The following is a 72,089-nucleotide window of genomic DNA, read 5'->3' on the forward strand; positions in this document are numbered from 1 at the left end:
AACTTACTCATTTTTTTAATAAATATGATGATGTGCTGTTTATCATTATAGTTGAATCATTGATTCACAATCCCATGTATTTTTCTTAATGTGCAAATGGAATTTTACAACACTCTGTAGTAACCCTTGCCCGCCTTAGGTGTAGACATGTATTGCTATTCACTGTAATATAGACGTATTTATTCACTGTTCACTGTACTGATTATTTTTCTCTCCATTGTTTAAAAAAAAACTATTCAGATACATCGCATCTACCAGCAAAGAACGTGTGCCAGTACAGGGAAGGAATGTACCTGTCGCACGTGAACTCTTCAGAGGCAGTGAGGACAACAAGATCTGCAAGCAAGTGATCCTTTTTGTAAGAAAATTTCCAATTTGTACATTTCACAATTAATTTTTTTTAAAGCCTTTGTACACATTTAGAGTATCAAGGCTTACAAAATGTAAAAATTAAATGTTTGCCCAAAAATCATTATGGGAAAGGTGGATTTCCGAGGAAAAATCAAATCTATCTTTGTTTACACAGTTGTACGAGCAACCTTATAGGAGGCTTGTCTAGGCTCCGTGATGAAAATACAATGTAAAAATTGATTCACAATCCCATGTATTTTTCTTAAAGTGCAAATGGAATTTTACAACACTCTGTAGTAACCCTTGCCCGCCTTAGGTGTAGACATGTATTGCTATTCACTGTAATATATACGTATTTGTTATTCGCTGTTGTTCACTGTACTGATTATTTTTCTCTCCATTGTTTTTGAAAAAAATTCTTCAGATACATCGCATCTACCAGCAAAGAATGTGTGCCAGTAGAGGAAAGGAATGTACCTGTCGCACGTGAACTCTTCAGAGGCAGTGAGGACAAGATCTGCAAGCAAGTGATCCTTTTTGTAAGAAAATTTCCAATTTGTACATTTTACAATTAATTTTTTTTTAAGCCTTTGTACACATTTAGAGTATCAAGGCTTACAAAATGTAAAAATTTAATGTTTGCCCAAAAATCATTATGGGAAAGGTGGATTTCCGAGGGAAATCTATCTTTGTTTACACAGTTGTACGAGCAACCTTATAGGATGTAAAATGATAAAATTATCTTCATGGAGTCCTCTAGGCTAGCCAGTGACATGGGCCCATGCCCATCAATTTTAATTCATGCTTTTGCATAACCAAATGGCGTGAATTTGGAACTGGAAGTATAATTTCAGATTGACCTCCGAAATGAAACGTGCACAATTAGTCTGAACTAAAATAACATTTCCTGAATTTTTTCTTAAATCTGGAGGCTGAAGTATTTTTTTATCTTTGAAATTAAATTGGTTCTCATTGTTTTTTACCTCTGACTTACCAGTATGTGTGGGGGTACCGTAGAAGTAGAATTAAAGGGATGGTCCAGGCTGGAAACATATCTCAATAAATAGAGTAAAATTCACAGAGCAAAATGCTGAAAACTTGATCAAAATTTGATAACTAATTAAGGTTTTGAATTTTAAAGATTTGCATTATTCCGGTGAAATAGTTCTAGGCATGTCTTTATGAATATTCATTAGGTTGGCTGATGATGTCATATCCCAATTGCCCTTTTGTATTTTATTATATGAGATTAGGTTTATTAAGATATTTTTAACCAAAAACTATTGACAATTGGATTGACAACTGATTAGGTGCATTAGTTATTGACGCAACTTATTTCATTACAATGGAGACGCATCATTTACACATGTATGAAAAAATCAAACATTTATGATTTCATCTAGTAACATAAAAAAAGGAAAGTGGAGATGTGACATCAGCCCACCTAATGAATATTCATGACGAAGTGCATACAACTGTTTTCACAAAATATTGATAAACTTTAAAATTCAATAACTTCTTGTTATCCTATTTTGATGAAATTTTCATCATTTTGCTCTGTGAATTTTACTCAAGTATTATTTAGATGTAAATATTTTCGGCCCGGACCATCCCTTTAATCCTCGGATAAAATTTAGTATTTCATTTTTTTTTTTTTGCTTTGTCTTGCGTTTTTAAACATGTTCTGGGAACTGCTTTTTGAAAGTTGTCAGCATTAACAAGTTGTCTTTTTCCGACAGTTACCATAGTAACAGTCAGAGGCCAGTGCTTCTCAGCCAATCAAAAGCAATGATTTCACTGAAATAGTCGGCACTGACAATCATGAAATACCCATCAGATGTTAGCAGATAATGTGCAACATAGACTCCTAGATACATATATGCAAACATACATAGTCTAAGTCTTTATTATTAAAATAAATGTATAGGTATAAGGTCGAGGCAATTTCATCTCTGCGATGTCAATTTCAGAAGTATTCCCAAGACCATGTGAACTTACTATACATGTTGTAATAAAAATGATGATGTGCTGTCTATCATTTATAATTGAATCATTGAAATATGGAACTTACGAGAAGTTTCACTATCCCATGTATTTTCTTTATGTGCAGATATAATTTTACACCACTGAAATTTTGTATTACGGTATTCACTGTACTTATTATTTTTCATTCCATTGGTTTTTTTTTCTAATCTTCAGATACATCGCATCTACCAGCAAAGATCAAGTGCCACTACAAGAAAGGAAGGTACCTGTTTCACGTTTCCTCTTCAGAGCCAGTGAGGGCCCCAAGATCTCAATAAATAATAATTAAAAAAAGACTCCTTTATCATTCCTTTAAAAATAGTACATATTATTTATTGAAGGTAAATGCTTAGATGCATTATATTCGAATTTTGTCTCCAAGCTAGCATGTAAAAATTGGATTGACTACATATTTACTGTGTAAGTTAATGATCTTTGTTGACACATAAAACAAGAATTATACACAGCATGTTACAGTTTGTAACATAATTTTCTTTCATTAAATTCCTAGTTTAAATACCATATAGATGTTTTTTGTGACTTTTGTCATTCTCTGATGTTTTTTGGTACAGATTTCAAGAGACTGAGGGATTGATTTACCAGAGCAAGTTTACAGTCCAATCCTGTTATATTGTGCATGTGGAAATTAACAAGGTTTCAATACAATGCTACAAATTTACCTTGATTCATTTCATCAGTCCTATGTGCAAGGATAATTATTTCACTTGTCCATGCACATTGTTATAACAGGAGTGGACATTCAATGTAAAGATAATTGAAGATAATTTATAATTGAAATAACCGCCTGAGAGGGGGGGGGGGGATGTTGGTACCAATATTCTAATTTGTGTGTGCGCAAGGAAAACGAAGGAGTGATTATATGAGAAGAGTAAAAGATCGGGAATGTACATATCCACATGATTCATTTTTGTTTATGCTATACATTGCAGGGTGTTTCTAACTGGTACCACTTGACAATTTATGTTTCCAACTGGTCCTAACTGGTGCTTCCAACTTGTTCTAACTGGCACCAGTTGACAACTGGTGTTTCCAACTGGTTTTAACTGGCACCAGTTGACAACTCATGTTTCCAACTGGTCCTAACTGGCACCAGTTGACAATTGGTGTTTCCAACTGGTTTTAACTGGCACCAGTTGACACCTCATGTTTCCAACTGGTCCTAACTGGCACCAGTTGACAATTTGTGTTTCCAACTGGTTTTAACTGGCACCAGTTGACAACTCATGTTTCCAACTGGTCCTAACTGGCACCAGTTTACAATTGGTGTTTCCAACTGGTTTCAACTGGCACCAGTTGACAACTCATGTTTCCAACTGGTCCTAACTGGTACCAGTTAGGACCAGTTGTCAACTGGTACCAGTTGCTAACTGGTACCAGTTAGGACCAGTTGCCAACTGGTATTTCCAACTGGTACCAGTTACAATTTGTCAACTGGATTCCAGTTGATTCCAGTTGATTCCAGTATTGGAATCAACTGGAATCCAGTTGATTCCAGTATTCCAATTTCCATATTGAATCCAGTTCGCTAACTGGAATCAACTGGTACCAGTACCAGTTGGATGAACTGGTCCTTAACTGGTTTTTTGACCTGGGAGTAAATGATTTTTACTCTCTAGAAGCCGCCTAGCCTGGAGGCGTGTGGGGAGTAAAAGTCATCTACTTTACGTAGGCTTACTCCCCACTGACGCCTGGGATGCCAGGGTATATCATGTATATTCACCCACGAAGGGCCACAAAACCTGAAACTTTCGCCCCCGAGATTTCTACTTTCCCTCTAAAAGATCTAGCCCTAAATGTAAATGGGGTTCAACTTCATTTCGCGCGATTTGCGTGCTGTCGCCAAGCGGAATATAAAGAAATCAAGATGGCGACGTAAACTCGGCCATAAGCTCTGTCTTCCCATCTTTTCAAAACATTTTCTCGTTTTTTAAATGAATTCTTCTTTAAAAATGAAATCGATATCGCAGAAATGTTGGAAATGAAGTTTAACCCCATGTACATGTTTTAGTTACTTTTAGGGCTAGATCTTTTATTGTTTAAATTAGAGGGAAAGTAGAAATCTCGGGGGCAAAAGTTTCAGGTTTTGTGGCCCTTCGTGGGTGAATATACCTTGGCGTCCCAGGCGTCAGTGGGGAGTAATTAAGCCTACGTAGAGTACATGACTTACTCCCCAGACGCCTCCAGGTCCGGCTAAAGCCGCCTGGACGTTCCTACGTATCGCTCATCTCGCGATCTCGTCATGCAACAGGCCCCAGCTTTATGAAACGGCCCCCAGCTGTACGTATTGTGGTACGCCGGCTCGCGCGTGCCGCGTTTCTACCCGCAAACTAACCCAGGGAGCTCCCGCCCGCGCTTACCGTGTATTTTACCATACTCACGGGACTAGGGTGATTTATGGTCTAAATATTTCTCCAAATGAATTGTGAAAACAGAAATTATGCACTTACCACGATATGGATGAAGGTCTAACGAGTGGCAGTTTCCTGACATCTGGGCACAGCTGGAACCTCAAAAAACGAAAAGTTCTCTCCTTCTACCCCAGTCTCGATCCACTCACACAAGCATGCGAGGTTAGTTGTATAACCTCGCACAACGCATGTCATTTCATAATGAATTTTGACGTTTTCATTCATCACACGAATGTGAGAGAATGACACACGCCTAAATCTTCACAATATACTAAAGTTATTCATCTAAATCTGTTCATTGAATTAATTTTCAAACTATGCTCCAAAATATTCATAAAAAGAGATTTTAAACGCTTACCTTCAAATCTCAGCCAAGATACTCCGTCCGATCCTTAATACTGCGGTGGAAATTACGCAAACAACAATCGAAATGCGAATTTTTCTAACAGTCTAGATTCAAGTCGCCGGCGCATAATAGGAAATTGTACAAAAAAAATCAACAGGCATCTCACGTATAATCGCCGTTGGCGCTATATACATCATAAAATAACGCTGATTACAGCGAAAAAAATGCGGAGCGCCTAGAACGCAACCAGCACTGCAGTACAGCTGATCTGACGTAACGACGTAAACATGCAAGCAAGTTTATTAAATAATATCGCGCGCCCTCTCTGTGCGTATAGAGAAAACCAGCGAATTGGCCGCATGCCTGCTTCGACATCAAGTAAAATCATCGATATAAAGTACCAGAAAGACAGAGAGGAATTGAAATTGGCTTCATATCTTTTGGTAAGTTTCATATCCAAAGCCACTCACACGTATTGCGAGGTTAGTATTAGTATACTAACCTCGCACCACGAACCGCGTTTGGCAGTGGATTTCTAACTAGTGGGTCGCGCGTGCTGGGATCTCACTTCTTGGGTCCACAACACACGACTTCTATGGCTTGATTTTTCTGTGCGCGGCGGCATGTAATGAACCCTTGGCTTGGGTGATCCAAAGCTTACTTCATGTAAAATGTAGATAAATTTCAAATTTTTACATAAGAATAAAAAACTTATTCAGTTATTGCAAGTGCCGTGCCAGCGGTTATCCTGTGCACGGCGGCGGTAATGTACCCATAGGTGGTCTCGATTGGCCATAAATACAATTCATAAAAAAAATGGCCGATCGAGACGGGGGTAGACCATAGAGATGTATACTAATTACGCTAGAGTGCGGAGTCGCCATAGGCGCGCGTACTTAACGTCTGTGATTGCGCGGAGCGTGGTCGGCCATTGCTCGATAGGTCTCGATTTGCAAAAGTACCCGGATGTATACATAGCTCGTACGTGTAACGCTGCGAAAAAGGGTGCTGTCTCCGGCTTTTATCTTGAAGAAAAGAATCCAACCTCATATACAATTGAAAATATGAATGACAAATTGCATCTCAATAAACTATTAGTAACTATCAATAAACTATTGATCACATGGGGATCAGTTATTGATTTGTCTTTTACCTGAATTCTCGGGATGAAATTCTCAAATAATTTGCATCTACGAATACCTGCCCCCCCTGTCCGTTTATAGGCCTATTATAATAATAGACAACATATTGATAACACATTAATAAATAAATAGATAAATAAATAAAATAAAAAATTGATAGTAAATTTTGACATTTAATTCAAAAGACAGTAAATCAGCCCATCTTCTATGGATTTCCCTACCTTTGGCTTTAACTGTCATCGTCCTTTGGCAATTCCTTCATCCACATGATTCCATGTTCTCATCGACCAATTTATGTCGGATATAATTTTGTAATTTCAATTCACTTCACTTCAATTCATTTTTTAAAATTTCATTTCCATTCAAACATAATACAAAGTTATATATATCGGATAGGCCCTATACAATTTTACAGATGAACATTCTTATCTCGTAAAAAAAAAAACAGTATAGGCCTATAAAATTGAGCATACATGGCCTACTATTATGTAACTTGCCTTAATTTGTATGAAATATATTCTAGTAATAGTTTTTTTTTAATGTACAATAATTTGTATAAGTTAGTGTTTTTATCTTATACTAACTATTACTATTTATGAGCTATTTTAGTTTTATTAGCAAGTAGTATTTAAGGGCATCTCATTAATTTTTCTTGGTGAGCCTCCCGTTACACCATCAATGGTGAAACTATATTGGGTCTTCAGTGGTTTTATTAATTTTTTTCTCATAGGAATATGATAAAAATCTGCAGGCCTATACGGCACCGAAAATGAGATATTGATTTAAAAAATATCTAGAATGACTTTTCATTGTTCCAAAATTTTTGCTTTTAATACCCTTCTCTTTGAGTTAGAATCGGTTTATTTTATTCGCCTTTTAGGGGGCGGGGTGAAGTGACATACGCATCCAAGCAAATTCACAATCAAAATAAAAGTATTCAAGTACAGGGGGCGCGACCGGACCCCTCCCTGAAGTGAAAATGAACAGTACATAATAAAATATGATTGTGATTTTATGCACCCCCCCCCCGACCACCACTTTCAAAATCATTCCGCGGCCCCGTATTAAACTGACATAATAATTTTGTTCATCCATGGAAATCGTATCATTTAAAAAAAATGAGAAAATCAAATTCAGTATATACTTTTAAAATGACCCCAAAAAAGGGGGGAAAAAGGAATCTGTCAAACGCGTGTTTATATCTGTTCATACACAGAGCCGAGAGGCCGGTGCCAGTGTTAGGAAATCTTTGTCATTAACGTGATTAAGTTAGTATTCAAGCAACACAGTCACATTAATTTGATTAACACAATTTCAAGACAGGTATTATATTTGAAGTTAGATTAGGATGATCACTCAACAGCCGACAATTTGTAATATCTTATTCCAAGGATTTGTCAGTTTTACAATAGGCCTATAATTATTGATAAATATGTTTGGTTTTCGTACTCACAATTTTACAGAAGTTTTTATGATAAGTTTTAGTGTGCATGTATCTCTTTCAGGATATTGTTATCAAGTGGTTTTATACACTCAGATGCAGTAATAATGTACTTCGTAGTATAATATAAAAAAAAAACTTATTATATCCCCCTCCCGCTCTGTTTATTCTCCTCTCCTTCTCCTCCTCCTTCTTCCTCTTCTTATTATTCGATCCTTGATTGTTCACATAATATACATGTACGATAACAAACACAATATCTCAACCGGTTTGCCGATCAGCAAGGTATTTCAGCCGGGGTGAATCAAGCCTAGATTTTCCAGAAAATCAAAGTGAAAATATTTTATGTTGCGTTAAACACGCATCGTAATTTGTTTATCATGTTTACAAGGCAATACTGTAAACACAATTTCCCTCAATATTAGGCCTCCTGTATACAATGCAAAATATTTTATTGTACGACTGCATGCATGCGCGCATTCGATATGCAAATTTTGCTGTCAACAAACTTTCTACATTGATTTGCAAGTAAGAAAGTATATGATCGGATGGTTGCCAACATTGGACATATAAATCATAAACTTATAGATTCATCAATTAACTGGACCAATGTGTAAATCATTTTGAAATATTATCAATAAAAAGTCATTTTATGACTCACGAGTTATTGTGATAACGGTTGTGGCTGCCGCCCTTTATCCTCGATAAACGGACGGAGTTTCGGTTAAATACTCTCACTCCAAAAGAAATGTATTCACAGACTTTAGTGTGGCTTATGTGGAACTTTATTCCGTCATCCCACGGTCCAAAATCCGAGATAAAATACTGAAACAAAACAGATACAAATATACATTTTGACTTACACATTCAGACAATCTACAAATGGTTATATTCTACTAGTGAAACAATCTAAAGATGAGAACTATATATGTAAACAATGACTAGAAATATAGAGGAAATACTGTACTATCAGAACTCGAATACTTAACATGTATTAGGATAAAACTTCTCTATACTACCAAGGAACATATATCTCCACTATACTACCAAGGAACATAAATATTAAATAACTCAATCATTCTACTAATTGTATCTGAATAAACATGACACAAATAACTATCAGTAGGTATAACACCAATAAGATCTTGAAAAGTAAATATGATATCCAAATCTATCAGAATATATATACTATAACATAGAAAGATAAGTGTTCTATACCAAAAGAAGTTTATGATTCAAGAAAGAAACTAAAGTATAATCATATTATTAATCTATATATTCTTATATCTTGGTCTCAACTATCAACAGAAAGATATAGAGTAAAACTTATAAGCAATCTTACCAATTGGAGGCTATAAGACTATACACTTGGTTGCAATCAATACGAGAAATATCTTGACGGTCAACTGGAGTTCTCTCTTCTATGTCTTTACTACGAACTGAAGTTTCTTGGCTTTTTGCATCTCTATTTAAAGGCTCTGAACTTCTGGTCAAGCCAGACTGCTCATTAGACAGTCTAATTAAAAGTTACAAGGAAGCTGGTACTGCCCAGCACTCTACACAGAACAAAACAATGAACTTGACCATTCCTATACAAATTATAACAATGAAGGGTGGACGCGATGTTTGTCCATAGAATTAGCTTTCTGCACCTTTACTTTAACACATAACCTGCCCTATGGAATTTCATGTAGAAAGAGATTAAGAAAATGCTAGAGTGCGAAATGAGAGACCTAGTGGAATATGAATTTAAACATAATATCAAAATATATACATCATTGAAATTGCATAGAACTCACTGCACACTGCTGCAGTGACATGGCTCCTTTAACTGATCCTGCTATCAGTTACCTATCAAAAACTGTTCAAAATAAATTGATTCAGGATACTAATACTTCAAATTATTATAGATTCAAATAATTAAATACTCGCTACAGTATAAACAGCAATGTAAGAACAACAACCCAAATAGGAATCATGATATTCCAATTTCATTGTGTAATCATCTGTAAAACTAAAACAAATGGAAATCACCTGATTAACAATAATTATGTGATCATCTTTAGCACAATATTACTAAATTCAAGTGTCGCAATGTACTACTTAGTACAATATATATGTCAAGCACATCAAATACATTGACTAGAAAAATCATAATAAATAGAGCTTCAAACATGTTAACGATACCAATGCAATGAAATTAATTTCAATCTAAAATCAATATTACTCTGTGATCTTGCTATTACAAATTACACCTCGAGCAATTTAAATATTCCAAAATCACTATGCACATAATAAATGTGATGAAAATGGGAAAGAGAATGCTGATAGAAAGAAAGAGAGAGAGAGTGAGAGTGAAGGATGAGAAGATGAGGAAGAAGAAGTATAAGAAGAGAGAGAATGAGGATGCTAGGGAAAGAGTTTGATAGATACAGAGAAAGAGAAATAATACATTTACAATAAGACATCACTTCTTATTTTCCTCTTGGCTCCTTGATCGGGAATCCTCTGGTCTTCCGATTGCATCATTTCCTCGCGATGTTTCTTCAGCAGGAATTAGGACCACCAGCTTATGTATCGGTCTGTCAAGGATAGTTGGCTGACCCTTCCTTCGTCCATCTTTGTCTAAACCCTTGTTTGCCATCATTAGTTGGACTTTGCGTACGTTACCATCTTTGCTAGTAAGGACTTTCTCTACTCGACCAAGGGGCCAATTACCTCGAAATTCACCTTCTTCTTTGACAATGACCACATCGCCTGTCCTGACGCTTCGCTTTGGTTTAACCCACTTCTGTCTGGTTTGGAGTTCAGCCAAGAATTCTTTTCTCCATCTTAGCCAGAATTCATTGGAGAGATGCTGAACTCGTCTCCACCATTTTCGACAATAGGAATCTGCCGTTTGGAACTTTTCAGGAGGTGGTAGCACGATTTTAGGTTTCATAGTCAACAGATGGTTTGGTGTTAGAGGCTCAGGAGCATCTGGAGAACAAAGGTTTGTCGTCGAAAGAGGTCTAGAGTTGACTATTGATTCAACCTCTGTTAAGAATGTTCTGTAAGACTCATCGTCGAGCTGGTTTCCTGAGCTGATTAGCAGGGGCTCTAGAGCACGACGAACAGTAGCAATCTGCCTTTCCCATACTCCCCCCATGTGAGAAGAATGGGGAGTATTCAGTTGATTCCATCTCTTTACAGCAAGATGACGATTATTAGGCACTTGGACATGATCTGACTTGAAGGGTAGAGGCATTTCATAATTCCAGTTTTGACTCTTTGTTATTCCCTTCTCCAAGATATCAGGAAACCTCACATCTTGTACCGATAGTGGTGGATGACCTTCCTTCTCCTCTTTGAAGTCGGCTTCCAATGCTTGAATTATCTTTTCAGGGCAGATTATTTCCTTAACCTTAGTCTGGAAACTGAAGTTGGGGTATGAGTTGACTGAGATTTTGTTACAAGTTGCAGACTTGAGTTCTCCAGGAGTTTTACACATTCTCCCAACTACTCCCCATCCAAGCAATGATCTCTGGGCATATGGGTCATCTTCATTTCCAGCTATGATTTCACGTGGTCTAACTGCTCTTGTACAATCATTACCGATAAGTAACGATACTTCTACATCTTTCCTGTATGGCATCATTTTACTTGCTATGCTGTTTAGATGGTCCCACTGCTTGACTACCTCTGGCTTAGGGATCTGGGAGCGGGATGCAGGTAACGAATCCCTGGACAAAGTGATTGGAAGCTGGATGACATTCTCCTTGTTGAAGTCCAGTACTTCAAGACCTTTAATCCTTTCACTTTCTATCTTCCCTGTCTGGTGCATTGTTGTAAGGAGAAGATTTGTTTTCTCCCCTTTAACATCTAGCTTCTTGCAGAGGCGTTTGGAGACAAAACTCACGTTCGATTGGTCATCAAGAATGGCATATTCTAGCGTCTCCTCTGATGGTCGATCCACATGCCTTACCCAAACTGGAACGATCATGCTGTGATCCCTCCCATCCTGGTCAGGCATCAGACATACAGATGTGCAATTCGATGTTCCTTCCTGCAGTTCAGCTTTGTCTGGTTTGGTTTGGTCGTAGTGGAGGCATGTGAGATGCATTTTCCCACATAGTTTGCATGACTTTCTCTGCTGACAATTTCTGACAAAGTGATCGTCTGTTCCTCCACACCCAAGACATATCATTTTCTTCCTGAAGAAAGCCTTTCTCACCTGTATAGAGTTTTTTGCGAAATGATCACAATCTTCAATATGATGATCTCTCTCACAAAAGGGGCACATTGAGAAGAGGCCATGCCTATGCGATACCTTGGACTGCTTGCTCGGTTCATTATCTTGTCCGTTTGTAGCAAAGGTCCTTGCTTTCATACTCCTTTGATTTGTTTGGAAGCTTGGCTTTGACTCCTTAGCTAATGGCTCCATCTCAGGGATGTTTGCCTTGCTTGCAGCTCTCATAACAAACTCCGCAAATTCTGTGAACGAAGGGAAGCTTTGTGGGCCTTTATGAGAACGCCATCTATCGATCTCATCACGCCACTTTCCCTCCAAATAGCCTGGTAACTTCTCCACTAGCTTTACGTTTTCTTGAGGGTAATCCAGAATTCCCAAATTGCGGACTCTTCTCTTGGCTGCCACAACTTTCTGAAGAAAATCTGCGAAGTCCCTCAGTCCACTGGCATCGCGACTTGAAATCTTCGGCCATGAAGTCAGTTTCTTTGTGTACGAGACGCTTATTGTATTGGGATCACCAAATCTCTCCTCTAGCTGCTTCAAAGCCTCTTGGTATGCATTTCTCCCTCCTATCAAAAGATGGTGCTCTACTATCTCCTTAGCCTTGCCACTGACATATGTATTCAAATAATTCAATTTGTATTGCTCACCAATTGGCTTTGAATCCACTGTACAGTCAAATGCATTTTTCCACAGCGTGTACTGCAGAGGATCACCAGAGAAGATTGGTACGTCGATCTTAGGGAGTTGGCTGAATGCGGCTAGCTGGTTACTAGCTGCGTTTTGTCCTGCTACAAAACGAGAAAGCTGTTGCAGGCAATCTTCCAGCGATGATGCAGCTGTATCTCGTCCGGCTTGCACAACTGGGCTACTAGTTGGTGGAGTATTGATCACAGGAGGCTCAGGTTTTATATTTTTCACTGCGACTTCCTCTTGTGAGTCAAAGAATCGCTCCATCCTTTCATTCTTTTTCTCCCGCGTCAGTCCTTTAATAGAAACCTCATCATCAGTTTCACTATCATCTTCGCAGCATTCTTCCAATATAGCCAGTTCTGAGATTTCGATGTCTGCAGCTACAATAGACTTTTGAGCAGCAATCACTTTCTGCTCACTAAGATATACATTTTCCATATCTTTTTCTTCAAGCTCAAGAGTCTTCATTTTTTGTACAAGAACAGCCTTCCTATTTTGATGAAAGGCTTGTTTAGCTTCTTTGTCCTCTTTTAGCAACATTAGCATTTTACTTTCATTTTCTTTTTTAGCTTCCAGTGAGGCTCTACGGGCAGAAAGTTCACTTTTTGCTGATCTACTTGATCTCCTGCTCCTTCTGCTACTGCTACCACTTACTTGGCTCTGCAGGTCCTCATCACTGGTTGCCCCTTTCAGCGACGTCATCCTCACCGATGTTTCTCGCTCACTCATGCCGTACGAAGCGTAAATGTCTACAGCAGTTGTATTTTATTGTGGCTGCCGCCCTTTATCCTCGATAAACGGACGGAGTTTCGGTTAAATACTCTCACTCCAAAAGAAATGTATTCACAGACTTTAGTGTGGCTTATGTGGAACTTTATTCCGTCATCCCACGGTCCAAAATCCGAGATAAAATACTGAAACAAAACAGATACAAATATACATTTTGACTTACACATTCAGACAATCTACAAATGGTTATATTCTACTAGTGAAACAACCCTTATAAAAAAAATTGAATGGTATACCATTGAAATACCATACACCATACACCATTGAAACACCATTGATATACCATTGGAATACCATTCGCACAGCACCCATCATACACCAATGGTATACCATTCAAGCCCCAATGGTATACCATTCAAACTAATTTAAATAATTGGGACGTTACTATTACCATATTCATGAGCACCATTTACCATTCATATACCATTGATCAAACACCATTCACCATTGATCTACCATGGCCACTATAGACAGGTTTACCATTGACCACCATTCAGCCACCATTCACTGGCCTACCATTTACCATTCAGCCACCGTTCACTGGACACCATTGGTCTACCATTCACCTTACACCATTCACCATTCGCCTACCATTCACCATACACCGTTGACCTACCATTCACCGTACACCATTCGCGTACCATTCACCGTACACCATTCACGTACCATTCACCATACACCATTCGCCTACCATTCACCATACACCGTACACCTACCATTTACCGTACACCATTCGCGTACCATTCACCGTACACCATTGACCTACCATTCACCATACACCGTTCACCATTGCCCTACCATTCACCATACACCATTGACCTACCATACATTGTACACCATTGGCCTACTATACACCGCACACCATTGACCTACCATTTACAGTTCACCATTGGCCTACCATACACCATACACCATTGACCTACCAATCACCGTACACCATTGGCTTACCATACACCGTTGACCTACCATTTACCGTACACCATTGGCCTACCGTTCACTGTACACCATTGCCATACCATACACTCTATACCATTGGTCAACCATTCAATTTACACCATTGGCCATACATTATAGACCACAAGTGTACTGTGAATGGTAGACCAATGGTTTACACTGAATGATAGTTAGTAGACCAAAGGTGTACAATGTATAGTAGGCCAATAAAGTACAGTGAATGGTAGACCAATGGTGAACAGCATATATAGATCGGGTTAATGGTAGGTTTGATAATGGATTAAGTATGCACAAGAAAAAAATGATGAAAACAGTTATTTCAAGAACGTCAAATGTTTTTACTATAAGAAGTTTAAGTACAGCATAAATGGAACACAGTATTCACAAGTATAGACTTTATAATTAAAGCACATAAGTTATGAATATATATGACTTTGCTCCTCGTTGACATCTATACTCTGTCAATCTTGGTATCTAAAATAAACATGTATCAAGACAGAGATTAATTGAAAAGCACAACAAATGAATAACATTTCCAAGAATAAACATGTTCTCTCTGATGGCTTTTTACGTGGATTGAGTACTTGGCAAAACCACTGTTCTGCAAACAAACCTGATACGTGTAATACAATAACCTTGATTTTAAATCTGTTGCGTGTAATTGCTTTCACACAGCTACTTCAATGACATTAATAAAATATTTTTTTTACTAATAAGTTCAAGTACAAAAGAGTAGTACCCAGTATTGACAAGTACATGTATGGCATAAAAGCACCAGCATTATGAATACATGTGACTGCACGACTCTACAAGAGGTCAATGATTGCACTCCACATAGATATTATGTTAATCTTCCTATAAACAAATCTAAATGTAAGACAGAGTTTGGACAACAAACTGATGAACACCAAATTTCGAAGATTAAACTCAAAATGTGTGATAGCCTTCACATGGCCAAATGATTAAAGGTAAAGAGTACCAAACTTAGAGGAAATAAATATCCCCAAAAGGGGGGAAAATAGTACCCCCATAAAAATAGAACCTCCTAATATTTCTCTATTTTCTTTTCACCTAAAAGATATATCGGCGTGTTTCTACATAGAATCGTTAAAAGGTATTACCCGCGTAAGTATCCAGAATCCAGGAAAACTTTCCTGTAGAATTTTGTAGAAACAGACGCGATGCAGTTTATTGATAAACTGTTTCAAGCAAAATATGGTTTCTCATAACCATCTCTGAGAGGTGGTTATTGCCATGTTAATCCGTTTAACTTTTCTGTAAAAACACACGGCAAAATAGCGTATCGTGTCTGGCGGAAGTGCTTAATCCCGGAAGTGCAATTTTGCAGTAAATAAATTTGCACATTCTGGCCTTTTCGATCTCGCCAGCTGATCGTGCAACACGTATACCTGCTACATTGAGTGAGATCTACCACAAATTTTGAAAATTTTCCTAAGAAGATGCAATTTTGGACATATGTACAATGCAACGTGAGGTTATAGGTTGAATTTTCCAATTTCCGCCGTATTTGCAACGTGAAAAGCGAGTTAATCAGATTATTCGGTTTGTAGAAGCAGGTTGGTTTAAGGGCAATAAGGTTTTTCGAGTCCGGAAAAGATAAATCCTTTTTAATGATTTTCTGTAGAAACATGCCAAAAGTTTATCATAAATACATTAAAGATACATAAAGAAATAAATAATATCTATATCAAAAATAGAATATATAGAATAATAGAATAATAAAGAATATATCATGAAAATAGAAAAAAAACAAGAAAAATAGCGACATTTTTTTTAAATATTTTGCAAATCATATAGAAAATAATTCTTAGTAGCACATCTATTTTTTAACTATTTCCCATAGTTCAAATATACAAGATTCCCACTTATTTCTTTTTTGTCTATTTTTGTTGTGTTGAATCAGATGAATAACTCAACTATGTGTGAGAAATAATATAATTTTTGTCTTACACAGTATATCAGTAGTCAATCGTAATTTTTTACAACCTAGCTTGGACAAAATTTGAATTCATATAATACAAAAAAATATATAAATTGGGATCTTGTATATTCATGAGGACTTGCAGAGAACAGTTTTACCAAAAAATAACAACTTTAATTCATCATAATTTCGTTAATCCTCATTCAATTTTGATGAAATTTTCATTTTTTTTGGTCTCATGTACTCTTTGAATTAAAATCACATAACTTTCAGTCTAGAGTACCTAGCCCTTCAATCAAACGGGTTGGACGACCGGTTACATTTTACATATAACATAGTTATAAGGAGAATGAAGGGGACCATAAAAAGAAAGCATGAGGAAAGGGGAGATTTAGGTAGGAAGAGAATTAATCAGAAAAGCATAATGTTGACAATTTCGTAAAAATCTGATAACAAAGTCTTTGATTTGAAGGTTTAGCAACATTTTGGGAAAAATTACTGGAATGTGCACATGATCGTCAGGAATATGTGTTAGGCTTATGTTATAAAATGAAATCATAATAATTTCATATTTTCGTACACGTGTGTATGATATGTCCCACGTAGCATAAAATGATTTCAAGCAATGCATGTGTTTACATTAAATAAATCTTCACTCCACTTTTTAGTTCTTGGAGGTCAAAATGTGAATAAACATGACTTCTTGTTATAAAATACAAAAGAACAAGTGGGGGTATGACATCAGCTTGTTAACTGTGGGTACGTCGTGGTCTAGTGGTTCTGACTCTCACCTTTCAACAGAGTGTCGTGGGTTTGAATCCTAGCAAAGGTGTTTTCCTTCAGCAACACATTTATCCACTGTGCTGCACTCGACCAAGGTGAAGTGAATGCGTACCCGGCAAGATTAATTTCTTGCAGCTGTAATAAAAGAATATGGGATGAAAACAATGCAAAGGACAGTATGTCAGCTACGGGTTCAAAACATCAATGCTTGTCGTGCGTGCAAGCTTTCTTGAGAAATTGATATATTTTTCTAAAATATCGAGAAATTTGCATAATACACTACCCTTCAATTGAATAGTACCAATTAACAAATATCAACAAAACATTTTGTACAATATGATAAAGAAATTCATGTTTAACCATAGATTAGCAGAAAATAACCCGTTATATTAATGGGAGGTTGCCCAAATGATGACAAATACCATACCCCCCCCCCGCCAGCATATTGATTTTTTTCCAGGGGGGGGGGGGTGTTAGAAAGGACGTGTAATCCTATATTGGGGATGACATTTGGTCTTTTTCAGTATTTTTACCATTCCTCACAAGTTTTGTTTCAGCTATGCCACTGCAGGAGTACAATCTGTTTTATTTAATGAAGCTTTGCAATTTTTTCCACTGAAGTGAATTCTTACACAATTACCTTTCACAAACTCCAGTTGTTTTCTTGTAAACGGTTTTCTGTGTTCAACACCTGTAGTTTCCTTCTCAGATAATCCTGGACCATCTACATTATCATCCAGTGTATCCGTCGTCCAATCTTAAATGAAATAAAATCAATTTGAGTGTTGGAAAATATGCATGTGCAGATAAAAACAAAAATATAATACTAATATAGTAAAACTTTCTTTAAGCTCCAAAATGCAATGATTCACTCATATACAGCATCATGATAATTTTTATTTCAACATATGCAGCAAATTCACTTGAAAATATGTTTGAAATTGATGTCACAGAAATAAAATTCCCCCACCAAAGATTTTCTGTGTGTGCATGCTGGAAATATATAGATCAATATAACACAGTTACTCTGCTGCGTTACGTGTTTTGATCAGCAATCATGTAGATATGCAAGAGAAAATTATCCAATAGAAAAAGAATGATCTGAAGTCATATTTCCAGAGCAGCAGTTTTCAAAAGGTAGGCCTAATCAATTAATTGATAACATTCAATATGATTTTCTTTTCTTGGTATTGACAATCACAGTAACGGATCCAGATGGGCAAAATTGACCTGTGCCCCCCCCCCCCCTTGAGAGCAATAGTCAATGGCCCGAATTCAAAAAGGTGGTTTTTAAAACCCCGGTTGAGTCCATGTTTTATGGAGATTTCCTGTATAAATTATGCTTATTTACAGCGTATATCAAAATATGTCCAATACTGATGCGCGCTTTTGTCACAGTGCGCCAAATTGACGCCTGTTGCCGTGGTTATCCACGCTATTTTAATCACGAGTCCACTGTTTTGAATTAATGGCCCGAATTCACAAAGGTGGATTCTACAAAATCCACGGACGAATCCACGGATTTTGCAAGATCCACAGTCCCCGGATTCGCTTTTGTGATTCACAAAGGTGGACTCGACCGAATCCACGGATTCGACCAAGCCTATTACGTCACGATTTCGAGTCAACTGTTTGGGGTGGTCTGAACAGTGGACTCCACAGAATCCGTGGATTTTAGGCGTAATTGGCCAATCACAGCGCAGCATTTGGGTACATTTTATGCAGACGATCGCTGGGCGGCAATTTTGCAGCTAAAAAAGTGGAACACTGGACGTGAAAGCACCGTGATATAAAATACATGCTGGACCGAGCTCCGAGAAAATTGTGAGTAATTTGACATTTTGTTTTGATGAGCAATATTTTTCGTAACTTTTTATGCATTGATTTGTAAAGTAATGTACGAATTTATGTCACAAAATGCATGTATCTTAGGTGCGGTCATATGAGAGTCGAGTTAGTGAATAATTCTCCTGCGGAAATGGTTTTGCGTAGCCCCATAAGTGCATTTCTGTGTTGGTCTTTCGCGAGCTCTGTGACACTGCTAGAGTTCCGTTACGGACCCGTCGGCCGTCAGACGATTAGACCCTTGACTTGTTCCCTTTTTCACTCAGTTCTTCCGAAATTTCTGATTCCTCCTGACCCTGTCGCTGGATTTTCTTAGATCTACATGGTCTATCCTACTCTAGCCTGAACTTAGGCTCCTGATCCTGGAGAATAAAAATCAGTCTAGGCCCTAATCTAGACTGTAGTCAGCTGTCAGTGTCATGTCAGCCGTCTGTCTGTTTCGAGTTTTTTAACATTTTAAATTATTTTTTTTTATGTTTCCTCGTACACAGACGGTTCATTATTGTGCAGCCACCATACTGGGGATTGACAATGAAAAATCTCCCCGACGTGCTCACCGATCTTTGTCTTTAATTTTTTTTTTTTTTCATAAAATTAAAAATATAATTAGGCCTAGGCCTATATTATAACATAGGCCTAGGGCTAGGCCCTACTAAAAAGTTAGGCCTAGGCCTAACTAATACTATTATAAAAGATTATTCCGTTTTGGCCTGAATTTCATGCACGGTTTGCATCAACACGGGGAAAATAAACTTGAAAGTTGAAAGAAAGGGGGAAAAACAGTGACTTAGGCCTACTTCGTCTTCGGCTGTCGTGCGACTTCACTTCACAGTTTTATCCGAACTTAACAACAACAACAACAACTTAAGTTAAATACATAAAAATATGGCTGTTGAGTCCCCTGTACTAGCCAGGCAACTGATGTGTGCTTACTCTCAATGAAGCCAGGTAATAGGTATTCCTTCCCATTCATCTGTGTGTACCGCCAAAAAACCTGAAACTTTCGCCCCCGAGATTTCTAATTTCCTTCTAAAAGATCTAGCCCTAAATCATGTACATGGGATACAACTTCATTTCCGACATTTCTACGCCATTGATTTTATTTTTAAACAAGAATTCATTTTTAAAAATGAGAAAAATATTATGAAAAGACGGAAGAGACTTGCCCGATGTTTACGCCGCCATCTTGTTTCCTATTGTTCTTCGCCAACTTTCCACTTAATAGATGTCCTCACCAAAAATATGCCTGTGACTTAAAAAATATAATTCCTTAGTCTAGAGATCTAGATCTGGGGTGGTATTCTGAGATCCATTTTATCTCAGATAAAATAAAATATTTTATCTCCGTTAAAATCAGTGAGATAAAATACCCTTAAAATCTCTCAAAATTGGTTTTCTGAGAACAATTTTATCTTCATTTTATCTCTGTAAGAAACACCTACTTTTTAATCAATATCCAATTAGAAACACGCTTTTATAGCTCTCTTGTGTCACTCAACCAATTGAAATCCATTCCGCGAGGAGGTGTGGCAAAGGAGTGAGATTGCGTCAATTTATTGACTTCAAATACGCTTACACTATACGCTTACGCGTCTTTATACAGATTTCTTTTTGACAAAAAGGACAATACTCTCATCTTTTTTCGAAGTCTATATCCCATCTTTTCAAGCATCATTTCAAAGACAATATTAGTCAAGACAAGCCTTTTGAAATACTTTCTGATTGTACAGGAATAACGTTAAGGTGGTATTCTCAATAAATATTTAATTTTTCTTCATTTTCGGGTCAATATTTGGGGTTAATTCACCTAGAAATATTGGTGAAATCAACGTCGCGGAGATAAAATAGCCCCTACCCTCTTTTAAGTTTTTTCTTCTTTTTTTTTCAAAGTAACTTGGGCGCAAGCACATCATGCGCGTTGCAATACCCAGATACGTGATGGGTATGTCTACGCAGCCACTGCTCTGTATTGCGAATCGTCATAGATACGCAAGATAAAATTATTCGCAAGATAAAATTTCAAATTTTAACTGAGAGATAAAATGTCATCTCAGAATACCAATTTCATTTTAAGAGATAAAATAAAATATTTTAAAGATAAAATGACCTCAGAATACCGCCCCTGGACTATATGGAACTGAATATTTTTTTTTAATTTGCTAATTGTCTGTGATTATGAAACTTGTGACATTAATGAAAATAAATGTTAAGAGAGTGCTTGGTGATAATTTATGAGGACAATGCACACACCTTTTCAAAGCTAGAGATGGAACAATGACAACTTGGCCGAAATGACAAACATTGTAAACGAATGGTCAGTGGTCTAAAAATAATAAATATTACAGACTATACATGCAAAATTGCTCTTTAGAACTTCATAAAATCATTTTATCCTAATTAAGAAAGAAGTATGGATAAACAGATCTACATGTACATGTATGCAATGGCTTATGATGGCAGTCTATGGAGAGGGTATGAGGGGGGGGGGGGGGGGGTAAGTAGGGAGTTTTTTCTCGGAAGGCTGTGCTGAGACCTGTATAAGATGTTGTTTTTTATTTGTATTTGTGCATAAGTTTTTTTTTTTTTGGGGGGGTCTAGTCTAGAATTACCGGTATGTGCAAATTCTAAATCACGTAAATGCTCAGCAAACCAAACAGAGTGTTGAGTGCTAACATGTATGTATGATGAATTTTCTTTAAATACATTTCCTCTATTTTTCTTGAATTTCTAGTTTTCCACGCCAATGTCAACCCCCTTTTCCAATATTATTTATATTGAATGACATATTTGTTAAGTCTAAAATTGACATTGGGTCTGAAATTAACATATTTGTTTATGTTGGTTCATGAAAGAATCGATCTGACATGCAGACTATAGATAGACCTATGTATTTCTTTAGCTATGATTTGATTGCCTATTGTCAATATGTATCATTCTGTACAGTCTCTAGCCAGTGTGATCACAGTGACGTTATTAGAGCTACCAGTCTACCACCAGCCAGAGTAATACTGTTACTTGCCAGCGAATAGTTTCTCAGAACGGGTGGAGTACGCTGTTGATATCATTCTCCCATTGAAGGTAACACTCGTCCTTGTCCCAATAACTTGTGATTGATCTGTAGGATTGAATTTTATCATTGATTGCACATCATAGAAATCAGAAGCATAAGAAATTAAATTTGGGAGAGCAGTCACATGTATTTTTAGCAAAGGAAAAAAAATGGGCCTTTTCAGAGATAAAATAGGGGACGTCCTTACAGAGATACAGTAAAATGAGTAAGACAATTTTCAGAATACAGATTTGAGAGAAGTTTGGCAAACTGTTATCTCAATGAGTTAATAGATAAATACTAAACCTCATTCTAGTCTCATGCTCATCTAATATGTATTTTCTTTGCCATTGAAACTTTACCCTCTGTCATTTTCATTTTCTATGCAGAACAAATACCGGTATGGCAGAAAATCACCGTGCTCATTTGATGCACCTTGATCGCGTCGACAGGGTCAGAGAGGTAAGCTTTTGTTTCTATTGAAAAACATACTGATGCAGTGCTTATCACAAAATATTTCCTTTTTTTATAACTGTCAAAAATTGTTTCTAAATGTGGAGGAGATATTTGTTGAAGCACTAGTGATGAAACCAACATGACAAATATTCGTTCCTACTTGCACAAGCAGTGACAATTTTCATCCAAGGTATAAAAAATGGATTGAGCCAAAATGAACGAAAGTACGGCAATTAAAGCACCAGATTACTTGAAACGTGACTTGATGTATGCAAATTGCAATGTATGTATTAGTAAAAAAATTAGGAAAAGAAAAACAAACTTAATCCTAAATAGACATGGCTATTTCCATATGATACCTAAGAAGACTAGGAGGGGGGGGGGGGGGTGGCTAAATGTTTACAAACCTTGCCTATTGTTCAGGGAATCTTGAATTACCACTTTTTTCATGTTTACTCTAAATTATTTTTCCATGTACACACAGATAGCCAATAGGCCCAGACCTCAAAGGGGATTACAAGACAGAATGAATCCTTTTGAGTTGTACGTGGATGAAGCCTTTCGAATGCGGTATCGCTTGTCAAAAGAGACTGCGCTCCATCTCATCAACATGCTTGAGGGTGATCTGAGGAGGAATACAGAACGTAATGAACCACTACCTGTTTTTTTGCAGGTTCTGACAACTTTGCGATTTTATGCAGTTGGTGAGTTCATATTATCCACCAAATATGTATGATATTGGATGCGCTTGAGGGGTATATCATACATGTATATATTGCATTCGTCAGTCTCTGATTATTGCACTAGTCTATGACTCAATGCTGGTGAAAATAATTTGTTTAATAAACCACAAAAGATGTCATTGTTATTTTCATTATACATCCACACAACTTTCCATGACATTACTTCAATTTATAAATGTCAACAAGAGAGAGAGAGGGGTGAAGTGGCATAGCCCCCCCCCCCCAAGATCCCCCTTTCATCTGTACACCAGTGCATGAATTTAGGTTACATTAAAGCAACTCATTACATTACTAGTAACTGGTGTAAAAGTTTTTTGTGCAAAGTAATCCATTTATAATAATATTGATTAGCTAATGTAGACAGAATCCTAGTTAACACTGATATCAGAATTGTCTAAAAACCTTTAATCAACAACATCAAACTAAATATGTAATATTCTGTCCCCCCTCTTGAAACGAAAACAAAAAATTGAATTTCTGGATGTTTGACCATAATTCAAGTAATCATTGTCATTACAAGGATCGGTGTAACAAATGTATTTGCGTATTGATTTTTCTAACACCAAACACCATGTTTCACTACGCTCAATATGTTTCATCCCATTATATTTTTCAATATTCATTTGTTATTTTCTTTATCTATGTTCTATTTATAATTGTTTTGGTTTTATTAGGAAAATTATCCAGTTCAAATTTTATACATTAGAATTTCTTTTTCTAATTCAGGTTCATTCCAGAGGATGCATGGGGACGAAGCATCAATGTCCCAATCATCTGTTTGCAGAGTCATCAGAGATGTTTCTGAGGCTATTGCAAGAAGGAAGAGAGAATTCATAAGATTTCCAACTATGAGAGAAGAGGTTGAATCTACCCAGCAGAGATTCTACGAGTACTGCGGGTTTCCTGGCGTCATAGGTGCCATCGATGGGACTCATGTATACATTAGGAGTCCTGGTGGGGAACAAGCCCTGTACTTTCTTAACCGGAAGAACAGGTATTCCATCAATGTGCAGGTTAGATTGCATTTTTAATATATTACCGGTACTTATCTTCATAAACGTATACTCTGTTATGCCAGTCTGAAGTTTTGGTAAAGGGTCGATAATGTGACTTGTACTCCTATCATAATTCCAATGTCACTAAAGTATAATAGCGGTCATTGATTTCTTTTTTAAACATTGAAATTTAGATTGTTTTATTTAGCACCCTCTCTTTGTAATGTACTGTATTTTTCTTATTTTTCCTTTAAATATGCTCTTGAGCATTTTCATTAGAAATTTATTTATTTAGATATTAATTAGATGCTACAGTCTAAGAATTTATTTTCAGGTACTTTTGATATACTTTGATATTGATTTTCATTTATATGTTTCTCATAAAATGTTTTTCCCCTTTAATTGATTTGTTTTATTTTAAGAAGTTAGCATATATATTAATATGAAAAGATGATGAAGAAGGTGTTAAGAAGATGAAAAGAAGATGATGAACGAATTCAATTTATCATGTGTTTTTTTCTTTCTCCTATTGATGTTTCTCTGTGTACCATGATTAGGTTGTTTGTGATAATGCTGGAAAGATAACAAGTATCGTGGCAAGGTGGCCTGGCAGCACTCATGATTCACGGATTTTCAATGAGAGTGCACTGAAATTGCAGCTAGAGGCAAGAGCAGATGGTTCTGGGTTGTTGCTTGGAGATAGTGGGTATGTCGATTAAAAAAAAAATGTAACCAACTACATGTACTTAAAAAAACCTTCACTTGCTTCCCGTAAAACAACGCATGAAATATAAAATACTGCTTCTAACAATTTAGATGAAATTTTCAGTGTCATGCTTAATGAATTTTTCTCTTTTTAGTCAAATCAAATTTTTGTTGGGATGGACTTGTCCTTTGATATAATGGGCATAAAAATACACCTCTGTACACATCAAAGAGTCCTTCATTTATTATGATTTTTTTAGAAAGTAAAGCAATGACAGAAAAGAAATGTCAGTATTGGATATTCAAAATTTACATATCAATATGATGTGTATGAAATGAATGAATCCCTTGAAGTTATATATCATGTAAATGATAAGCAATACAAAAATGTTAAGTAATTAATTATATGGGCAAAGAGGACAAAATTATGATGTTTGAAATAAAGTATATTGGGGGTTGTAAAATGTCAAAGATTTTCACTCATAATATGTTAGCAATTTTTCTACTTCACTTAATGCCATTTATGGAATCCTCATGAAATTTTCTTCTGAAAAAATATAGTTTTGTAAGGATAGGATAATTTTTATTTAAGTTATGACCATTTGATTACCGATAGGTGCACTATTCAATTGTGACATAACACAAATGCGGTGAGTTCAAGATGCGTGGCCTTATATATTTGTATGTAAAAGTAATTTTTAAATTTCATGAATTATAACTGCTACATAGCTAGGGGGAGGGGTGGTGGAGTGGCTGCTCCTCCCCATGATTTTCAAATAGTAAACTAAAACTAAGGGTGATGAAAGGAAGAAGAAATATGCATTTCAGTTTCAAAATGGATATAGACCACACACAAAATTAATGAAAATAACATGTAACTTTGATTTACAGAACATGTTTCAAGGTAATCAAACCTTAACCATGATAATTATAAACAAATTCATTGACATTTTATATACTTTGGATATTATGGGGTTTTTTGAATATTTATTTTAGGTCTTTTTGTCATCGTGAAAATGCAACAGAATACTTACAGAAGTCCTTTGCATTTTTATTTGGCAAGTTTTGTTCAATATTATCTATGTTCACTTATTATTTTGTTTCTTTCTCATTATTTTGCAGGTACGCGTGCCTCCCCTTTTTGATGACTCCCCTCCAAAACCCTCTCCAACGGCCAGAGATGCGCTACAATCATGCCCACAAGAGAGGCCGCTGTGTTATTGAGCGCACCTTTGGCCGTTGGAAGAGGAGATTCCCTTGCCTCAATGATTTGCGTGTGAAGGTGGACACTGCATTCATAGTTATAGTGGCATGCTCGGTCCTTTGGAATATATCTTTGGAGTGGCGCGAGGAAGAATTTCAAGGACCTGAGCCTGATAATGATATGCCACTGGATCACCTTCCTCCTGGCCACCGCGATGCAGTCGCTGGTAGGCTCAGGAGAGAACAGATCATTGAGGATCACTTCACCCGCTAATCCAGGTAACCACTCAGAACAATCTGCTCAAGCCCTTGCTGTTTTTTCAGTCACTTCAGAGAAAATCTGTGAATGCTGATGCTGTCAAGGTACTTGTTATCATTCCAGCAAACAAGAGTTTTATGCAACTACATTTATATTTTTAATTATGTTCTTAAATACATGAAAAAGCTGTGAGCATCAGAATCAGCAGCCGAGCCTAACCGGGGTAATAGAGAGCACCTAACAAGATAATAATACCCTAAATTAAATCTCAGATGAAATATAATACAATGAAGATGGCCAGTTTACAAATCATCGGTTGTCATTTTATTGAATTCTTTTTGAACCATCTTGACATCATAACCGCAACTGAAATTTATGTTTTAAAAGATCATATACATTCTGCAATATTTTATACCTCTGCCATTACGTCCTAGTAAAAGCTACTACTGTCATTACTAGCCACTTAAGAATTACAACATTATTAGAGAATTATTGATTTTCTATTCAATAGCATTTCATGCAAGCTGTCACAGTTCTATTATATCAGTTACTCTATGGCAAAATTTACATATTCTTGTGCTGTTTGAAAATTATTTTACACAAGTTAAAATTTTCATTCAATTGAAATTATTTCTCAATTTGGGATGTGACAAGTTATAGAAAAATATTCAGAAAATCTTTATTTTGGAGTTATTGTTGAGTGTAGTCAGGATGGTTAATTACTTTAAAAAAATATTTGTACTACCAGTGAATGTAACTAAGGATGTAAGGTTAGCTGCATGAAACTCTTTTTTGCAATCAACTATTACACTTGATTGGAATGGTTTCCCATCACTCACTCCTAATGTAAACATTTTCCATCGATGCACCCAGCACATCAGGTTACCTGCATTACTCTTAGAATTCTTTGTCAAGTAGCTTCAACTTCTTCACTCAATGTTGGAAAACTTCTGGATTTGATCTTCCTTCTTGTGTTGGGATTAAAAGGGATACTCCAGGCTGAAAACAGTATGATTTGAACAGATAAAGTAAAATCAGACAAACAAAACACTGGAAATTTCATTAAATTTGGACAACAAATAAAGTTATGACATTTTAAACGTTTTTGCAAAATGTTGTCAAACTTTAAAATTCAATAACTTATTTTGTTTTATCAGATTTTGATAAAACTTTCAGAGTTTTGCTCTGTTCATTTTTACTCTTATTTCTTTAAATATAATTATTTTTGGCCTGCAGTATCGCTTGAACCATCCCTGATGACTCTTAACAACAAATGATTGGAACGTTAATGCCATGTCTCCATTGCAAGTACCTCTTTGTAATTTACTCCTGTTTACCTTGTTTTTTATTATTGTTCACTGTGTTCCTTCTCATTTCAACAAGCATGTTGATGAAGTCAATTGCTTCATCCCGTACAATTCAAATGGATTCTAATTTCTGTCTTAAAATATTTTTGATAAAAAGAATCATTCTGTAAATTGTGGTATTAACTGGAAAATTTGTAAGCTTCATGATCCCACATTCCCATTTTCATTAATTCAGAAAGTACTCATCTTTTATTGATGAATGTGTTTTTTGCCGTGTGAATCTTTTTGCTGCAGACTATAAAAAAAAGGACTAAAAAAAATCACTTCCTGGTATTATATATGTGAAATGCCACTTTATATGTTATTGATGAGAAAATTGAGACAATTCTTTATATCATTTCAAGAGAATAAATCACTTATTGCATTATGAAACAGATTAATTGTGAATGCTGGTAAGAAGTGTCCTGTGAAATTACAGCACTCTTTGAGACTCTGCTGCAGGCAATACTATTCTTGTTTTGTATTTAGAAATAATGTCAACTCTTTTTATGCCCCAATTGCAGAAGTTGGTTTCCAATGATTTCTTTTTTCTGTCAACAACAATAACCTCTGATAATGCATCTACTGGGCCTACAGTTAATGAATGGATAAATATTGTGCAATGTGTATGTTATTGTTGCCATACAATGAAAGAATGATACAGAACAATATTTAATTGAGTGATTGCAATTTCAGGAAATGCAGTTTATTTGCAAACTATCCATTCATTTACTTTTCTCATCAAATTGAATTGATGTCCTTTCCATTGTCGGATATATACATGTAAGGCATTGGAATATGAATTGAAAGAAACATATCACATGTGTTTTATTTCAATGAACATTATAATTCTAATGGCACATGGTGTAATATTACTGTGATTTATATACATTTTTATTGAATATATCACAGCATATATTCATTTTTCAATAAACATAGCGTTTATTTATCGATATCTTATATTTCTACGTCTAACATCCCAACAACTGACATTGTCGTGGTCCAATTCTTAGATATTAAGAAGACTGGTTTTAAGTGAGTCTTTCGATACTTGTGTTTGATATATGAACATATATACAAAATCTTATAATTCCATTGTATTTCTTTAAGTTAGAGAAGTGTGAAAATCATTCAGACAAAGACCAGATCCTTCTAACTAGGTTTACTTTAAAAAATAAATACTCACTTTCTTACTGTCATGCTCTTCGTGTATTTTCCAATTGATAATGCCGAAGTCATATATCAATATTCAATAAATACTTAATCATCATAGAGAGTGAAGAATATATGTACATTAATAACATAAATATGAAATATAATTACCCATATCTGACATCTGAGCTGGACATTTTAAACTTTATTGCCCTAGTTTTCATGAATGTTGATAATGAGTCAGGTACTGTATACTATATTTGTTTTTCTCAGTCTTTCTAGTACATTGTCATCCATTACAACAACATAAGGACTAATTTATGAATAGATAATGTCTATATACAGTTCTTATGATATAAATATTCAAATGAATTCTCCCAACCACATCAGCAAATCAAGAACTTCTGTAATTTCTTTAGCTATAAGTATTTGATATAATCTGCAGTACTGTTTATATAATATATATTATTGGATATTATAATTTTAATTAAATTCAATTATTAACAGAATATGTGTACATGCATGGATAGACCATAATTGATGATTTCAATTCTTAATCCTCGGAATTAGGGTAGCCAAGGGCTTCTCTGTTCTTTGCTGCTTCAGTACATTTCTGTAAAGAAAAAATGTCCATCTTGATGGCATGTTCAGCATTGGCAATTTTCATTTTATTTTCATATTCAGCGTTGATCAACTTCATTTTGATTTCGTGCTCTTTGAGCATAAGCCTCATTCTGAGCTCGTGCTCTTTTTTGTCCAGCTCTAGAATGGCTTCCTCTGTTGTCACACGAGCTCTCTTGGTGCCTTGGCGACGATTTTCCAAGTTCCTCTTTCGAGGTGATGCATTGCTGTTAAAAATTATTGACCAAAATAAAAAATTTATTTAATTAAGATTTAATGGTATTCCATGATAGTATGATGTATTTGAATTTCAACAAATTAGTTTTTACATGCATATCACTTGACTTGCAGAAAAATAGTTTTAACAGTCATAATCTATTTAATCATAGTTGAATAATAATGTAAATTGTGGTTATTAATGGGTGGAAAATGTGACAAAATAATATATTAAATTGTTGTCTGTTATCAAATTGAATTGATTTTGCTTTGAATTATTTCAGGTATTATTTCCATTGATAAGAGTGATCATGGTCTTTCAAGCTCGTCAGGGGGGGGGGGGCAAATAAGGTCTTTCAAGCTCATCAGGGGGGGGGGGGCAGGGATACGTCCTTTGCATGGGTTGTGGCTCGTCAGGGGGCAGACTGCCCCCCCCCCCCAATTCAAAATTATTTGAAATATTCAGAGATAATAGAATTAGAAGAGTAGGTTGGCAAAAAGGACATGAATAAAGCATAATTTTCAAAATTCTAAATCATTCTACATTTTAATCTTCAAAAAATATATATGTATTGTGATGGACAACTTTACATTGCACTATAATACAGAGAACTTTTATCCACTTGATTTCATTGCTTTGCCTGATTTTTCTTTGTAAGTTTAAAACATGGATTGATATTTAATGGCAACCTTTGCAAAGTAGAAACATGAGCAATAATTACCATGTAGAGGAAAGGGACGGTGCAAATGGTCTTCCAACGCTTGAAGACTGATTGCTGTAGAAGAGAAGCAAAAGGATGGTTACCCTCAAAAGAAATTTGAACATGTTGATAATACATTTATATAAGAAGTTCCTTTGTCCTTATGAATGACATTGCAAATGGCAAATGACACTTCTTTCCACTCTTAATTTTAATTATCTTATCTTCATTTATATATAGGCCTATGTTTCAATGATAAATGACCACAGAAATACTTCTCTGAAATAACCTCCATTCTACCAATTATCATTCCTGTTTATTACCAGTTTAAGTTTCATCTCTCCTATTGATGGTCAAAGTAGCCCACCAAAGACAGAAATGACAAAAATATGCATGCTTTATCAACAAATTAGGTTGATAATATTTGCAATTTAATACCTTGTTTTGGGGAAGTCATCTGTTTCGTCTCCTGGCTTATCACATTCATCAACGACTTCTTTTGACAATGATGCTGATCTGTAACGAAGCAAAGTATAATATGACAGTCAGTGGCAAGTTATTGTTTTCTTTTGTGACATATGCTTCTTTTTCATGACTACTTAAAGTGATTGCCCCATTTTAAGGTATTAATGTAAATCATTTCCCGTCCATGCTTACGTTCGCATTAGTGGATTAGTGAGATATGTCTGCTCTTAATGAATTCCTAAAATCAGTCCTTAAAATGTCCCCTTTTCTCAGTATACCTGGCAAATGAGCGCGTTTCAAAAATTTTTGCTGGTGCCCCCCCCCCCCATGCCATACGCCACTGATGCCAGTCATTCTTGCAAAGCAAAAATAACAACAAAATGATTTAGAAATCCATTATTGGTATTGTTATAACTACTAATGATACTCTATGATACAGTTCCGATATACGTTGATAATGTTTAACATAGATATATAAATGAATGTAACATTTCATAATCCTCGAGCATTATGTCGTCATTTGTTTCCGGATAAAAGAGTTAATTCAGTCTTTATACCTCTATTTCAACTTGAGTGAATAATGAACTTTGAATTTGATATATTGGTCGATAGCATTAAAAAAAAATACTACATTATAATATATTGAAATTAACAAGTTCAAATCAAATATCAATAATATCATTGATATATCTTAGAGTTTTTCATACGGTCATTCGTAAACTGTCGTTAATTGCATTTTCACAGAGAAACTTCATCTTTTGGTTTAGACTCCATATAAAAATCATAGATATCAATTGTTTGTTTGTTTGAAATGGAGGCCGGAGCATGGGGAATAAACAATCTAAGCAATCCCTGGGGAAAAACACAATTATATATATTGAATAATTACATTCATGAATAAATACAGATAATTGAAACAATTATAATATTTTATGTGGTATTTACCTAGGACAAGATAGATATGAAGATGATGCATATGGTCGAGAACTGCTGGAAGGATGGTTGCTGTAATGAAGAAACAAGATATACCAATACATAATATATAGGTCAGGCCAAGAACATTTTGGGTGGAGCATGCAGAAGCGGACAGAAACAACATTTAATACACGTTTTTGGTTTTTCGGTTTACAAAATTTTAGGTGGATGTGGGGGGGGGGGGGGGGAAATGCGCCCCCCCCCCCACCACGGTGCCGCCATGGTATTCAGAGAATGATGATTGCGTACGGTATTAATAAAACATGGATTCAATTTTGTCAACTTTGTCATGTGACCATGATCTAAATTTAAACGTTTCATACCTTGAAGCTTCAATGTCACTTGTCAGGTCAATAGGGATAGAGGCCGTGTTGGAAACAGGTGTATGGCACTGGGGTGTCTCAACTCCGGAAATGTGTCTGTAAAGATAATTCATGTTATTAAATTTGTTATTATTATTATTATTATTATTACTATTTATTCGGCAAATAATACATAAATACATTTTAGAATAGATAATACAAATATCAACCGTTTCATTGGGACACCAAAGTTAACTTAATTACTGTGGGATAAAGCCTCCTGTCCCAAGTCAATCAGTATAGACCACTACTCTTAAATAATAAATAAATGCAATACCATAATACCTGTACCTATGCGATACATGTTTTCTAGCAGTACGATTTGTAATTTTCCATGTGGATAACTATTCTAGAAATGTAGATAAATATGTAAAATAGGCATGTGTAAGGTCATAATGACGATAATAATAATATAGGGTATTTATATTGCGCACATATCCACCTTGTTAGGTGCTCAAGGCGCTCCTATAATTACCCGGCTAAGCTAGGCGTTCATAGCGCACACAGCTTTTTAAGGAATTACTTCCTACCGGTACCCATTTACCTCACCTGGGTTGAGTGCGGCACATTGTGGATCAGTTTCTTGCTGTAGGAATATTAATAATAGTAATAATAATAATAATATGATGATGATGGTGATGATAATAATAGTGACAATAATGATGATGATGATAATAATAACGATAACCGTGATGGTGATGATAATAATAACAACGACCATGATGATAATATTAATAAGAGGGATATGACAATAATGATTTTCTACTGCATACGAATCATGATAATTTGAATGAACACTTAATGGAGAATGTTGGTAATAATTACCTTACTGCGAAAGATGATGATGTTGCTAACAACGAAGAAGCCAGAATGTTGGATTGACTGCTGTAATAAAAGGGAAACAATTAAATTGAACTAGAGTAGAAATGAACATCAGTTGAATATTTGATGACTGAAGTGCATGAAAATATTTGTCATATTTCAACACTGACAAAGGAAACACTTAAGAATAGCCTAAATATTTATTGTTTCATTAGCTCAGTATCAGTTCGATCATGCTTAGGCAATACATAAAAAATTATATTTAAAAAAAAAAGCGCATAGCCATTTAACCCCATCCCCCCAAAAAAGATTTCAGTAAAACAATATGTTCGATTCTTTGGCTAATGCATTGGAAAATATAAGTTCAGGTCTACATATTTTTCTTTTCAATAACGGAATAATTACCTTGACGCTTCAGTGCTACTCTTCGGATCTCTTTGGGCATGTTGGGCGGCTGAACCATGTGTATGGATTGTTGAAGATGATCTGCAAAGAAAATTTTACATATTGAACTTATAAAGATACATTGAACTGGATTTTTTAAAATGACCTTTATCTCTTTTTATTTTTATTTTGCTTAGAAAGTTAATTTCAGGTCCACTGGCGGATCCAGGGGGACACAGCCGGCCTGTGCCGTCCCCTCCCTGTTGAGATATGCACAATTAAAATTTATAATGTAAAAATTCCGTTTAAACAAAAGTGTGCCCCTCCCCATTTTAAAAGTAAATACGTTTTTTTTTGCTTGTCAATATTTTTTGTGGACGAAGTACCCCTAATATTTGGTTAAAACCCCCTTTTTTGGTTGTCAATTTTTTTTCGTATACAAACATATTTTGGAATTTTTTTTTTTTTGCTTATCACTTTTTTCGTGGACGAATTAATACTCTTAAATTTTGTTCAGGTCTACATATTTTTCTTTTCAATAACGGAATAATTACCTTGACGCTTCAGTGCTACTCTTCGGATCTCTTTGGGCATGTTGGGCGGCTGAACCATGTGTATGGATTGTTGAAGATGATCTGCAAAGAAAATTTTACATATTGAACTTATAAAGATACATTGAACTGGATTTTTTAAAATGACCTTTATCTCTTTTTATTTTTATTTTGCTTAGAAAGTTAATTTCAGGTCCACTGGCGGATCCAGGGGGACACAGCCGGCCTGTGCCGTCCCCTCCCTGTTGAGATATGCACAATTAAAATTTATAATGTAAAATTCCGTTTAAACAAAAGTGTGCCCCTCCCCATTTTAAAAGGGAAGACCTTTTTTTTTGCTTGTCAATATTTTTTTGTGGACGAAGTACCCCTAATTATTGGTTAAAACCCCCTTTCTTCGGCTTGTCAATTTATTTCGTGGACAAAATACCCTTAATTTTTGGTTAATTTTTTTTTTTTGCTTAATATGCTTATGACTTTTTTTCGTGGACGAATTAATTCCCTTAAATTTTGGTTAAAAACTTCCCCTATGGGGAAATCCTGGATCCGCCCCTGTTCAGGTCCATTGTGGGTTACATTCCACCATTTTGGTAGCAATGAAATTCTTTATTTTTAAAAATATATTTTCTTAAAAAATACCTTTCTTAATTAAAGACTTTTTTTATATTCATAGGCCCTGTCGATATTTTGTAAAAAAGGTTTATTTTTTATGGGGGTGGGGGTATTGGATAATAAATGCCTCTCAATATTCCAAAAGTATGAGTAGGTTTTTTTTTGGCTCTCTTTATATATGGGGGAGGGGGGGGGGTGGCCGGGGACGTCTGACCAGACAAAAATCACAATCATCTGGAAATTTGTTTACATTTTTTAAAAAATGTTTTTAGACACAGTTTTGGATATATCCCGCTTCCGCGGCCCCTGCTTCATTCATCTCAAAAATATCTGAAAATGTCCTGTGCGGGCAATCATAAGATTTATTAAGTGAATCGAGATGTTTGTTGATTTTTAGTTAGCTGAATTAGTCTGGACCCAGAAGGGACAATTAGTTGCTAAAATATCTAGAACATATTTAAAGGCATATTACACAAACCCTTTAAAAAACAAAAATGAAATAACCCAAAACGATATGTAAATTGAAATATATCTCTGTGTTGTTTTATCATCGTTTCTAAATTAGTAGCCCTTTTTTCGGTAGGCCTACGGCTTTGAATTTGTGAAAAATCTTACCACAACTGAGGATTAAAAAAGACATAAAAATGGAGTGAGAACGAGACGAGCTGACCAGTAAAGTTTTGAGAAAAATGTCATGGGATGGGCCTTACAACTGATATGATAAAAGACATTTCATAATTAAGATAAAATTGTGGAAAACGGCGTCTCATAAATCAGTCTACAATCTCGGCATGTGCAGAACAACTGTCACATGACTGCACAGCTGATCTAAAAGTTTAAACTAGAGTTGGAGTACGGAGTACGAATTGGAGTTAGCTCGGCAAAATGTGGAAATTTTCATCAATATAGGCAGCGCGATAAAGGGATTATTTGAGGTAAGATTTGCATTTAGCCACATAAAAAGTTAATTTAAAGAAGGTTGAACTATATAGACCTCTTAACATCGATAGACGTGACTAGCTTGAGTTCGTTTATCGTTCGGTTTCACATTAAATCTGACGATAGACCTACACACATTGAAATCTGTGGAGTTTGGCCAAACTATGGTTTTGAACTACGCGCAAATGAACGAATGGGACTACAAATACTTTCTGCGGTGCGATGGCGGCGCAGACGACATTGAAATGTATTATCGATATTCAAAAGAATTGACAAGTTTTTCAATGAGGATAAGTGAGATATAATCCTATTTTTTCAAAGGAAATTAATTAGTAATGCATGGGAGGGGTCAATATAATGATCTTACATACTTTATCAGCATGAGTATGTTTACAATCATAAAATTAAATGCATTTCTAATCAATTTTCGTTACTGTTTTGGACTTACTTGTGAACCCCTCGAATAAAGTCCAGAGCTGTCATCGCCTGCTCGTTTGCCAGAACAACGTCATCGTCGAAGGGATTTTGCAGTTGTACAAAATCCCCTGGCAGCAATTCTTTGATTAGGATGGTTGATGCAGACAGTGGGGATGGTGGAGGACCGCCACCAGTCTGCCTCAATTTAGCTTTGAAGTTGCTAAACTCTTTCTTAGCATACCCTCTTTGGCGCTTCCACAGCTCCTTCATTTTGTGGAGGGGCCACCGCCTCCCGAATCGAGCACAGAACTGCTCCTCCACCTCATTCCACGCGGCAGTCTTCGCCTCATTGGCCTTGTGATGCGTTTCTCTATTACAAATCTTTTGTTGTCTGTCAGCGATTAATTCAATTAAATAATTAATTTCCGCCTTCTGCCACTTCAAGGCCATTGTGGACTGTACTTTAACAGATGATGATGATGATGGTTGTTGATTAAGTGCAGCCAGCTGATGATGTGTTCTATTTTGTGTGTGTACAGTGTGTGTGTGTGTGTGTGTGTGTAATGATACACAACAACCAATGCCAGCAAACAGAATTCTTGGGAGATGGGGGGGGGGGGGGGTCTGTACCAGCAAACATGTATTTTAAAATAATATATTTTTAGTTTATTGTGTATATGCTGCAGATGTTTATTCTTTTATGACACTGAGCATGCTCAGTGCAGTCTCAAAAAAGGGGAAATCCCTAGATTTGATTGAAAATCCATGGTTGAATCCATGGATTTAGTTGAGTCCATGGTTGAATCCATGGACTCAACCGTGGGTCTGGTGGAATCCGCGGATTTTTGAGTCCACCGTTGGTGAATCACAAACTGCAGAATCCGCGGATTTTCCAGAATCCATGGACTCAAAAATCCGCGGATTCTAAAATCTGTGGATTTTGTAGAATCCACCTTTGTGAATTCGGGCCAATGAGTCCACTCTTCAAACAGTGGACTCATGAATAAAATAGCGTATCTAACCATGGTAACAGGCGTCAATTTGGCGCACTGCGACAAAAGCGCGCATCAGAATTTGACATTTTTTATACACGCGCCAGATACGTGCTAAATTAAGCGTAATTTATACAGGAAATCTGCATACACCATGGACTCAACCGTGGGCTTTCAAAACCACCTTTGTGAATTCGGGCCAATGTGTTTAATGTAAATATGGCGTCCTTACACAAGTGTGTCCCTCCTTTTGAAAGTTACAGCAAATATTTCTAACGGAAATATATACCGTGTTTACACTTAATCGGCTTTTTCATAGCGTGTAAAACACGATTAACTTGCATCGGCTCGCGGTTCAGAATCAGCAATTTGCACCACCAAAGTAGTAGGTTCAGAACCACGAGCCGATGCAGAATCGGCTTTTTTACTACGTGTAAACAGAAAGCCGATTCTGCATCGGCAATTGGTGCGCATTTCATTTACTTTACCATTGTGACATAATTGTAAGCGCTCGGATCCAGCGTTGTCTTTATTATGACGTATATTGTTGGTGAGCGTATCAATTAAGGTTTTTGACACGCGAGCTGATTCTGCACCGCAAGCTGTAACAGCGTGTAAATGCAGTGCAAGATAAACCAAAAGCCGATTCTGCATCGGCTTTTGGTTCTGAACCAAAAGCCGATCAAGTGTAAACACGTTAATTGTCTCATACACAAGTAAAGATCTCCTTTTTTGTGCTTGTTAAAGCATGGACCTATTACGAATGGACATTCAACGAGAGCTCTTTATGACCACCACCTGTTTCCAGCTGTCAAAATCGCTGTCTAACCCTTAACTTTCTCTTTACGCGGTTTTTACGACGACCGCCCGGGGCGATTGTTTACACAAGCTCCTTTCGGCCAATGATCGTCACCGATCGATCACTGGCCCTCTTTCGACCAAAGACGGTCATGTTTTAGCCCCGATTGCCAATAGGGAAAGTCCCTACATTACCTAGAATGCAATGCGCGATTCATATCCGGTTTTCAGTACATTATTTTAGGCTGTCTATAATGTGCGATTGTCGTCTGACCATAAAAAAAAATCCCGTTAAATTTCAGTCCATATCAAAATTACGGCACAGCAACGCATGAGGATTCAAACAATGACGTAGAGATCGAAGCCGATATACAGCTGTTCCCGATATTCGGAAAAGCGGTGGGCATATGGACATTCAAATGCAATTCAGACTTGATATGACATTTGAGAACAACATTTGGTGGTGAATTTTGCTCGAAGTTGGTCGGTGCGAAATTAGCGCCCAATCCCACGGAAAATCCCAAGGAAAAAATTCAGAAATTGTGATTTTAGTCAGCTGGCATGGCTGAGTTCAGATTAGCATAGGCCCTTTTTTGGGGGGATACATTTACATATATACATGTAAACTACAAATTTTGATTACAAACGTCAAAAACTATGCCAATTTTTATATTTGAACAAATTATATCGTATTCATATGTAATAAATATTCTAAAAAACCTTAGGCCTAACCAAGAAGAAAATATCACATAACTCACTAATACCAAAATCCCGCCATGTTTTCAGAACACTTCTTGATTTATCATGGAATATTTCTCTGCCTCAATTTCTAAAATATGTTAATTCCAAACAGTTGTAGGTTTTCTCTGAATAATTATTGCAGTCTCTCTAGAAAAATTGAATAGGAATCGTTTGTCACTCTCTCCAGTCACAGTTCCGCACACAAAGTGCACATTTTACCATTGAAATTGCATGCGCAATAAGTGGTGCGTAGCTTTTTAGGGCCTGCGTAGCCTTTAAGGCTTTACTTTATGTTTTAAAATTTAGGACACCTTACCATGTTTCACCTGAATACTACCATGTCCATGTCATCTTAATTTACCAACATTATCTACCAACATCAGCAAATAATAGGCCTCATTCCAGAGCAATATTTTTCGGCAAGGTTTCCATTTCAGTGAAACAATGTCAATGTTGTGCAGTAACCAATGGCCTAATTGACACTTTGACAGTCAATGTCATGACAGTACTGCACTGTACAGCATTAATTTAACAAGTCATTCATTCATAAATTCATACCGGTATTCAGATATGGTTTTGTAAAACATTGACAATAGATATCAAGCCCTACGAGCGAATTACTACTCAATGACAATGCTCGGCTCAGCTCACCTCAGCCAATACAAAGCATATTAACGCACCCCATAATCCATCTCGCCAGAGACAGGCGTGTCCCGGCCCGCGCCAACGGGGCAGTGGCGGTACGGTGGCAGTGAAACCCCGTGGCAGTACAACGACATCTAACAGTAACACTAACAGTAACATTCTAGAAAATCAGGCCGAGCCACTAACTACGAAAACAATATCAAAGAAAATTGTTATCTAACTTACTGTTTAGCGTATTCTGCGAATGAATTTGAAGTCGTTGTCCGAATCTGACCTGTGTTCCTTTAGTTTATGATGAATTATAGACGGACTTCTGAACAGCAAAACAGTGGTTGATCGGGTTCTTTTTTCAAATATTGCAATTGGCGGTTACATGCGTACGTGCGCGCGCGCGTGCGAGAACAACACTTACATACATAGAGCGAGCTAGCTAGCAGCGCAGCCAACACATCCCGATATCGGGGGGGGGGGGGGTAAATCAAGACCAAATCAGGGGGAGGGGGCTTCTTAGCCAAGATACATCCCGATATGGGGGAGGAGTGAATTGCATGTAAGACCAAATCAGGGGTGTCTTTTTCTTGATTGGTTCTGGGTTGGCAATTAACCATGCAGTCAATTTTTGCCACTGCTTATCCTTTGAAAGGATCTATGAAAAAAATCATTTTGCTCAATTTTTTTCTGTTCTATAATTCCATGTCTTTTTTTTTTTTCCATTGTCTTTTTTTCTTTTTCCTTCTTTTTTTCTGTTCAGTCTTTCTTCTTTTCTTTGTCTTAGTCTTTTTCTTTTCTTTTTTTTTAATTTATTTTTCTGTTTTTCGATATATATATTTTTTACTTATTTCTTTTTTCCTTTTCTCTCTTTGTTTAATTTCGCTTTTGTTTTGATTGCAATTGAGAATTTCGTTCATTAGATTTTTTTTCTGTTACATATTGTACTAGCCTGGCGGCAGGGAATTTTGATACTGGGGGGGGGGGGGCAAGACAATAACAGACAAATCATTTCAATTAAGCAAGTAATGACAGGCCTAGAATAGCTCTCCTCTTTATAAACACCATCCATGAGTGAGAAAAAATAATTAAAACACAATTTGTAAAGAAAAAAAAAAGAGGAACGTTTTATGATCAAAAGCAGTAGTAGCGATATATAAATTGGCCGGGAGGGGGCTTTGGTCGTTGCAGACCAAAATCAGGGTTTGCCGATGGGAATTTCAATAGGGGTTGGGGGAGGAAGACAACCAACAGTGAATTCATTTTAAGCAAAATAATGACCTATGGGACATTGCAAGAAACTTGCAATTGAACGCAAGTCAATTTCAAACTCCAAAATCAATTGAAAGTCTTACTTTTCATTGCAAACTTGCAACTGATTTATTGTTTCTTCCATCAATAAATCTATAAATTTGTTTACTTTAGATGAAATTAGTCTATCACTTGTAAATTTGCAACCGAATTTTGGGATTGACTGCAAATATTTTCTTGCAACACCCCATAGCTCTCTTTATAAAAAGTGGCCATAATTAAATAAGAAAATTAATTTAAAAATAGAACAAAACTTTCAAGAAGGGGGGGGGGGGGCGTTACATAAAAAACTGTATACCGTACAGATAGGAGAGGTGGTGTGCCGTTCAAATTATACCAAGAAACAAAAAGAGAAAAGAAAGGATGATGAAGTGTACAATTTTCTATTTAGTACGATACACATCTTGTTCATGCTCTTTAAAACTTGCATGTTTTAATTTCAAGATTTTTACGGTAAATGATGATTATATTCTTCCCTTTCGGGAGTGGCTGTGAAATAATTTGTCCGTTGATATTAAGGTACAATAAAAACCCTTTTTATCAAATAAGATTTCATTGACTCCTTTTATTTTTGCACTCAATGCATCAGATATAAATTTAGAAGGTAATATGTACAATTGTAAAATATAACAAATTAATAATATTGTATTTTAAGCACTGGTTCAATTATATTTAAACACATATAGGCCTTTTACTTAATAAAGACAAAGACAATTTAAAAGAATGCAACAGACCATGTTTGCCATCATGAGCGAATGGGCCTGATTTGGGGAAGCTGCTCGCATAAAAGTCACAACTCAAAAATTTTAATAATTCTAATTTTTAATCTTTGATCTTTTTTTTTCTTTAAATCTTCGGAATTATGTTATTGGGTAATGCAATTGGGCATACCATTCACCATTAACATAAATAGCATTCATTAGGCACACACCACTAAGCCACAATTGCGTTACAATTATCCAACAACTATCCATTAATTATACCACTATATAGGCACATACTACTGAGACACCATATTGGGCATATGGTATACCATTGATACAAATCATACCATTACACATATACCACTGAGACTATTGGATACCACTGAGACACCATTGGGTATATGGTATACCATTCACCATACCAATCATATCATTATAGAGGCACATACTACTGAGACACCATTGAATACGACTGAGACACCATTGGGTATATGGTATACCATTCACCATACCAATCATACCATTAGAGGCACATATACTACTGAGAGTCTGAGACACCATTGTATACCACTGAGACACCATTGGATATGGTATACCATTCATCATACCAATCATACCATTAGAGGCACATACTACTGAGACACCATTGTATACCACTGAGACACCATTGGTATATGGTATACCATTCACCATACAAATCATACCATTAGAGGCACATACTACTGAGACACCATTGAATACCACTGAGACACCATTGGGTATATGGTATACCATTCATCATACCAATCATACCATTAGAGGCACATACTACTGAGACACCATTGTATACCACTGAGACACCATTGGGTATGGTATACCATTCATCATACCAATCATACCATTAGACACATACCACTGAGACACCATTGGGTATATGGTATACCATTTACCATTAAATAAACTACCACTTACCATTAAGAACTTACCATTGAAACACCACTTAAATACCATTCGCGTACCATTTACCATTCAGATCACCATTCAACTACCATAAACTACCACTTACCATTAAGAACTTACCATTGAAACACCACTGAAATACCATTCGCGTACCATTTACCATTCAGATCACCATTCAACTACCATTCGCCACCATTCAAATACCATTGGCGATTTTTATAAGGGAATCTAAAGATGAGAACTATATATGTAAACAATGACTAGAAATATAGAGGAAATACTGTACTATCAGAACTCGAATACTTAACATGTATTAGGATAAAACTTCTCTATACTACCAAGGAACATATATCTCCACTATACTACCAAGGAACATAAATATTAAATAACTCAATCATTCTACTAATTGTATCTGAATAAACATGACACAAATAACTATCAGTAGGTATAACACCAATAAGATCTTGAAAAGTAAATATGATATCCAAATCTATCAGAATATATATACTATAACATAGAAAGATAAGTGTTCTATACCAAAAGAAGTTTATGATTCAAGAAAGAAACTAAAGTATAATCATATTATTAATCTATATATTCTTATATCTTGGTCTCAACTATCAACAGAAAGATATAGAGTAAAACTTATAAGCAATCTTACCAATTGGAGGCTATAAGACTATACACTTGGTTGCAATCAATACGAGAAATATCTTGACGGTCAACTGGAGTTCTCTCTTCTATGTCTTTACTACGAACTGAAGTTTCTTGGCTTTTTGCATCTCTATTTAAAGGCTCTGAACTTCTGGTCAAGCCAGACTGCTCATTAGACAGTCTAATTAAAAGTTACAAGGAAGCTGGTACTGCCCAGCACTCTACACAGAACAAAACAATGAACTTGACCATTCCTATACAAATTATAACAATGAAGGGTGGACGCGATGTTTGTCCATAGAATTAGCTTTCTGCACCTTTACTTTAACACATAACCTGCCCTATGGAATTTCATGTAGAAAGAGATTAAGAAAATGCTAGAGTGCGAAATGAGAGACCTAGTGGAATATGAATTTAAACATAATATCAAAATATATACATCATTGAAATTGCATAGAACTCACTGCACACTGCTGCAGTGACAACGGTTACATCAACATTTAAATCCATGGGGAAAAGGAGCTATGCCCATATGATTTATATGTGTAGATCTATACATATATAGAAAATAAATTATAACAATTATTCTAAAAATGAAGAAATAAATTATCAGCATCATGGTTATTATGAAACTACTTGAAAATAATGCAATTGTGTTTTCTATCAATACATTGTGTCTCAGATCAGGCGCGGATCCAGGATTTTCCAAAAGGGGGAGCCGGGGTGGATAATTCAATTATTCAAAGGGGGGTACACTAGTGTTTTTTAACGGCATTTAACATTACAAATTTTAACTGTGCCTCTCAAAATTGGGGGGGGGGGGGGGGTCACGAGCCGGCTCTGCCCCCCTCCCACTTCGATCCGCCAGTGTCTCATAATGCATTAGACACTGTGATATGGCCTGTAGGCCTATACGGGCCATGCACGGTTAACTTTCTTGACTTAATTTCTGAGGTCAACTTGAACATGTTATAAATTTGTTAATCAGGACTCCCTAGAACAATATGCCCAGGCCTACATGTTATTTTTTATATTCATCCCTTCCAAATCTTTAGAAAATAACAGTCATATTAGTGTATCGAAATGTTATGACCAAAGCAAAAACAATTGGGGATGTATCATTGGCCTGTATAGTATGCGCTATATTGATATTCCCATATTATATATGGGCATTTTTGTTCTCAGTTTCGTTAGATTTTTTGTTAATTTAAACTGTAATTTTGTACATTCAATACTATTTAATTTTCCCATTTGCTTTCGCGCTCATATGTCATCATTTTGTTCCGTTTCTGTGCTATCACAGTACAGTGCCGGCCGCAGGAAACGTCACGCCCGAGCACGCAAACACCCTAGGGGGCTTTTGCGTCTAACCGAGGGTATTCAAGGGGAGCAGACGAGGGCGTTTTCCCGGGCCCGCAGTTTCCTGCGTGCTATATAATATTGGCCGTGCCCGCACTTATCCTCGGGTGCCCTAGGGTACGTACATTGCATTATGTTTACATGTGCATGTACTTTGGTTATCTTGTGATAGACCATTATGTTTTTAAACTAGCGTGATCGGAATCTATTGTAGATTATTATTTTTTTGTAGATGTTATTTTTTTTCTTTTTTTTTTAATTCTGTTTTCCCTTATTCCCTCTTTCCCTTTCTTCCTTCATGTTTTATTCTGTCTTTGTTTCTTTCAAATAATGAAGGAATTATTTTTATTTATTTCTCTTTTCCTCCATTTTTCTTACTTTTCTCTTTTCTCTCCTTATGTTTTTTCTTTCACACATTTATTCATCTTCCCTTCCTTTATTTTAATTCTTTCTTTCCTTATTCATTACAAGTAATGACGGAAACCGTTCTCTCTTTTATTCAAACTTTTTTCCTTTTAATTTTTCCTTATTTTTTTCTTTCGTCTCAATTCATTTCTTGTTTCCTCATTATTTTCTCTTTTCTTTCTTCCGCTCACCCTCCCTTCCCCTTTCTTAATATATTTTGTTAACAAGTCTAACATTGTGTAGCCTTTTTGTTGATTTTTTGGCCTGGCTCGGTCGATCCGATGGTACATAGTGCTTTGTCGATTGTCCCGTATTTAATTTTGTGAAATCTGGTCAACCTGGCTGGAACATCGAATTTATTGTATTTCATTTACCGCAATGAATCTAATCAATTAATCTAATTTGATGCATTAGGTAAACTTTTTTTCCTTACGCCTTACGTGGGAGGCATACATGTATCATACAAACTTGTTTTTAAAAAATAGGACACAATTGTGATTTAATGTCATGGAGATCACTTCTCTATCTTTTGGGATATTTTTTTTCCATACGCACCCATTCCTCTCCCTTCAGCGTAAACAATACACCTAATCCCATATCCTTATTGTGAATAGTGTAAGAACTAGAAAACATTTGAAACATTCTTCCCTGAGTTTAACGGGGTGCACAGGGTGGAATCCGGAAAGAAGAAAGAAAGGGATATCAACAAAAAATAATTAAAATAGACAAAAGGCATTAATAAGCAGACTTGATTTTTTTTGTAAATCAAAATTGACAAGTTATTAACAGAGTGAATGTTAACAAACATTAATGACAAACTTAAAATAAAACAGAATTATGAATATCAAGGGCATTTGCGAATTCTCATTATGTTAAAACAAACGTGCGGTCAATATTGGGATCGTCAATTCGTTGACATGGTTGATACAACCCTAATAAAGGGAATGAAAGGTGAAAACGAATACTAGTATGACCAAGATCATACAAAGTATACGTGCAAAAAGCAAACACCAGCAAAACTAGTTGTGCTCATCGATTTTTTATTTGGTTCTTTTGTTATTGTCAACAGTCTGGTAGAGTCTTGCTCCCCGCCCACACATTTGATCTCCTTTGATCACATCCGCTTCCCAATTTATGACAGGATGTTCATAGAAATGAGGAGGGGGGATTAATTTGTTGATACGCTAACAACAATAAATGAGGATGTTCTTTTCATTTCGGTTCAAATCGGATCTCTAAAACCCTCACCCTATAAAAAATATAAATTTACCTAAATGCAATAGATGTAACAGATTTATCTTTTTGCTAAAACATCTGATTACATTACCAGCTCTCTATTGCGGTTTTTAAGTTACATTGGTAGATATTCGAATTGGGAAGAGATGAAAGTGGTGGAAATAATAAAGGAGAAGAAGGAAGAGGAGGATGAGAAAAATGAAGAGGGGTTGCAGCTTCATAGTGAGAACAACCACATATATTTCGCGCAATTTTATATAAAATTATAGATGGGATTAAAACGAATATTAATATCCCTGATACACCTACATGATGATAATAACACGAATAATTGACGTCGAAGTAAAGATTAAACTATCATATTTACGAACTGCGGTTTTATATTGTTAGATTTGTCGGACATCAATTAAAGTTATAAACATTGTTTATTTATTAATTTTATTTCAGTAAAGCAAGATTTTCCTTCGAAATATATTTTGTTATATGAATTGGAAATGATAAAACCAAGTCACAACTTGGTATAATACAGAATTCAGTGTTATATGGCAGCTAAAAATAATAATACATGACATTTGTAAAGCGCACTTTCCATCTTGATTGGATGCTCAATGCGCTCCAGAGCAAAGCAGCAAAAGCTATTTACATAATGTAACTATTTAAAAAAATTCTAGCACATTTAGCTTCAATGTTTAAACACATATACCCAAGTAAAAGTATGTTTTCGAAGGCTACTATGACGTAGTGTGTGGAATGGGTACTTAACGAGTTAATTATCACTTGCCGACAAAGCAAGAATGGAGCTATACAAACCATTCTTTTGTTAAGAGTTTTGGTGGGTGCTCACGCAAACGCTAACTATCAAATCTAACAATTCTTTTCGGGGAACAACGGAATTAGTCAAGCCAAGTTAAAGAATGAAAGCCCCGTCCCGGTTCACCTCTATATAGTCGAAAATCCTTTTAATCATCGCGTGTGAGCATTACTGAGTAAAACAAGTTTCATAACTAAGTACCGCAGAACTATATGGTATCCATATTACCATGAAACAATAAGCCCCCTCTATTTTCTCTTTCTCCCCTTTCCCCTTCTTTTCTTCGCTCCCTTCTGCTTCTCTCACTTTTTCTATTTTCCTTCTCATTTTTCCTCCATCCCTTCCTATTTGCCTTTTTCTTTAATTTTTCTTTCTTGAATGAGCGGATGTTAATTGATGCAACGAGAGCAGGAAATTGTGAGCAAGGTGAGAGAAAATAATTACAAGATTGAGCGCAAGAATGTTTAATACTTGTCATCAGCGTAAAAATGGGCAGATGCGAGTTACTAACGTATTTTCTGATATGAAAAACTGGACAATTTTATTATGTCTCCCTTCTTCATTTCATTTAATATCCCCCTCCTTATCATTCTCTCTTTCTCATTCTGTCCTTCCTTTTCTTCCTTTGACTCTTCTCCCCTTCGAATTTCAATCTATTTTTCTTTTCCCTATTTTCTTTCTGTCTCACCTTCCCTTTTTTTATCCCCTCTGTTTTCTTCTCGATTTTCACCTTTCCCTTATTTCTTTTCTTTACCCCCTCTCCCTCTTTCTCCTCTTCGCCCCCCCCCCCTATTTTCTCTTTCTCCCCTTTCCCCTTCTCTCACTTTTTTCTATTTCTCTTATCTCTTTCCTTCTCGTCTTCAATCCATCCCTTCATATTCGCCTTTTCTTTCATTTTTGGTTTCTTCTTCTCCCTTTTATCTGCATCTCGTAGATCCGCGCCTGAAAGGCATGTCAGGGTATATAAAAAGGATGACCATGCAGGGAAACAATAGAGTAAATAGTTATAGGACGACCTCCGGAATGTAGGGTCAACATCGACAAATACCTGCTCCTTTGTCAGAAACTCATTTACAATCACGACTAACCATGTGAGTGAATGAAATAACGGACACCACGGAAAGAATATTAATATATAGGAAAGGACCCTTTATACTGGTCCCAGTGTGTAATCGAACACAATAAGTAATTCGGTGAAAAAGCATAAAATCCTAGTTATCAACCCAAAACTTTGTAATTTTCATAACAGATTTTATCCACGATAAATATTCGAAAACTTATGCTTGATATGAGATAAAAATCACATGCAGTCTTGAATGTGTCAAATCAGTCCTCTTCTTTCGACCAAGAATGCACGGCCGAACATCCTACAGAAACACCCTAGGATAGACGCGGGACTACCCTCGGGCGCTCCCCTAGGGCACTCATGTCCCAGGGGAGCGGACGCGGGCATCTTCCCTCGTCCGCTCCCCTCAAATGTCCGCTACGGGCTACCGCGTTCGCCCTAGGGGGCACTGTGACGTTTCCCGCGGCCGGCACTGTACATGCCCCATAGCCGGAATAGGTACTGTACGCGCATGGCAGGCTGCGAAGACCTATCGAGTAATGGCGGCCGGTCTCCGCGTAATCACAGCGATTTGACGAAGTACGCCCTCTAGCGTTATTATGGGGTAGACATATTCATATTGGTAGAAGGAGATAACTTTTCATTTTTTGAGGTTCCAGTCTGTGCCCAGATGTCAGGAAACTGCCACTCGTTAGACCTTCATCCATATAATCGTGTTAAGTGCATAATTTCTGTTTCCACAATTCATTTGGAGAAATATTTAGACCATAAATCACCCTAGTCCCGTGAGTATGGTCAAAGTCGCGAGCGGGGAAGGACGTGTCTCGGGGAGTTCCGCGTTTTTTGCTAGTTTTAGCCGAATGCTTTTGGTTTTAATTTATAAATTTGATATCGGCTTTTAGAGATTTTTGTGGGGCATCGAACGGGGCATTTTATTCAATTCGATTTATAGGATTTTTGCAGTAAATTGCATTTTACAAAGTTTTTTCGGGGTTTTTGCAAAGATTTAAATTTTAAAAGTAAACCCATAAGCGTATGGATGCTTTATCTGCGCTTGTTTTATTTTGTACGTGCGCCTGTGGTTTGTATGATGTCACAATTGGACAATAATGAGTGGACAAGTTAAAATCACTTAAAGGAATATATCAGGAATATTTCAGAACCAAATTGTGTGCAAGTTATTTATCTTTTCTGTGAGTATGTTCCAATTTCATTTATAGTTTACTTAGGCCAAATTTTCTTTTTGTTCACATTTTGTCATGTTATATGGTTACAGATCATTTCAAATGATCTGCTAACAAGTCTAAGTTTAAGTTAGCTTAGACTCTAGAGTAAATTTAGGACTTTGATTTAACTTGCTGAGTGCTGAGTTTTCACATACGTATTTTTTATATTTATTTGTTTGTATATATATATTTATCTGTATCTATTTATTTGCTGATATCCATTTTCTTTTTGTTATGTTCATGCGTGGATGTTAATTGTGGTCACAATCAACCCATTGGCTACCTCGGTCTTCTTGGTGACTTATTATGCTAGAGCATCTGTGAATAGTGTGCCGACAGGGAGAATAACATCCCTTAAACTGTGGGCGAACGGTGCAGCAAACAGTCACCGAGCATTACTGAGGTGGAGCTGGGATAAATGTGACATAAAATTTTTGTAATTTCATCCCAGAAAACCACATTTTCAAACCCAAATAAACTATTTAGAGTCTACTTGGGTCTTTTGTTTTTTCTTTTCTTTCCTTTCCTTTTTGACTCTTTAAGTCTATAGAGTCTATTCCTGTTAAAGCATATTTGATTATGATGAGGTATAATAGTGGATCTGCTATTTGGTATTATTCAATTATAGTAGGCCTATTATGTTGACTTTATTGATGTTTTAATTTACGTCAGCTTTGAGTATAAAATACATAGAATACCTTTGATTTTCTTTTTTTCTGCTGATTAGATTGCAAATATATTCTTTAAGATGCAGAATAACTATGTTAGTTAAAATGGAAACTCTAAGTTTTAGCAGTCGTTGACAACCATCTTTTATGATTAGCCCTAACCAATATAGTTACTTGTCTGTTAGAGAAAGTAATCATCATGATGAACAGGAATTCACTTTACTTGTTAATTCTTTCAACTACGTTTTTCAGTTGTTTTATTAGACGAGTAGAGACACAAAGACGGGAATCTTTATTTTGTCATGAGTCTCTAAACTTCAAGGCAGTTGACTGTCTTGAAAAGAGCATTATAAACAAATATCAACAAGTAAAGCAAGGCATTGCGATCAAGGTTGTTACACGAAGTAGGCGTTCATTATCAGTCCTTAAAGAGGTGAAATCTCACTCCTTACTTTACATCACTCTACTACTTCTATAATTATCATCGGATGTGGAGCTAAATCCGGGCCCTTACCAACCCTAGTATCCTTGCCAAATCTGTCACAAGGGAGTGACATGGGCCCAGAGAGGTGTTGCCTGCGATGTTTGTGATCATTGGTTCCACGTCAGTTGTATGCACATGTCAACCCCAGTCTACATCGCTCTCAATGGAAGCAACGCTACATGGGAATGTACCAACTGCAGTATGCCACAGTTTTCTTCCAGTCTTTTCTCATCGTCTAGGAGTATTGATTTATCAAATTCATTCTCAAGTCTTGACCATTCATCACTCAGCAATTCTAGCGATTTACAATCAAGCATTGTACCAGGCAACATCGGATCTCCATTGATAAGCTCTTCTCCAAGACGGTCTTTAAATCATCGGAGAAATCGTAACAACATACCCAATCCCTCGAGTATTAAAGTTCTTACCATCAACTTCCAAAGTTTGAAGAACAAGAAGGAGGAATTGAATGCCCTCATCGATTGTGAGAAACCTGATGTTATTTTTGGAACAGAGACCTGGCTGAACAGTACAATTTTTAGTTCAGAGTTCTTCCCACCCTTCTTTGATGTTATCAGGAAAGACCGACAAGATGGCTACGGGGGAGTGTTATTAGCAATAAGAAATGATCTAATATACAAACAGATCCTGAAAGCCGAGGATGTAGAGCAAGTGTTCATAAAGGTTCATATTGGTCAGAAAAAAGATGTTGTGATTGGATCTCTTTATCGACCCCCAAACAGCGACCATCACTACTTGGATGAAATGTGTTCCTCAATCGAATCACTGTGTAGAGAAGAGAGGAAAGCTGTTATCTGGATTGGAGGGGACTTTAATCTGCCTGACATAGACTGGTCTTTACAGACAGTTTGTGGTAATAGGAATCCTGCTCAAATTAACAACAGGTTCTTGGATATGGTTCAAAATTGTACTCTCCAACAGATGGTATTATTCAAGACTAGAGAGGTCAATACCCTTGATCTTTTTCTCACCAATCGTCCATCCTTTGTTACGAAGTGTTCACCTCTTCCAGGCTTAGGGGATCATGACATTGTCCTGACAGTGTCCGACATATCTGTCCGAAGAAAAAAACCGGTGAGGCGTAAGATTCATCTTTGGAAGAAGGCCAGTCTAGATGAAATGAAGAAGCGAGGAAAACTTTTCCAGCAAGAGTTCCTTGGGAAGTACCCTTCAACGGCAGACTCTGTTTCTGATATGTGGTATGACATCAAGACATCATTGTTAAAGGTATAGTGTATGATTGGTTGTTCTCAGAAATGGGCAATGAATCAATTTCAAAATTATTACATTAATTAAATACCTATATTATTGCTCGATTTTATCACGGAAAAAAAACTTGCATAACTTTTCTATTTTCATGATATTGAGGGCCCAGGACCAAAATCCAATTGAAACCAGTTGGATTTCCAACTGGTTTCAATTGGTTTAAATTGGTTTTAACTGGTTTCAATTGGTTTTAACTGGAATTTAACAATTTCCAGTTGAAACCAATTGAAACCAGTTGGGCAACTGGTAATCCTAACTGGAACCAGTTGGGTAACTGGAAATGACTTCCAATTGGAAATGATTTCTAACTGGAACCAGTTAAGTAACTGGAAATCCCAACTGGAACCAGTTGGGCAACTGGAAATCCTAACTGGAACCAGTTGGGCAACTGGAAATCCTAACTGGAACCAGTTGGGTAACTGGAAATGATTTCTAACTGGAACCAGTTGAGTAACTGGAAATCCCAACTGGAACCAGTTGGGCAACTGGAAATCCTAACTGGAACCAGTTGGGCAACTGGAAATCCTAACTGGAACCAGTTGGGTAACTGGAAATGACTTCCAACTGGAAATGATTTCTAACTGGAACCAGTTGGGTAACTGGAAATCCTAACTGGAACCAGTTGGGTAACTGGAAATGACTTCCAATTGGAAATGATTTCTAACTGGAACCAGTTGAGTAACTGGAAATCCCAACTGGCAACTGGAAATCCTAACTGGAACCAGTTGGGTAACTGGAAATGACTTCCAACTGGAAATGATTTCTAACTGGAACCAGTTGGGTAACTGGAATTCCTAACTTGAACCATGCAGTTGTGTAACTGGAAATCCTAACTGGTACCAATTGGGTAACTGGAGATGACTTCTAACTGGAAAGATGGGTAATTGGAAATGAAGAAATGAATTCTAATTGGAACCAGTTGGGTAACTGGAAATAAAACTGGAACCAGTTGGGTAACTGGAAATGATTTCCAATTGGTTTCCAATTGGAAATTTTCCAGTTACCCAACTGGATCCAATTGAAACCAGTTAATTTGCATATTATCTGCCAGTGTGCACAGATTAATGTTTTATGAGATCCATCATCATTAACAATGTATCTATTTAATTCTTTTCAATTTCAATTGCCACACTTTTTAAAGATAAGTATTTAGAATACTTAGCAGTGAAAACCATGTTCATAAATGTTATAGATTATAATTAAAACAGATTAAAGGATAATTAGTACACCACTAACTGTTACCAAATTACATCAAATAAAAATACATATATTTGAAGATCTTCCATATAATATATACATATGAAAGTCTGTATTTTATCAATGCCCTTTACATTGGTATTAATAGACATATAATACTGCTTCTGTGTTGGCAAATGAGCAATAGTTAGTGCAAATGCTAATTAATTTGTAACTAATTAAGTTCATTCCAATTAGTTCTAATTGGATCCAGTTGGAAACCAATTGGTTTCAACTGGTTCCAGTTGAAACCAGTTGCCTCCAATTGGTTTCAACTGGAACCAATTGAAACCAGTTGCCGCCAATTGGATTCAATTGGTTTTAATAGGGAAATTGGAACAACTGCACCAATTGCCAACTGGTTCCAGTTGCCCAATTGGTTTTAACTGGAACCAATTGGCAACTGGTTTTCAATTGGAACCAATTGGTTTTAACTGGAACCAATTGGCAACTGGTTTTCAATTGGAACCAGTTGTTCCAATTTCCCTATTGAATTAACCAGTTGGCCAACTGGTTTCAATTGGTTTTGCCCTAATTGGTTTTAACTGGATTTTGGTCCTGGGGGGTGAAACATGTATTATATATTTATCGGTTAACCGTTTATACTTAGGACCTTTCTATTGACGCCCTCTCGGGTTAAAAAATAAATTGATCTTAGAACACTGTTCGAATAATGCATATTCATTACGACGTCATGCATATTGATGAATACGTCATCGCGCATGCGCAGTATCTAGAAATCCCCGTATGTGTGTAGCTGAGAAAGCAAACGTCGAACGGTGCGTGCAAGCTCAAAGCGCCGATGCCAGCCGGCTAGCGACTTGTTTACGCTTTGCACACAAGCTACCGGTTCACATCACAGTCACAGGACATTATCATCGCATGCAAAGTACGTGAGTATAGTCTACACATATAGACCGAATAGTGCGTGTATGCGAGTATCGATGCACGTTTTGGAATTTTAATTCACAAGCAGATGATGAGCAGATAAAATTGAGGGATGGGGCAGACATGACGTACTCGGCAAGATTTCAACAACAACAAAAAACAGTGACAAAATAGCTATTAATTTTGCAGCCCTGCAAGGAAACTTGCATCTCGATTTTTAATAATGAGAAGTTCAGTATTGCTCAGCAGTAAAAGTGTGATTTTTATCTGGGGATATATATATACAGGACCGAACTCTGTGCTATAGACCCAGAGTTATTAATTCTTCTTTATTTGCTTGTTTAAAAAGCACAGTCACATGCAATCATAAAAATATACACAAAGTACAAATAATAACATGAGTACAGGCAATTAAGATACAATGTGTATTTGGGTCTCATTCCTAAGACGGTATTTACAATGAACGCGTGGGGAATCCGGGAAGCAAGGTTCGTGAAGAAGACTACGCAAACTTGGAGAAGCAGAAGAGAACAGACCAACGTAATGTGTAAGCATGGAGCTATTTATAGCCCCATGGTGTATGATTTGTGTATCAATTTCGAGGAGATCAACTCGCTCACACACACTCATGCGAGCCCATGAGCCGGAAAGTTGGGGGCGGCAGAAGAGAGGGTGGTAGCCTTATTACCAATGGACAGATCTAAAGCTATATTCTATGGACGGATGGAGCAATCTCCTTGGATGGAGAAATGACTGAAGATCGAGTGAAGAGAATGAATGATGGATTGATAGCTGGGCCTGGGTATGGGTGTATTGTATCATCCGCCCGATCATCCGATGGATAGGCCTACTGATAATCCCCCAGGATGGACGGATTGAATGGATGAACGAATGGATACCAATGATAAAATGATGAAATAAAATGAATTGGTGGCTGGACAGATGAGCTGGTCATGTAGAAAAATAGCAGAAAATACGCATTCGCTCTATGTTTATTTGAGAAAAAAATGTAAATGACTGCTTGTACGTGCTTGGCGGTGAAAATGACAATTACACGGCTCACACTTTGTTTGGGGGCATGAGAGGAACCACTTGCTACGGTCATCGCAAATAGATTCTCTGCCTCTTTACAAAATGAAATGGAAGTTACAGCACTGTTAGGTATATATGGGTTTCGGGATGGGTTTACCCCACTTATGCGTACATGATATGATCTTGGTACAGGTAGAGGCAGCTGCATGCATTGGCCTTAAGTTTTTTTCACAGTCTTACGGATTAGACGTAGGCCTATAGCTACAGTTTCGTGTTCTACCAGTGGTATGGGGTAATAGGTACGGCAATATGGGTCGCGGAACAGTTTTCAAAGTGGGGGGGGGGCTGACCATTCAAAATATCACAATCCTAATGTCATTTTTACGTTTTTTGTACACTGTTTTGGAAATAAGTGAGGGGGCCGGGGGGCTGAATTCCCCCAGCCCCCCCCGGACCCGCTTCCGCGGCCCCTGAGGCATGGGTTGTAGGGGAGTTGCACCATGGTCGCACACAAAGTGGTCGCTAGCAACTTCCACATGCTCGTCCCAGCCTCTGCCAAGATTGAAACTTCATAGAGCAAGGAAATTCTGAGATTTGCTATGTAAACAATACCGTAGATTCTGTTTCGGCACGACCAGTGGCGTAACAGGCGGGGGGGGGGGGGGGGGCAAGCTGCCCCCTAACGGATTTCACTGGAAAAAAAAAAAAAAAAACGGGGAAAAGGGAGGGATATTTTAACAAACATAAGGGTGAAAGGGGAAGGGGAAAGAAAAGGAAAGGAGGAAAAGGGAAGGGCAAGAGAAAAGTGAAAGAAAACGAAGATTTTTTTTAATGGAAAAGGACGGATATCGGACGGAAAAGGAATGAAAGAAGAACATTTGAGAAAGAAAAAATCATTCCGAAATAGGCCTATATTTAATGCAATAGAAAACATAGCGGTAAATGAAGGTCGGAATGGAAATAGTCAAAAGCTACATTGGAAATCAAAGAAAAAAGACAAGAAAAAAAATTAATGACACAACCGGGCTGCCGAGGAATGAAAATAAAGAGTGGGAAAAAAGAAGGACTGCTTACAACATAGTGCTATAAACTTGCTAAATTTTATTCAAATAAGCTACCGGGGCAGTTGCCCCAGACCCCACGCGGTAGGAGCTCTTCATCTATAACCTTCAAATGGCTCTGTAACGCTCCTTGTAGGGACCATTCCTTTAAGTTCAATCACTGGCCTACAAGTGGTTCTACACCCAAGAAGTAATAAAATAAATTATAGGAGACAACGTATGATGAAATGAATGGAAACAATGAAATTTCAATTTCGATGGGCAATTTTTTCTAGCTCGATTTGCTCACGTGCTGGCGACTTTTTACAAATTTTCCCACATTGCTATGTTTGGCCACCTCAAAATATTCGGTTCAACTGGGTTGAATAAATGTAATGTGTAAAAGCTATATTCTGTATATACCTGCGATTTGATTAAAAAACCGGCAATCTGCGAGGTTTAAATGGCTTTGATATCAAGAAGGGGAAAGGGGCGTCACATAAATAGACTACATGCAATGTCACTGCATAGCGTACATGTTGGGGGCGGGGGCTTGGGGACCATCCGCCCTCAAGAAAGAAGATCTGTGACCAAGATATAGAAATAGAAAAGGTGTAGAAATAGAAATTGAGAAAACAATGACATGAAAGAAGGAATAATTTTCTGGATTCCCTCGCTTAGTTCACTCGCACAAAAAATAATGTTGTTTGCGTCGAGTTGTTGGGTCATTTAACGCTAAGGCAGTGGCAGCATGGAGTTGAAAGTGTGGGGGCTGAGCAGAAAGGGTGAAGGGGGCTGGCCATAAAAAAAATCACATGGCATTTTTTTGCGTTTTATCTTGCTATATGTTTAAAAGATGTAGAGTAACCCGAACCCCTCAATTCATAGGTTCCAAAATATGATATGCTGCCGTCGTGAAATAGGGGAAAGAGAATGAAAGAAGTATCTGGACTATTGAATACACAACCGAAAGAATACGAGGTCGAGACGGTCCGAAGTGATAGCTGGGTGTAAATAAACAAAATAAAATACCAACGAAAGTTACACAAAAACAACAACAAAAAACAATCAAAATGGTAGAATACATGAAAAAGTGGGTGTTATCATTAAAGGGCATAATTATCCAGTAACGCATTTTTAGAGTATATATAGAAAGACGAATTAAATGTTGTATTATATCCGACGCCTTTAGCTCCACGGCGTCATCAACATTTTACAACTCAGGCGGAAAATAATGTTGAAATCATTATTGATGATAAAGTAAATTTACTCGTCTATATATGGCTTGTAAGAATAGTTTGGGGCGGGAAAAGCCTACCTTTGGAAGTAAAGATGACATTCTTGTTTGAAAATGATGGGCAGGTCCCGAGGTTTAACGGATATGAGATGCACATTTTTCATGTTGCCGATTAAAATATTCTTGCCTATTATGTTTTCATAAACTCCAGGAGAAAAATGATAATTATACTTGTGAATCCTCACTGAGCGGTAATTCGATATGTAGAAGTATATGAATGCACAGCGGCCACGGGGCAATAACTCACAAGTGATATATTTCTTTGAATCTAGGCATATACCAAAATAAAGCTCACACTTCACTTTTGGATACCTACTTTTTTCCCTTTCTCAAGGGCCGCGAAACGGATTGGAAAGTGTGATGGGGTGGGGGCTGCCCATGCAAATAATCATAATCCGATGGTAACTTTTACGTTTTTTTGCAGTGCGTGGGCCGCAGCCCCTCCCCCCGTTTCCGTGGCCCCTGTAATACTTTGATTATTTGTGACATTAAATTTTTCTTACGGACCAATTTAATTCATAAGTTTCCGTGTAGCCCTTCTCCCCCTTTTTGGCTGATACGTTTCAAGCATTTCTTTGCTTTTGGAGTTTTACTCTGCATTTTCTGCATTGTTCATGATAGTTATATGCTTTTACATTCTTTATGTCTAAGTCCTATCTTCATACAGTTAAAACATTGTCAATTGTATTTCAGGCCGTATTATGATTATGCTACATGCATTGTAAATTTATTTTGTTTATCCAATCAATAAATCGAAAAAAAACTTCCAAAAAAGAGTTGGAGAACAATATTGAAATAAAAGAAAGTCCCTTTGAAAATGTGAACATGAAGACTACAGACACAACCGGATATAGGAATTGTATAGCAACGAAAATACAGAAAGATAAAAACAATACTGAATTAATCAAGAACTCATTAATTCCAAATTGACAATGATAAGTGACCAATAGCGTAAAATGGGCAAAAATTTAGTTGGACAGAATGGCGTATCGGGCAAATGTCTTGACATTCCTCATAACAAAACACTGATTGTGATAGATTTTGACCTATTATTGAGATGATAATTTATTTCCTATTGTCTCTCAGTTCTTTCCTATTCTCTTCTGTTTTCTTAACGGTGATTTTTTTATGGGCCGGGGGAGGTGTCCATGGCCCTCACCCCATCTGTAATCCAGCGATTTCAACAGAATATAATTGAAACAAAATATCTACATGGTAGACAAAAATTTTAGTCATGATAGTTCATATCATTGATAAATGATAAAATAATGACGAAATACCATGTGTGGTGAGCGGAAACAATGATGGAACGTTCTGTTATTTGACTATAACAGATATAGGTTTCGATCCCGGGGGTGGGTGGGGTATATATTCCCCAATATAATAATAATGATAACGATGGTGTATTAATAATAGTAATAATAATGTACGTAATTATCATGACGTTGGAAGTGATGGATATCGGATTTACGCACTAATGACCATTTATATTGTTTTTCTCATTATTTTTCTCGAAATGGAATGAGCATCTGCACCATATTACAATGCGTATTTCGAGAAGCATTGGAATTATTTCTAAGTTAAAATTTATTTTGCCTCTTAAAACTTTATTCCTATTGTACAATTCCTTAGTACTCCCGTATATTACTTATTGTAACGTTGTTTGGGCTAATTGTGGCTCAACAAAGCTGACTTCTATTTTCAAATTACAAAAGAGAGTTATTCGCATTTGTACAGGATCTCATTACTTGGCTCACACTGATCCATTATTTTTCAAACAGAAAACACTAAAAGTTGCCGACTTGTATACTCTTCAAGTAGCTATCATTATGTTTAAGTATATTAATAACCTACTCCCTTCGTCTTTTGATGATATGTTTAAGTTCAATAGTTCTGTCCATACCTACCCAACTCGTACATCTGGAAACTTTCATCTCACAAACCCCAGACTGTTAATTACCTCTAAATCAATACATCATGGTCCAGACATTTGGAATAATCTTGCAGAAAATATTAAATCTTGTACCACTTTATACTCTTTAAAATCAACTGTTAAAAGAAATATCATTCGATCTTATTCATCCCAACCTTCAAATTAATCCTCATTTACCACTATAAATTAAATAAAAAATATAAATTATACATACAGCTATTTTCTGCACCCGCACCTGCACCTGCATTGCACCCACTTGTTCAGTAATACCAATCATAGTCACGAACCCTTTTTATGAGGCCGCCATCAATTACAAGCTTAACCGCTCACGATGGCGGTTTCCTGCGTTCATTAAATTTTGTTAATGTTCCTTTTTTATCATCAAAATGTGAAGTATATGCCCACACCATTTTTTTCCCCTTCAAATTATGTATTATGTTTATATTGTATGCATTATGAATTATTTTGTATATTACAAACAATGTAAATATTTATGATAATGTATTGTGAACGCAGAAATAAAAATAAAACAAACAAAAACAAACAAACAAATCAATTTTTCTTCTAATGTATTGCTATTGAATGAAAACATTCCTTTCGGGAAGTGATACTAACTGCGATTTTTTTTTTTTAATCCAAGATGAAATGAAATAATATCCTCATGTTTATATTTTTATACATGATATTATCATTTTGAGATGTACACATCCACGCAAGTAAGCGCATTGCATGGCCTGCTTTTTGTGTTCCGTTTATTTCACTACCCTTTTAAATTTTCTCGAAGTTTCCTTTATTCAGGTTCATGTTGTAAAAGGGTGGAGAATATATAAAAAAGAAATGAGAAGTGAAATTTAAAAGAGTGCATGAAAGGTTTTTTTTTCATCCATGAAAACCGATGACAGTTCATGCAGGGCTGTCGCGCTCGACGTATCATCCATTACATGAACGTGAAAATTAAATGCTCGGGTTTGTATAAAAACTATTATCTTATGCTTTATCTTATGCGCTGTCATTGATTACTCATCGACATACATAGATTTAGATTAAAATCTACAATTTTCATGTCAGACTGAATATAAAAAAATAAGATAGCGCTTCGCGCTCGCATTATTTGAAGAGTTTAGTTGCAAAAGGGGTTAGGTCCACTTTTTACCATTCCGAGAAAAAACATGTTTTTTATTCTCACTTACTGCAATACTCTTATGAGGAACTAAATTGTCATGATGTACTACCCTATCATGTGAACATAAAATTAGGTATGAAGTAAATCTACCTGTCTTCAATTTTTTTCTATATATTCTTTTAAAAATTATCATTGTGGACCTAACCCCTTTTGCTACTAAACTGGAATGAATCCAATCTATTTTGATTAAAAAGGTGATTTATTTTTGCCACTTTTATTCACGTTTTCATATGATTCGAATTTCAAAATTTCGTTGTTTTCATCAGAACGACTAAAATTTTAGAGGATTCGAGACAGAAAACAAAACAAATAATGAACAATGGACCTAACCCCTTTTGACAAATGAGCTCTTCAGAATAGTTTGTTTGCAAAAGGGGTTATAGGTCAACTCCAAGAATTTTTTTTTTTTTTAAATTCTCCCCTATTGCAATATTCTTATGCGAAATTTAATGTTTGTGATACCCTACCATGAGAACATAAAATTGGATATAAAAGAAATCAACCAGTCTTCATATCTTTAAAAAAAAATCTGTGTGGACCTAACCCCTTTTGCAACTAAACTGAAATGGACCTAACCCCTTAAAAAAAAGTGATTTTTCTTTGCCATTAGATCACTTTTTAATGGAAATTTCAACTTTTTTTGGAATCACCTTATAGAGCTACTACAAATCTATACATTGAGACCAAAAAAAAAATCATATTTGATGAAAAATGGACCTAACCCCTTTTGCAAGTGGGCTCTTCATTTATTGAGCATGATACTCTTCCTAATCATATTATGGTTATAAATAGTGGCTAGAATGTCCGTTTTATGTCTAAATCTTTAACAAAAGTCAGTTTGCGCTCCGAACAATATTCGAGATATTTTGTTCTTGGTCTGCCCGTATATTGACGAAAGAAGTAAAGATGAGGAACACTAAAGCCTAATGACTCATATCTGTCGGCAACCAATTACCTCACCCCCCCCCCTCCGCCACAACCTGCCCCTTCCCGGAGACGGCGCGAATAAGCATGCACCTACTAAACATTAGCACTATTGTCAGTCAGTTTTTTTTTTATTGCAGCTCACGCGCTCGTAGGACTAAATTTAGTTTACTCAAGTATATACTCGACCCCCTATACATGGGCGTACAGAAAGGGCTCAGGACTCACGGTCCCCTCTAAAAGCTGTACCTCCAAGAAAGAAGGATGGGGGGGGGGCACTCAGTATATAATGCATAGTGGGTATGTGCCGCGAAGGGGACCCCCATTTTTTGACACTCAAATTTCCGTTCCAAGGCATAGCATTTTTGTGTTATTGAGAAAAGAACAAAGAAAGCCGCTCCAAAGCATAGCATTTTTCTTCTTATCGAGAAAAAAAGAAGAAAGAAATCCGCTCGAAAACTTCGCATATTTTTCGTTACGCCGTTCCGGTCGCATTGATCTGCTACAATAAGCTGCAATTTTGGTAAAAAGCGGCCGCAGAGCGCTGTCCGACCACCTCTACGCGAGCGCACTCGGCGCCCGCCGGACTCGCTGCATCATGCACGCATGCCCGTTCCATAGGGATACATACGCACCATAAAAGCGGGGGGGGGGGGGGGGGAGGACAGGGGGGACTTGAGGTGGGGGGGGGGGGACGGTTCCCCCAAATTTTTTTTTGATAACCTTTTTTTGTTTGTGGTCCCCCCCCTAAAATGTAGGCTGATGACCTTTTTTTCATTTTCCTTGTCAAACAATTTGGGTGATCCACTTTCCTAAAATTTAGGTTGATAACCTTTTTTTTGGGAGGGGGAGGGGGCTTGTCAAATTTTACCTGTGTCCATCCCAAAATTTCAGGTGGACCTCCCCTAATTTTTTTTGCTTCCGCCGCCAATGATACGCACTCACACGCTGGCGATCCGTTCCAAGGACCCCCATTTTCACAAACATTTGTAGTTCCAAAAGCCCGACGTTCCGAGGGCCCTCCTCTTTACAATAAGCCCGCTCCAAGACCCCGTTTTTAGTCTCGCCAGCGGCACACCCCTACCACTTTTTTTGGTCGAGTGCCCCCCCCCCGGGGGAGAAAATAAAGACAGAAAAAAGAAAAAGGGTGAAGTATAATAATAATCATGAATATACTTTCAAAAAATTACATTTATGCTCGCCCGCGAGCAGATTTTTTAAATCGTAAAGCCATACACCCCATTGGAACGAAAGATGAAATGAAATCCCCAAAATATAACAATATTCGTGATGTTCTTCGACCCAAGCACGTAGGCAGCTTGACATGTCATTGATTGACTCGTAACCTTTATTATAGCTGGCCTCAAAATAAAAGAAACGGAATAGTAGGCTATATATATTACAAACAAGTGGAATGCCTCTGGCCGTCTCACCTGCATCACGCGATTCAATATAGCAGCAGTGCTGATTTTGAAAACTACTATAACTCGCACAAGATGTTCAGTGGTACTTGGTTACTCTTATTTCCACGTTTTATGAACTAGACCAATACACTTATAGAGATATGATGGCAATTCAACAAATACCCCTAACGTGGCCAAAGTTCTTTTACCTTACATGACCTTTGACCTTGATCATGTGACCTGAAACTCGCACAGGATGTTCAGTGATACTTGATTACTATTATGTCCAAGTTTTATGAACGAGACCAACACACTTTCAAATTTATGGCTGTAATTCAACAAATACCCCAATTTGGCCAAAGTTCATTGACCCTAAATGACCTTTGACCTTGATCATGTGACCTGAAACTTGCACAGGATGTTCAGTAATACTTGATTACTATTATGTCCAAGTTTCATGAATCAGATCCATAAACTTTCAAAGTTATGATGGTAATTCAACAGATACCCCCAATTCGGCCAAAGTTCAATGACCCTAAATGACCTTTGACCTTGGTCATGTGATGTGAAACTCATGCAGGATGTTCAGTGATACTTGATTAACCTTATGGCCAAGTTTCATGAACTAGGTCCATATACTTTCTAAGTTATGCTGTCATTTCAAAAACTTAACCTCAGGTTAAGATTTTGATGTTGATTCCCCCAACATGGTCTAAGTTCATTGACCCTAAATGACCTTTGACCTTGGTCATGTGACATGAAACTCAGGCAGGATGTTTAGTAATACTTGATTAACCTTATGGCCAAGTTTCATGAACTAGGTCCATATACTTTCTTAGTTATGCTGTCATTTCAAAAACTTAACCTCAGGTTAAGATTTGGTGTTGACGCCGCCGTCGCCGTCGGAAAAGCGGCGCCTATAGTCTCACTCTGCTATGCAGGTGAGACAAAAACAGAGCACGCGGTATTGTAGTTGGAGTCTGTAATTTACTGATAGAGGTAGTCTATATAGGACGCACAGTTATTATTTTTCCTTCTTTTTTTCAAGAGTATCATAAATAAAGACATCATACAACACGTGATATGAATCATAATGAGCAAATCAAAAAACGTGATAACAGTTTAGTGAACGGAATTAGAAAAGGAAAAGTTGTGTATAATAAAATGTAACTAAACAGGAAGAAAGAAAGAAAGAAAATAAGAAAGAAAGAAAAAAAAGAAAGGAAGGAAGGAAGAAAGAAATACGAATAGCCATTTTCTTTCCCTTTCACAAGCATCCTTACACGCCTCCCGTCCTGCTTGCCTAGCCTTCCATACACTGAGGAAGTAATAAAAAGAGAAACGAAATATATGAGAGAAAGGAAACAATCTCTCATATACACACACACACACAAACCCAAATCACCGCAATTTGAAAGAAGTGGGGGTAGCCGGGCTGAACATGCATAACGTCATTGTCGTGATGGTCACTGCACGAAGCACGTTTGACCAAGGATTTGACATGTCCGCGGTATCTGATTCTTTGAAAGTGTGCATTACAGGGACCTGCACGTCCAAGGCATCTTCCGTATTTACACACGCTTTCTACGAAATCGAAGGAAATATAGGAACAGAACAACCCTGATTTCAGTCTGCGCGGTCAACGTGCAGCAAAGCGGGACTTTCCCCGTATTGTTGACAATGTGATCAAGGTCGATCGTACGTTTCAAAGTAAATGTTGTGCACACGGCACGAATCTGGGCGGTGTTGTCTTGCACTGATCGGAAGTTATCGAATCATTTGGTCTCAAGGTGGCGCTCTTCATATTTCCTTCCAGGGGGGTGAAACTCCGCTTCTGCATCCGGTTAGACATGGGGAAATTTTGGAAGGTCAAAAGTGCACACTGCTCCCATTTTTCGCGTACAAGCCTATGGACACCACAACTTCATGGCACACCAGCGAAACGGAGGCGTGGTCATAATTGGCCTGCGCGCACAGCGTAAAGATATGCAAATAAGTATATTGTCACTAATTAGCATAATGCGCGACATGATTGATTATGAAATTAATTCATAGAGTTGCGTCTTTGGTAAATAATATTAATAAGGTAGATTATGTCATTCATTCCCCCGTTCACGTTCACCCCCCCGGTATTCAGTTGTTAATTCATCTTTCCTTGTTTACATATTTTCCTGTCGCGATTATTACTACATCAATTAATAAAATTATTTATTTGCTATAGCTCTTTCCCTTGAAGAAATGTGGAAGCTTACAAGGAATTCATTAATAGGATTGAACTTAGGGATCTGCTTGCTCGATCTATTCATGCAGTCATCACTGCATATTATTTTCATTACACATCATTAATAGCCATAATTATTTATATGTTTGGGTTTTTTTTTAGGGGGGGGGGTAAATAATCAGATCAGAGAAATCTGAGCAAGAGCTAGAGCAAAGCAATTTAGAAGGCCATTTTGTCTTTATTTCGAAATTGAAATGAACAATCTGGTGCAAATCTTATAAAGATTTAAAAAAAATATATTCTGAGTTTGGGGTGGGAGCAAAATTAAGACAGCCCAGTACCCCCCCCCCCTCCCCCCACATGAATTCACTCTCATCAAGGCTATCTTAAAAAGGTCACTTCCAAACAAGATGAAATTTTATTTGTACCTGCCCGCCCCAAAATCTATCCATCGATCCCACCCTTCCCCCTCTCTCTTCCACACACACACATACATGTACCACATAATCATGCGAGCAAACAATTATTATCATATCATTTTGATCCCACTCTTAAATCAAACTCATTTATCTCTTTAGGAAGAATATCTAATTTGGCTGCACCTGATCTTAAAATGTCACAGTATGCCATATTTTTATGGGCTATCTTGCCATGCATGCATGGTATTTTGATGCTTTATGTTATACTCTTACCTGTTGTACTAGTATTATACCCATAGATACCTGACAAACAAAATCAATCAATCAGTAGCACCATCATATTCCAGTCATATAGATCATCATTACCTACATCACAACACAGTTTGGTAGCAATAACATCATTATCACATATCTTTCACGCAATGTGAATAAATAAATCACGAATATCAAGATTAGAAAGTATATTTCAAATTAAAATATTTATTAAGGAATCAATTTCTGAATATGTGATCAAAATATTCCTATCCTCTTTTTCTCGCCAAAGCATCACATTACATCAGCAAAATGCATATAATGAATGCAACAGAAATTGCAAGGCTGTTACAAGGGAGGGGATGTAATTTTTTTGGTAAAATCTAGAGAAAACAAATTAAAAAAAAATCACTTTCATAGGTATTGATAAGCCTTATATAGTCAATATAAGGGGACATCAAGGATGTCATAAAAAAAATTAACAATATACCTCTCTCTCAAAGTCGGTTACTCAAATATCAAGTTTTTTTCCCCAGCATTTGCTGACAAGAATAGCATGCTAATCTAACGAGGGCACTTCACAAAACAGGGAGCACATTGCCACATTTCTTTAAAGAGTGCCTTCCCAAATCTGCACATTAGTAAATTAGAAACAAAATTGCTTATTGTCTATTGTTGTGAAGTGCTGCTAGAGCTGTGTTCTATTTCCAACAATTTTTTTTTTCATTTGAAGAGCTAATTTAGTTCATAATACGGGACATGAACAATACAGTGCTACAAGAACAAAAAGAGATTAAAAACGAACAAAACAGTGCAACTTTTCACTTCCCCAAAAAAATAAATTCAACAGCTTAATGTCCAGCACTACAGATCCTTGTTTCATAAAGACGTCAATTATGGTAAATTTGCCCCAATTGTAACTAGCAACTAGCATGGGAACCTCAATGTTGATCTGTTACTTTAATGTTTCCATGGTAATTACCAGAATGGCAAAGAGTTAGAGTAATGGTTAGACTTAATGAAATGGGGTCCAGGAGTGAGAGTGATTTCTTAATCCTTTGTCCTGTCACCTTGTTTTTTTTAGTATGCACATTTTCAATGAAAATCCATTATTTCTTATTGTCTTATGTATGTCTGTAGGCATGTACATAGCCCAGAACTCAGTAAAGACCCATTCTGAATTGATTATATTACCAGAATACAACTTATCCCTTTCAAACTACTTATATCATTAACAGTTCTTTCACTACTACTACATGTAGATGATTAGAACATTAATAAAGGGTGGGTAGGTGTGCCCTTTGGGAAAATATTTCAATCTTGTGTGAAACCTATGGACCTAAATATCAATACTCCAATTTTTTTTTCTACAGATGTGTAGTTCAAGCAACATTCAATATGTATTGACATGTTTATTCAAATTCATTCAATTTTTTAAAATGTGTAATTGTGATGAAGTAGCTACTTGTTATGAACTTGGCCTCCATTTTTCTTCTTATAATCTGCCCTGGTGATACTCAAACTGCCTGCGGAACCTGCATGGTAAACACAAAAAAGAAAAGAACAAAATGAGCTGCTGATATAAATTATTCTTACTCATCTATTTCAGTTTATTAAGAAGTTTTAAACTTTTAATTAGGCCCTAATCTTCCATGCAATATTGTTTAGATAATGCACATGTAGTAATCTATATAGCCAAATAAAAATCATAGATCACTATTTATAAAGCATTATTCATAGAACTTTTTTGATTAAGTGTGTAAACTCATTCAAATATATATCATAAAATTACTCTCAATATTTTGTCCTTTTTTATTTCTGTCTACAAAGTAACTGAGTTTTAAAGTGATATCACATATGACTCATGTAGATAAGATAAGAGACATGGACAATAAGTATGCATTGATGAGAATGGAAATACTGGTGAATCTGAATCCAAATAAATATTTACTCACAACGGAGCTTTACTATATGGGATAACATGATTCAGAAAAAGTTGCTATAGCCCTCCCCCCCCCCCAAATAAAAAAGAAATAGGAGGCCTTTTTTAACGAAAACAAGCATACCTTACAAGTTTTCAGTTCAAATATCCTGTTCCTCATCAGATTGTAACTCTTGGTGATGTGTAAATGGTAGTTGACTTTGTACGTCTGACTGGGCTGGGACTGCTAAGAACTTGATCCCATTGGATCTGCAATTCAAAATACACACAATACAGTTAAGAATTTTAGAGGTGATAAACAAAATTCCTCTTTTAAAACAATATTTTCAAAATTTCCAGCTAGTCCTATCCTAAGCCTATGAATATTCCCAACTAGAAAAAAGCTGGTCTTGACCGAAAACTTCCTTCTCTCTGTATTATGTTCCACTGACAAAATAGGCATAGGCCTACCTGGCTCTGTTTCCACTGACCATCTTCATTGTCAATAAGAGTCAGTAAATGGTTCAAGCATATACGTGGCCTATTATAGCGAGGCCTTTTGTCAATCTTATACACCAAGCCAGCTTTGACAGATGTAGGATAATTATTATTTGTGTGATAATTTGGCTCTCGTTCATTCACCAGTGCAAGACAATTGGTTTTTTTTTATCGTCTAGATCTATAAACATGTGAATCTCTACATCTAAGTGAGTTCCTCTTTAAGTTTGATTTTAAAAAAAAGTTTGCTTGCTCGCAAGTTTAAATGACCCTTTGCCTTTCAGCATAAATATGGTCAAGTGAGGAGGACAATAAAGATAAATCAATTGGATCAGCCCTCTCTCTACTTATACTTATAAAATTCAGAATGGGGCACTTTAGATTTTGTCACCCCTTCCCATAAAAAAATTGCACTCATGGTATACGATAACTGAGCAGTTTGAAACCTGACAAAGAAATGTTGTCCCCCAAAAATAAGAATCATTTAACTCCGTTATATAATTTTAGTCCAACGGTCCAGGCAGGGACTAGAATAAAGTTAATTTAAATCTTCGTAGAAAAAGTCAAACCAGACAGATCTAGAATTTCTTTTTTAGAAATCAAGATCTAAGTTAGACCTATTCTAGGGCCTTACTTTTTAGTAAAAAAAGACTAATGTTAAAATCGGTCTCAAACCATTCCACCAGTGGGCAGTGGCAAATCTACCGATATCAATATCATTCCAAATAAATTTAGTTCATTTAAATAATTGATTTAAAATTAATTTCTTTTTAAATGCAGAGAATTATATTGATTCATATAAAGATGGAATAGCGGTGTCAAAAAATCAGTAGGCTCAGGCCCAACTTTAAACTTCAACTCAAGCTTGTCAGTGACATTAATTCCCAACACCTAATGACCTAGCCTACATCGCCATCGGCAATTTCGCAGCCGGCTGGCACCGGCGGTAGCAATGCCCATTTCCCGCTCTGACTATATTATTTGGCTTAGATTTAATGCAATTACTTTGCCGTTACTGAACAAGTCCACATCTACCCCTGATAATGATATATGACAATGTACTGAAATACAGATTTAATAAGGACGGACATGAGGCATTCTAATTAACCAACTTAGTTCTACGAAAAACTATTATTTTCTGAGAAAATATGTCAGTCAGATCCGGAGTCAGATCTCAGTAATGGAAATATGGAAATTGTAGTTTCCGTAGTAAACTACACAAAGTACATAAGGCCCTGCCCTGAGGCCTGACTGCGACGCCGAACCCCAGCAGCAAACACATTACAATTACAACCGAGATCAAAGCACGAAATTGAACTTAACTTACTTTTATTTGTATGGAATGCCATTAATTTGATGTAGATGTTACCTCATAATTTTCTGCTCAACTGAATTTCACTCAGAAATCATGATTCCGGATACTAATTCTATAAACAGATAATTAGTCTTGCTATTGTATTTCAAATGTTGAACTTCGCAGAGTAAAAAAGAACGACACTTCGCACAGATATCGTAGGGAATTGTGGGAAGGAAAAAAATGTTTAATGCATGAGGACATGAATAAAACATTAGCGTTTTATCCAATCATACAAGTGCATTATGCGTATTTTGACGTCATTACTCATGAATTAAACATTGACCTTCCAAAATCAACCTTCAAATTTGCCAAATGGCAGCCATGTTTGTTATGTACAAAACCTATGGAAAATCAAAAACGCGCGAAAAGAGTTCCCTCTCTAGCTCCCTTCGGGAGCTTACGTATACGTAAGATCGTATCTCTGTGTTTCCTTCCTTCGATTAACCATACTTCCAAATAAAGCAGACAATTCTCGCTACCCCAAATAGGAACAAAAATCTCATAATGCGCGAGACGAGATAATTTTCACTCCGTCGGGTCGTCATCACCACTTCCGGTTTAGAGTCATGCTCGCGCGAGGTTCGCGATACTGAGTTTTCCACCACGCAGAAATCGATGCCAATCAGCGTAATATGTACAGAGTATAATACTTTTTATTACATTTGGTCAGTTTTGATTCCATTTGAATTATAAATAAAAATAAAAAATTTATTTCACGTGAAAATAATTTTTATTCATGTTTTTATTTGGTTATAAAAAAATCAAACAAATAATGAATATCTTAAAATTTTGCATTTAGCGACCGGCCTGACATCACGATCGTATTCAACTAGACGCTAAATATATACAGCATTCATTTCGTTCAATTTTTCGTCGACCACAAAATGGATAAAAATCAGTTTCGTAACTTAAAAAAATCTTAACTGACAGATGAATACCGTGCAATGGAAAGCGTTGGGCAGAATTAGTGACTTTAGCAGAAAAGGCTGTAAAACTGTTAGACTGTACCGTGAAAGAGAGGGTTGTGATCACGAACTTTCCGAGCGAAAGCGACGTTGTGTTGTGCATGACGGCACTGTTGATCTGAATGGCAAAACAGTGCATTGGACTTCCGAACAGGAAGTTGTAATACCGAAAAAGCTATCCCATAATGCAATGCACGTTACAGGGATTTTCCCGGATCTCGGCGAAATCGCTATTTGGGGTAGCGAGAATTCGGGACTTCTCATCTATTTTATTTTTTTGGAAAAACAAAACAGTACATTCTGGCCAATCCAGGCATTGTTAGGAATCAGAACTTGTATATCAATATTGCGGAAAGCAAAGCGCGAAATATATTTAAAAAAATTGAATTAAACCAATGTCACAATTTACCTTTAAATATCCTTGATCAGTGTGTACCCTCCAAAATGTCTTCGACCAGATACAGCCAACCCTGGATTAACTCAAATATCAAGAGGTTGTCAAGAAGGAAGAAACGGAGTTACAAGAAAGCGAGAATGACAAAGAACAACCATGATTTTTTGCGATACAAGCAACTCCAAAAAGAGTGCAAGCAGGCTTGTAAAGTAGCATACAGTGACTACATTACCAACATTGTCAGCCCAGAATGCTCCTCAAATCCAAACATATTTTGGAGTTTCATCAACAGCAAGAAGTGCGACAACAATGGTGTCTCCACTTTATTTTCTCCAAACAACGGAATGGTGTCTGACAGTTCTACTAAAGCTAGTCTTCTCAATAAACAATTTTCTTCAGTTTTCAATGGAAACGAAGACATCACCAGCATACCACAGAAAGGTCCCAGTCCTTACAAGAGTATGGAACCCATTGATGTGTCACCAGCAGGGGTTTACAAGCTCCTACACGATTTGAACCCACACAAAGCTTCTGGACCTGACATGATTCCAGCGCGGCTCTTGAAAGAACTTGCACTTGAGTTAACACCAATCTTTGTTCACTTCTATCAGGCGTCCCTTAATCAAGGTACCATTCCTGAAGATTGGAAGAAAGGAAACATTGTCCCAGTCTTTAAGAAGGGTGATAGATCGCTGCCAGAGAACTACAGACCTGTATCACTCACTTCGATAGTATGCAAAACCTTAGAACATATTGTGTGTAGCAGCATCATGAAACACCTGGACTTGCATCATACACTATCTGATGCCCAACATGGCTTCCGGAAAAGGAGATCCTGTGTAACACAGTTAGTTAAATTTGTTGATGATCTTGCTTCAACAATCGACAGGAGAGGACAAACTGATGCAATCTTGTTAGATTTTTCCAAGGCGTTTGACAAAGTTCCACATCAAAGACTGCTGTACAAGGTTGGGTACTATGGTATAAGGGATGAAGTACATCTTTGGCTTGCTGACTTTTTGTCTCAACGCAGTCAACGAGTTGTTATTGATGGAGCAACATCAGAACCAGCAACTGTCCTCTCAGGAGTACCGCAGGGGAGTGTCGTCGGTCCTTTGCTCTTTCTCCTGTACATAAATGACTTGCCAGATTATGTGACCAATGGCTCTTCAGTTCGTCTTTTTGCTGACGACTGTGCCCTATACCATCCCATCAGTTCACGAGAAGACGCCGAAGATCTGCAGCTTGATCTTGATGCTCTGCAGCAATGGGAGAGGGACTGGGGTATGACATTCCATCCCGGAAAGTGCCAGGTTTTACACATTACAAGGAAGAAAAATTTTCCACACAACAGGTACTTCATCCACGGCCAAGGTCTGGAATAAAAAGGTAATGCCAAATACCTCGGCATAACCTTTAGCAATAATCTAAGTTGGAACGCCCATGTAGACTCCATTACCAAGAAAGCAAATAATACCAGATGTTTTCTGCAAAGAAATCTCACAAGCTGTCCAAGAAACACTAAGGTCATTTGTTACAAGATGCTCCTGAGGCCAATAATGGAGTATGCATCTGAGATCTGGGACCCATTCACACAGTCAAAAATCAGAAATCTGGAAATGATACAACACAGGTACGCACGCTATGTTTGTCACGACTACCGAACTACAAGCAGCATTTCTGCTATGCTTCGACAACTACAGTGGCAAACCCTTCAAGAGCGTAGGGCCCAAGCCAAGACTCTACTAATGTATCGCATCATTAATAATCTTGTAGACGTCAAGCAACAACTGAAACACTCATCCTTCAAATCCCGAGGTCATTCTCAAAAACTCATGATTCCATTTGCAAATACGGAATGTTACAAA

The 72,089-nt window shown here is 36.8% G+C and overlaps 3 protein-coding genes and 1 long non-coding RNA gene across 6 annotated transcripts; 2 read left to right on the top strand and 2 right to left on the bottom strand.

Annotated features, from left to right (window-relative positions):
* The first annotated feature begins 223 nt into the window (after positions 1-223).
* On the top strand, positions 224-2,898 carry LOC135155076 (uncharacterized). Its single transcript, XR_010294428.1, has 3 exons — positions 224-358; positions 776-890; positions 2,551-2,898. It is a non-coding gene; the product is annotated as an uncharacterized LOC135155076 (long non-coding RNA).
* Positions 2,899-8,383: 5,485 nt separating this feature from the next.
* Positions 8,384-13,649, bottom strand: LOC129282006 (uncharacterized). Its single transcript, XM_064103657.1, has 2 exons — positions 9,077-13,649; positions 8,384-8,559 (listed from the first exon to the last, which is right to left on the bottom strand). Exon 1 carries the CDS (start codon positions 13,385-13,387, stop codon positions 10,202-10,204), a length of 3,186 nt encoding a protein of 1,061 aa, XP_063959727.1. The 5' UTR covers positions 13,388-13,649; the 3' UTR covers positions 8,384-8,559; positions 9,077-10,201.
* A 5,206-nt stretch (positions 13,650-18,855) lies between these two features.
* LOC129260077 (putative nuclease HARBI1) lies at positions 18,856-29,955 on the top strand. Its single transcript, XM_064103661.1, has 7 exons — positions 18,856-18,950; positions 21,915-22,049; positions 22,410-22,482; positions 22,961-23,180; positions 23,946-24,232; positions 24,772-24,920; positions 26,042-29,955. The coding sequence occupies exons 3-7, from the start codon at positions 22,423-22,425 to the stop codon at positions 26,394-26,396; spliced, it is 1,071 nt and encodes a 356-aa protein (XP_063959731.1). The 5' UTR covers positions 18,856-18,950; positions 21,915-22,049; positions 22,410-22,422; the 3' UTR covers positions 26,397-29,955.
* On the bottom strand, positions 27,585-43,194 carry LOC129260079 (uncharacterized). Of its 3 annotated transcripts, none has more exons than XM_064103660.1 (10): positions 42,724-43,194; positions 35,976-42,303; positions 33,980-34,060; positions 33,447-33,527; positions 33,045-33,101; positions 32,181-32,276; positions 31,828-31,887; positions 30,856-30,933; positions 30,439-30,492; positions 27,585-29,727 (listed from the first exon to the last, which is right to left on the bottom strand). In XM_064103660.1, the coding sequence occupies exons 2-10, from the start codon at positions 36,392-36,394 to the stop codon at positions 29,433-29,435; spliced, it is 1,221 nt and encodes a 406-aa protein (XP_063959730.1). In that variant the 5' UTR covers positions 36,395-42,303; positions 42,724-43,194; the 3' UTR covers positions 27,585-29,432. The 3 variants fall into 3 exon arrangements, with proteins under 3 accessions (XP_063959730.1, XP_063959729.1, XP_063959728.1); XM_064103659.1 differs by having other exon boundaries at positions 27,586-29,727; positions 33,045-33,104; positions 35,976-42,290; XM_064103658.1 differs by having other exon boundaries at positions 27,586-29,727; positions 33,045-33,104.
* Between the last annotated feature and the right edge of the window lie 28,895 nt (positions 43,195-72,089).

The sequence above is a fragment of the Lytechinus pictus genome, chromosome 8 (assembly GCF_037042905.1).
Source record: "Lytechinus pictus isolate F3 Inbred chromosome 8, Lp3.0, whole genome shotgun sequence".
NCBI classification, from domain to species: domain Eukaryota; kingdom Metazoa; phylum Echinodermata; class Echinoidea; order Temnopleuroida; family Toxopneustidae; genus Lytechinus; species Lytechinus pictus.

Bases quoted from the DNA above. Each gene is read 5' to 3' on its own strand.
- LOC129260077 (XM_064103661.1), top strand. From the start codon at position 22,423: ATGGCAGAAAATCACCGTGCTCATTTGATGCACCTTGATCGCGTCGAC. The intron at 22,483-22,960 runs GTAAGCTTTTGT...ATGTACACACAG, and splicing joins GCGTCGACAGGGTCAGAGAG to ATAGCCAATAGGCCCAGACC. The intron at 24,233-24,771 runs GTTAGATTGCAT...TACCATGATTAG, and splicing joins GGTATTCCATCAATGTGCAG to GTTGTTTGTGATAATGCTGG.
- LOC129282006 (XM_064103657.1), bottom strand. From the start codon at position 13,387: ATGAGTGAGCGAGAAACATCGGTGAGGATGACGTCGCTGAAAGGGGCA.
- LOC129260079 (XM_064103659.1), bottom strand. From the start codon at position 36,394: ATGGCCTTGAAGTGGCAGAAGGCGGAAATTAATTATTTAATTGAATTA. The intron at 33,105-33,446 runs GTAATTATTCCG...CTTTTATTACAG, and splicing joins AGTAGCACTGAAGCGTCAAG to CAGTCAATCCAACATTCTGG. The intron at 30,493-30,855 runs GTATTAAATTGC...TCTCTTCTACAG, and splicing joins GATGACTTCCCCAAAACAAG to CAATCAGTCTTCAAGCGTTG.